This window comes from Macaca mulatta, chromosome 14 (assembly GCF_049350105.2).
Source record: "Macaca mulatta isolate MMU2019108-1 chromosome 14, T2T-MMU8v2.0, whole genome shotgun sequence".
Classification (NCBI taxonomy): domain Eukaryota; kingdom Metazoa; phylum Chordata; class Mammalia; order Primates; family Cercopithecidae; genus Macaca; species Macaca mulatta.
The window spans coordinates 105,916,795-105,988,883 of NC_133419.1; the positions used below are offsets into that span (position 1 = coordinate 105,916,795).

At 37.5% G+C, this 72,089-nt stretch overlaps 2 protein-coding genes across 13 annotated transcripts; both read right to left on the reverse strand.

The window, feature by feature from the left end:
• Positions 1–745: 745 nt before the first annotated feature.
• LOC100426497 (putative caspase recruitment domain-containing protein 17P) lies at positions 746–26,314 on the reverse strand. 12 transcript variants are annotated; one of them, XM_077964921.1, is made up of 10 exons: positions 26,108–26,247; positions 25,265–25,531; positions 24,135–24,197; positions 8,993–9,043; positions 8,777–8,857; positions 7,508–7,678; positions 5,700–5,842; positions 4,915–5,058; positions 2,027–2,133; positions 746–1,593 (listed from the first exon to the last, which is right to left on the reverse strand). In XM_077964921.1, the coding sequence occupies exons 1-6, from the start codon at positions 26,166–26,168 to the stop codon at positions 7,620–7,622; spliced, it is 582 nt and encodes a 193-aa protein (XP_077821047.1). In that variant the 5' UTR covers positions 26,169–26,247; the 3' UTR covers positions 746–1,593; positions 2,027–2,133; positions 4,915–5,058; positions 5,700–5,842; positions 7,508–7,619. The 12 variants fall into 12 exon arrangements, with proteins under 12 accessions (XP_077821047.1, XP_077821043.1, XP_077821045.1 ...); XM_077964917.1 differs by adding an exon at positions 4,418–4,664 and having other exon boundaries at positions 8,777–9,043; XM_077964919.1 differs by having other exon boundaries at positions 8,777–9,043; positions 26,162–26,314.
• Positions 26,315–66,026: 39,712 nt separating this feature from the next.
• CARD18 (caspase recruitment domain family member 18) lies at positions 66,027–68,115 on the reverse strand. The gene is made up of 3 exons (XM_001100470.4): positions 68,066–68,115; positions 67,159–67,425; positions 66,027–66,444 (listed from the first exon to the last, which is right to left on the reverse strand). Exons 1-3 carry the CDS (start codon positions 68,070–68,072, stop codon positions 66,440–66,442), a joined length of 279 nt encoding a protein of 92 aa, XP_001100470.4. The 5' UTR covers positions 68,073–68,115; the 3' UTR covers positions 66,027–66,439.
• Between the last annotated feature and the right edge of the window lie 3,974 nt (positions 68,116–72,089).

Consider the following 72,089-nt stretch of genomic DNA (forward strand, 5'->3'; position numbering starts at 1 on the left):
ATACGCCCAGGCAAACAGTTAATAAAAGGCCAAAAAAAAAGGGGGGGGGATTGTAATGTGTTCAACTATAAAGGTTTTTAAAAGGTCAGATATTCACGTGGATTTAATAGGATAAAGATTAGAAAAGGCTCATATCTGCAGGTGAAAGGGTAGTTCTTCCAATCCTTCCTAAATCTTGACATCCCTCAGTGAGTGATTTCACCCCAAACTCATTTTCTCTGCACCATGCAGGGATTTCACTGTGCACACCATGCATCCTAGAGTTTCTTCAGGGTGTCATGCACCATCTGCCAAGTGTTTCATTTTTGATGGCCGTCTTACCTTTTCAAGAAGTCTGTGAATACTGAGGGTCTAGAGTTAAATCAAAATTTACTTTCTGTGTCTTAAATACCTTAACAAAGGGTAGAAATCTGCAGGTTCTGTTCATGGATTTGTCAGTAGTAAACTGTGGGACTTGGGCAAAGTCCCTTATCACACTGCAGTGTCACTGTCATAACTATTCGTCTTCTGTCCCTGTCTCCTGCTGAGCTCTAAATTTTTTGAAGTCCGGTACCTGTGGTAATTTTTATCTGCATCCCTAATTTGTAATTTGTGTCTGCAACCCAGCAGCAAATGGTATTTTGAATGGAAAAATGGTGCCAATAGCCAGTTCAGGTCTTATAGATTAAGTCTACCATTCTAAACTCAGTACTCTCTTTGATTTCCAACCTTTGTTTCTTCACTGTGGAATAAAACTGAGGACACATTTTTACTTTTATATCAGATTTATGAAAATGTTCAAAGAAGTCTATTATTAAGCAGATATAATTCCAAAAACCATTACAGAATGAAGGAACTCTTGGTTTCCTATGGGAAAAAAAAACATAAAAGAGAATTTTACTAAAAGAAATGTAAGTTATAAAGTTATATCACCAATAGGAACATATGCAACTTAAAAGGAAAGGCCACATACTATTTTAAAATCTTATCCTGCTGAGGTCAAGGGGAGAAACATCTAAGAGTCAGCCTTCATAGACTTATGGCCACTTCTAAGTGACCCTCAGAAAGGGTCTAAAAGAAAAAAAAGAAAAACCTTGGGAAAAGAGCAACATGCTCTGCACTGACCAGTAGAAAGGCATTACTTCAGTATTTTCTGTATATTATGCTACAGCTTGATTTCCCTTATCCAAAATACATGCTACCTGAAGTAGTTTGAATTTCAGATATTTTTGTATATTGGAATATCTGCATTATACTTACCAGTTTAGCATCCTTATTCCAAAAAACAAAAATTTGAAACGCTTCCATAAGCATTTCCTTTGAATATCATGTGGGCACTCACACAGTTTTGGATTTTAGAACATTTCAAAGTTCAAATTTTTGGATTAAAAATTCTCAACCTGTAGACCTAGAGTCCTTGACTAAAATGGACTTTCAGTACACTTTCCTCAACCTTCCCACACTCCCGACCATATACACATAACTGCCCAGAGACATTCATACAGCTTCCTTATTTTAATGTCCTGGGAAGAGGTAGAAACATCTTGTCGAAGTAACCCTTTCAGTGCTGGGCATCTGTGCTTTATCATCTGGCTGCTCAAATGAAAGTCAAACCTAAAAGAGAAAGGACAGTCCAGAGACCTGTTTTTCTGAAAAGATTATTGACCAAAAAGACTACAACAAATATAGCAAAGTAAGTTACAAAAACAAAAAGTACTTGTATCTGCAACAAATATAGTCATGTGGTTATCTAAGCATTGAATCACTCTCCTCAGGACTTTTTAAATCTGTGGTTGGATCTAATATCCATGAGGGACACAGGGCAGGAGGTGGGTGAAACTAAATGATTGTTTTATTGAGGCTGTTGGTCTTAACAGATTGGATCTGGCTCCCAGGCTTGTTCACTCTCCAAAGAACTTCAAAACTTTTTTGGAAAGAAGGGCATTATTGGAAGATAATCATGTCTGTATCTACTTTCTATGCTTCCAATTGCAATAGGCAAGCATTCGGGGAAGTAGAATGAAAATAGCATCCACTAGAGCCCTACCTGTGGAAAATTTCCTCCACATCACAGGAATGGGCATATTCTTGCAGATGTTCAACCAGTTTCATAATAAAAACAGCCTTTTGCGGGATGTCCCCAACAAACATTATCTGTTGATAAAGCACATTTCAAATCTCAAGATTGACTCTTGCCTGAAGAAAGACAGGAAACCCTAGTATTTCTGCTCCAGGCATATTTTGGAATTCATCTATTTTCCATACACTTCATTGTATTTTTTAGTAAATACATTTGAAGTTCAGTGAGTATATTTTTACTGATACTCTAAATAGTGCTGTATATGGTGCAGGTATTAACATCACACAGTCCCAGAGTTACAGTCGTAAATTTAGTAGAGAGTTAGAAAAAGGCAGAATGCAGTAAAGAGAAGGAATTGGGATTTTAGAAAGAAATATCTAAATGTGCATCCCCAACGTGGCGTTACTAACTGTGATTTAAGTTAATTGTCCGTTCTGATATGTAATAGACTCAGCTATATGGGGAATGGCAACAATTTCATACACAGGAGATATCTGAGTCTACACTAGTGCCTGAGCTAACTAAGGGTATGTAATACTCAGTCTATACAGGGTAATTATGTTAATAAAATCTCAATTTATGTACTTCACATAAAATTTTAATTAAAATTTAATAGCATTGACTGTAAGATATTTACACCCAAAGAGTTAACCATAAAAATCACAAAACAGAACAAAAGTAGAAATCTGGGAAAAGTCAATAAAAGGATGATAACATCATAATGGAGAATAAGAAGTTCTTATGAAGAAAAGAAATATTAAAGAAAACAATATTAATTTATTACATGGTAGACACAGAAATAATGAAGACGTGAAAATTATACAAAAGAAGGAGTAAGAGAAAAGCAGTAGCAATAGCTCTGTGTATAATCACAAACACATTCTTTAATGACACATTACAGCCAAATATAATGGTCATAAAGTGTATATTAATAATAAAATTCTATTTAGAACCACAGCTATCTTAGTTGAAGGAAGTAGGTAAGAGATAGGGTGGAGACAAGTGTCTCTGCAAATGTTTTGTGAAATTAAGGAAGTAGATAGTTATTTGTCCTCAGGAGAGCACTATGATATAGTTGGGATTTGTACAGCAGAATGTAGAGCTAGGCTTAATATGGGAGTTATAAATAACTAAATTGGAGTTTCTGACAATCATATGGAAAGGAGGAGTAAGGAAAGTGAAAGAAAAGAAAAACACAGAAATAAGCAAGATTGATGATGAGAAGCCAGGGGCTTACAAAGAGCTATATAGAGAGCCATGAATGTCATGTGGAAGGCTGGGACCAAAGGATATTAAAGAACAGTTCTGTCTAATGTTATAGTCTACTCTATGTACTCAGGCTGGAAATGTATTTTTTGTCTGATTGTCTTTTTTTTTTTTTTAATCACTGAAAAAAATATTGAGTCCTACATCAGTGCATGTTCAAGACAATATAGAACCAAACTTCTTCTGAAAGAAGATATCTCATAGTACAAATTATTTTAGAAAATTTAACTACTTGACCAGAGTCAGGGCCTTTGGGCCAGAAATGACCAAGACAATGCGAGTCCTCTCAGGAAACTGCCATACACTGTGGATAAAAGCATTCAAGTCATTTTTATTTAAACCTTGCTAAGAAAAGTAACTGGATTAAGTTATAAAATAAAAACATTTTAAATAATACCAGTTCTTTAATGTGTACTTCTTTCTGTCATGTGCAATATTTCACATATATTAATTTATTTAATCCTTAAAAAGTGATATTTATATTCATATATATTAGTGAGCAATTCAAGGAAAGCCCAGGGAGGAACTAGTGGAGCTAGTTTACAAAGTACTAAATGACTAGATCAGTCAAGAATAGCAAGATTCTTACTGCAAAGCATACATTTAGAATAATGCGTATGTATTCTGCTTTGTATACTTCATGCTTCTAGGTAAAATCCATTTTAATTTAGGGGCCCAAAGTGCCTCGCTTACTGTTCTACTTTTCTGAACCCTGCTCTTACCCTTCTGTGAATACTTGATGTCGGGCCCAATTGGTCCATTGAATGATTTCAACATGGCGGACCTTTTCTATGTAGAATCAGACTCTAATGTACTACAGCACAGATCGCCTTCCATTTAATTATCTGTTATCGCTCACAGTTCTAAAATATTTTGCAACAGAGTTCATTATTTACTAACTCAGTCAAAAGAAGTGCTTACTTGCTCTTTGCGGATAAAGGGAATTGTGTGTATAACTTGGAACAAAGCTTTAGTTTGTGTTCAAAAATCTTATCTAAAGTTCCACACACGTATCTGCCCTCTAGTGGGTGGTTGTGAGCTTTTGCATTGATAACCCCCACAAAGATGTTCTGTGTAGAAGAAACCTGTTACCTGATGTGGAAGAGTAGAGAGCAATAAAATCCTTTTCTATGTGGGCTTTCTTAATAGCATCATCCTCAAAATCTCCTGGAGTAGGTAACGATATATTTTCAGAGACCCGTACTGAAACTTTTTTTTAAGGAATTTCATGACAAACAATGGAATGCCAAAAAAACTTTCAGTCTTAATTTTGAGAAAGGTGGAGGAAGATGTTGTAGGAAGTCTTTCAGAGTTGTCTTGTAGAGAGAACGTGGCATTACTGAGTTAAAAAAAAAAAATTCACCACTACGTTAAACCAGGCTCGTGCTGAATGACTCTGATGTTTCAAGAGAACATGTAGCATACAGCACCCTCTCATGGGAAGTTTATATTTTAGATAATCAAAAGATTATATTCCTTGGTCCTACAACCAAGCTTTCTAATATTATTTAGTTACACAAAGGGCGTGACCGTTGTCTCTATGGTATAACAGACCTTAACAAATCAGTGAGATTTCTTTTCACATCTACCTTGTACCCCAGATTTTGTAGCAGCATCGTTATGCCTATGATGTCAACCTCAGCTCCCGTTCTTTTAGAAAGACTGTCAAACTCTTCATTGCAGATAATGAGAGCAAGACGTGTGCGACTTGACTTGTCCATTATTGGATAAATCTGTAGGAAATGCAGTTTGGATTAGTAGCCTTATTCTCTGTAACTTAATATTCACCTGCTAAGTTTATGACCGTTTTCCCTTTCTTAGACCTATCAGGATACGAAATCCCATCGACTATACATTGAAAATGCGGAACGGAATTGAGTGCTACTTGGAGAATAGGCATAGAAACTGCAAAGGCCCAGATGGCAGGTGAGCTACTGACTTCATTGTTCTTGATAGGTGAGATTTTGAAAAATGCACAAGCTCTAAAGCAAGAATGACTGAATTCTAAAACTGATTGCTCTAATTTTTTATTGTTTTTCTTTGGGCAGAATATTTAACAACCCCATGTCTCAGCTTCTAGATCTCTCTAAAATGGATTATTTTTAATGTTAAACATTATTTATTATCACGTACAAAATGCCTAGAATACTGCCCACTCTTAGTGAACATTCAGTAGCTGCCTTTGTTGATGTTATTTATCCAGGAATTGGATCTATTTAGGAACTCTTTCTATAAACCTGGGATTCTAGGATAAAGGAATTTTTGTGTGTGTGTGTAAAGGAAGCAGAAGTACAATTCTCCATTGAGAACAACTCTAATAAAAAGCCACTGCATTTCAAAATCGCCTCAAATATATCTTTCACCCCACTCTAACCTTGTGTTCTGAGCATGCCACCTCTGTTGACTTTTCTTTCCATATCCTTTTAGCTTCGTCTAGGGAGCAAAGCTTGACGCTTCTTCCTGAGCCTGAGGATGTAGGCATAGCAGGGTTGCCCCACACTGGCACTGCCTGAGGAGCTGCAAGAGTCAAAGAACATCATGAACATTGGCATCCCTCTTTGTTTCACTTTGTGTTTCTTACAGCCTCACCTAAGGATGAAATCACAAAAGTGGAAATGCATTCTTAGGAAAAAAATCCTGATCTTTCACCGCGAAGTAATTTCACTGCTAATGGAGTACATTTCCAGTCAGAGATTTCCAGGTGTGCAAAACAGGGCTCTCCTTTCATATTTCAGGATCAGTATTTTTACAAGTATTTCAGAAAAAAAAATGTAGAAAGAAAGCTTTTCAATGCCATGCATGAAAAAAAACGCTCAGAAAACAGTCAAATGTGTGAGATAAAATAATTAGAATATAAATGTATTTCAAAAGATTTGAACCACAGAATAAAATTTAATGAGAGGGGCCTTAATTAAATCTACTAAAAATCTTTAAGAAATATATTTATCTTTTTATTTATTTACTTAATAGACATGGTAGTAAGCACTAGGAATATTTTGTTAATGAACCTTTGTCCTGTCCTTCAGGATCTCTTCCTACTATGTATACATATGGAAGAAGGAGATAATTAAATATATGAACCAGAATGATAAATGCTAAAATCAAAGTGCACACTAGATGGATTTATAGCACTTAACATTGACTACACAGACATATGAGGAAATGTTTTCACAGAGTTTACGTGAGAAAATCCTTGAGGCTTTTATTTCATCACAAGTACAACACCATCCGACAATGTGATATACTTGTTAAAGAACTTAATGTAATCTTTGTTTCAAGATATAAATGAGTTTTCTAGATTTGTGGAGTATCTTTTAGAAACTATTATGTCAAGAAAATAATATTTAATTTTGAAAACAAGTTTGAGAAACTGCTATACAATTAGTTAGATAAATAAAGGCAGCATGAAGTGTGTTGACTTGGGGAAGAACTAATTGGAATGGATATATTGGAGAAAACTATAAAATAATAATTTGATAGAATAAATGTTTGGTTTCTTCAGAAAGAAGAATGAACACAACATAAAAAACTAAATAGAGGTATATGGGTTATGTTTCAGGTAATTTTTCTTAGTGAAAATGCAGTGTTTGTTTATATAGTGAGTGTCCCATGCTGTAAAACATTTAAGAAAACATTCATGAGTTAATCAACCTTAATAAATTCAATAGAGTAAAACCTGAACTTGGCAGAAAAAATTAGCATTTCTTGCCTCTAAATTGCTTTTAAATACAAGTTTCTTTTATTTTAAGAGGTCCCTTGATGAATAGGGGTTTTTAATAAAATAGAAGAAGAAATAGAAAGACAGTTCCAAATTTGAGGAAAAAAAGCATAAAACTTGGCCGTGGCTTGAATATTGGAGGTGCATGAGAGGAAAGGGGCCAAGATGAGTTTCAAGTTCCTGGTATGAACAACTGGTGATGGTGACACCAACAACCGAGTGACACAAAACTGGATGAGAAGCAGGGTGGGGAAGAATGGCATGTTCGGCTCTGATATTGGTTAGATAAGTTTGTCTCTGGGAGATGTGAGGGAATGTTCCAGTAGGCTTAAGTAATGAAGTTTGATACTTATTTGGGTAATCAGGATTTGAGATACAGGTTTCAAATTTTAATGTAAACATAGATAGTGAAGCTGTTTGGACAGTTGCTACAAAATCAGAATAAATTACAAAAAGAAAATTACATGATCACTCTGTGGAATTCTCCATAGCCCCTTTAACTGTGGTTCATCCTACAACATTAATGTCATGGAAGCCGGGGTTCAAATAATGCTCTTTCTTTAAAAACAGCATTAACTAGGAAGGAAGTACTAGTCGAGAATATTCTGTAGTAAGGTGATTTCCAGATGTTGGACCTAGAAAGAGAAGAAGAATATTGAAATAGTCACTTAGTACCTCTGAAAAACTTTACCCTAATGCTTACAACACTCCCCACTAAAGATTCCTCCCACAACCCTAACTGAATGACATTAAATAATGTTCAATATGTTCTTTAATTTAGAGAGTGGTGGGGGGTATAAAATGAAAGAGGCATTGTCAGAAAAATATTACATTTATCACACATAGATGAAAACATAAACTTGTCCCTTATCTGCTTAGACAGGGATAAGCCTCCCCCAACCCTTAGAAAACAAAACAAAACAAAACAAAAAGGCTTTTACTTTGAAAGAACATCTGCCTCTGAAGTGACTTTGGAAAGTACCACAGAGACCAGTGACTAGGAGTCCACCAGAACTCTCATCCTCACCATGTGGTAGGTCCAAGGGATCACCAGAATGGGCCAGCTCATTTCCTGTGCACTGTATTGGGCCCTAAGGGGGCCACAAATGGAGGCAGTCCAGGGCTCACAGCATGATCCCCAGCCTGATAACAGGCAAGTGGGTGATGTTACTCAAAAGAAAATGCAAGGAGGCAACTGGAGGAAAGAGCCAACTTGAAATCCTTACTTTTTCATAATCATTCAATGTATTCTCTGAGTATATTGCCACTTTTGAAATATAATTTATTCTTCTTGGAGGGCAAAATTTTGGAGATAAGTTATAAAACATATTTAATTACAGACCTTAAAACTTCATGTCAGACAACTATATAAGTACCTGGGTACACCCAGGACTCAAAAATATTAAATCAATCAATAAATATTGTGCCTCGCCAATAACAGTGGAACATACAGTGTGAAGCTTTTTAGATAGTTCTCATGACCTTCAGGAAATTAGCTACCACATACTCAAAACAGGAAATGAGCTTTAATCAGAAGAGGGCCACTGAGGATGAAGGAACAGAAACAAAGGAGAGTCAAGGGACATGCAATAGGGCCCTGCTACAGAAATATTGCCTGAAGGTGGAGATACGAAAGTTTTCTGCAACTTAACATGCATGACTAGTAAAGACATCACATGGTAGTCACAATGACAGAGCCTAGGTGAACTTGAGTGTGAGTCACTGACCCTTACCTGCTGAGAGTCGCAGTGTCCCTGCCAGGTGACTGTCTTCTTCACAAATGTATGTGACACAAATTTGGCATGCCGGAGCCCCTTTCAGAATAACAGAGTCAAGCAAAGCTCGGGCCTTATCCATAACTGTAGCATTTTTACATTTTACTATCTCTATCTCTTCCTGATTCAGCACCCTTTTCTCGAATAATTCACCCAGTAAGCCATTTATTGTACCTTCATCCAAAGAACGGATTAACAGCTTTCTCTTCTCCGTCAGGACCTTGTCTGTTTGGAGCACAAAGATTTCTCACATCATGAAAACAGCCTCATAGTCCTCTCATGTCATCAACAGAAAGCGACCTCATTTAGATTTCATCAGTGAAATGTTCCCCCCCTCACAGTTGCGTAATCCCTTTTTTTACTGTATCACTGTCCTTGTTTCCCTCAATAGTCCCCATACATGTGCATGGAGTAGCTTGAAGACTGAGTTTACCATTTCCACATTAGTCCCTGGAAAGCAGAGATCATCCTCTTATGTCACATGTTTATTTAACTCTGATTAATAAAGTAATGATTAATAAAGTAATAAAACAGAAATAGCCCATTTCATTTAGGAACCACTGCTGCTAGTACTCCTCCTGTGCCAATTCTGTACCCTCGGTCAGACTTTCAACAGGTAAGTAAGAGTTTAAGATTGCAAAATGACAGCAGGCTACTTCTAAAGCCACAGTTCCTTTCTGTACTTGCCTTTCTGTTTCTAAAGACTGCAAGCATCTTCTAGTTTCTTCTCTCATCCCTCTCCACCCTCTCCCTCACTTCTGCTCACCAAAAATTCCACAGATACTAATTGTGGCTTCCAGAAGAGCCAGCGCCTTCCAAAACTCTTTCTTCCCAGGGACCTATTCTTGGGACAGTAAAAGACTCACCCGGCCACGGCTTTTCTCTCCTACCCTTCTTGTGTGGTTGAAACTGAAAGCATGCTTCACCTTTCTTTTTACCTTCCTTTTACACCTTTTTGGCAAGGCATGTAAACATATTGGGAAACAACCACTGCACATGCATATGCATGTCTTTTTTTTTTTTTTTTCCCCAGCAGACAAAGAATCAGATTCTTGAGCTGTAGACTGCATCAGAGAGTGTATCTTTGGGAAAATTTCTTCACCAGCCCTTGGAACAGGTAAGGGTAGGAGGGGAATGGGGCTTGGAGAATAAGACAAGAATGACAAAGTATGTGTACAATTAAACTCACACAGTGAAGTTTCTCATTCATTAGAAAACTTGATGGAGAAAAGTCGCACAACCTTTAGAGAATTTGAACCACTGCTCTCTGGGCCCATTTCACAGTCTGGGAAAGTCGTGGGAAACCTATGTCCCTGTGAAGGAATTTTACTTTAAAAAATAAACGCATTTTTCACAAAAATTAAAGCTTTTCTTGTTTAAAGTCCTTCTTTTTCAGAGGGTTTTTTTTTTTTCTGATACAGAATTTTATTCTGCCACCCAGGCTGGAGTGCAGTGGCTTTAACGTGGCTCACAGCAGCCTTCACTCCCTGGACTCAGATGAACCTCTCAGCTCTGCCTCTCAAGTAGCTGGGAACACAGGCACATGCGACCATGGCTGGATAATATTTGTATCTTTCTAAAGACAGGGTCTCCCTATGTTTCGTAGGCTGTTTTTTATATCATGCACTCAAGCAATTCACCCACCTTGGCCTCCCAAAGTGCTGGGATTACAGGTGTGAGCCACCCACCCATCCTGGCTGGCTTTGTTTTGAGGGACATTGCATCATAGAGGCCCAGAGCATAGGCTCTGGACTCAGAATGTTGAACTTAGCATCTTAAGCTTCATTTTGTGGGCAAGAAATTGAACTTCCCTATGCATTGGTTGCTCTGTTTGTGAAATAATTTTAATAATAGTACATACCTACACAGTTTTGAGCATTGAAAGAAAATGTAAAAAATGCATGGAACCTTGCCTGACAAATGGTAAGCAGATAATGAGTGATATTACTATAATTAACACAAATATTTAATATTAGAAAAAAGTCAAAGATCATTATTTGCAGATTATCCAGCTAAATGTATCCTTTGTAGACTCCTCAAGCAGTGCATCTAGTCATTCACTTAACAAATATATAGCGACGATGTAGTTCTAGGAGCCAGCGGTTCAGTCATTATGGTCATTTCCTCCTTGCTTTCACATACAAGAGGGGAAGACAAACATGAAGCCTGGTATGTAGTATGCAACTGAAATATTCAGAATGTGCAAATCCTGGTGCGTAATATGTAACTGGAATATTCAGAATGTGCAAATATGGTAAGTGATGAGAAGAATAAGAAATTAATCGGAGAGATGGAAGACAAAATATTTTAGGAGTCATGAAAACTATAGAGAGAGTAGCCAGGGAAGGACACGAGAGGTCTCTGTCTTTGCAAGCACATGTTCAAATGATCACTCCAGAAATAAACTCAATGTGGCCAATTTATTTTATGAACCTCTTTGATGCAAGATAGACTAATAACAAAATGCAGACAGTAATTCACGTTTTTCAATTTCTTTAACAAAAATGTTCTTGTGTTATTACCTTTTTATCTTTGGAGAATAAGGACCCGAGGTTACAAAAACATCCACCTTTTAACATGTGGGCCACCAGCTTTACTTCCTGTGCTCTAGGCGAAGAGCTGAATTCTAGGGGAGACTGATTTAAGTAATAATAAAACTCTGATCTCCCACACAGCTGGCTCTGAGTCAATTACTCTTTCGCCGTTGCAGTTCCCCTGTCTTGATAAATCGGCTCTGTCTAAGCAGTGGACAAGGTGAACTCATTGTGCGGTAACAAATTCTTCATAGCAAACCAGGTAAGTTTGAGCTCATTTAAAAATGATAAGTGCGTATTGGAAGTTTCAAACAGAAAGAAGGCATATTCATTCCCCTATCCATTTTTTGAGATGGAGTTTCTCTCATGTTGTCCAGGCTGGAGTGCAATGGCACAATCTCGGCTCACTGCAACCTCCACCTCCCGGGTTCAAGCAATTCTGCTGCCTCGGCCTCCTGAGTAGCTGGGATTACAGGCATGAAACACCATGCCTGGCTAGTTTTTTTGTATTTTTAGTAGAGACAGGGTTTCACCATGTTGGCCAGGCTAGTCTCGAATGTCTGAACTCAGGTGATCCACCCACTATGCCCTCCCAAACTGCTGTGATTACAGGCGTGAGCCATTGCACCCGGCCCCATTCAGGAATATTTCATGATCATCAGTTCTTAAAACTTACTCTGCTTGTGTTGGGGATACCATTTTGGAAACATGTTCATACACTTTAAAGTATGCAGTCAAGTGGATAGATATGCAAATAAGTAAAATGAAACATAAGAATATAAATAATGAGATGCTTAAGAAAAGCATAAGTAAACTGTGTCTCAGGAGGAAGATAGCTCTCCAGAGAAGAGGGCATGGCACTGAATCTGGAAGGACTAGAAGGAATTTGTTCCTTGGACAACTGGGGACTGGTCTCCTGGCAGAGAGCAGTGTGGGAAGAAGCACAAAGGCTTGAGGGTGTCTGATGTAACCACAAAACTGGGAGAGCTGAGCTTTAGAAGGAATAGAAATGTGAAGCCAGGACTGAAGTGAGAGTGATCAGAGACAGGGCAAGTATTTGAAGATGTTTGCAGACAGGTAGAGTAATGGCAGAATTTGAGAGTCATGCCAAGCTGAGATCACTCCTCTCAACAGACTTTTGACCTAAAGCATATTTTGATGGCATTCTCTAAGTATCCCCTTCAATTATAATACAGCAATAACACAACTGTATTGATTGGTTTTAAATATTAAATGAGAGAAGGTGCATGAAATAGCTATCGTATGGTAAGTATTTTTCAGAGACTGTCATTATAGGTTATTTTTGTTATTACTATAATTACTGAATGAAAGCTGCAGTGATAATAAAAATGGAAGGAATGGATTAGAGGAAAAAACTCATCAGGACCACAGTTTTGGTTCCAGGTAAAGTGATGTAATGCTTAAACACATTATAGGATACAATTCCTCAGGAGTTTAAGGTAACAATAGCTGTCTACACTTGGTTGTTTATAATTATCAGACCGTGACTTGTTTATGACTAGTGGCTTTCAATTTCTCCTATCTATTACCTAATGATCCTTGATTCTGGAGCTTAAGTTAAGTGTTGTGAGGTGAGACATAAACCCCGGATAGAATTGTTCTATAGGGAGAATCAAAGCAATAAAGAAACTCAAAACAAGAAAATATGAGTGAAGTAAATACAGCAATTTTGTTATGAAGCTGAAATCATGCTTTACAGGGATTAATGGAGAAAATGAATACACATGTTTCAGAAGGTACAAAAACTCATCTGAAAGTTCAGATTTTTTTAAGAAAGGAAATAGGGTGCCACTGTATGTCCCTGAGCAAAGTTAATTACATTAATAGATCACTAGCAGGTAAGCAGAGAGAGTTAACTAACTGATCAACCTTCCTAATAACACTAATCTGCAGACAAACCTATGCCAAGTCAGTTTCATAAGAATTATCTGCAGATTTTCAAATGGCAATAAATGCCTGCAAAGTATTTAAGATTGAGTTATTCAGGGTAAGGAAGGGGGTAGTCATCAGACATTTTTATATGACTACATATTACTGTGGTATGTTATAAGGCTTAGAATCCACTGATCTAGTCCAATTTCTTCCTTTTCCTGTGAGGAGAATGAAGCCAAAGAAGCGGTATTACCTAATGGAATACTAACTGCCTAAGTAACTCATGACATTATCACTTAGGCTTTTTCAGCTTTGATATATAAGACAGGAGACCTGAAAGTTGTGTACAGAATGGATTTTAGAGTTAAGTCCTGGAGAGAGGGAGACCACTTAAAAACAACAACAACAATAACAAAACAAAACAGCTGTGATAGTAACCCATGAAATATCGGTTTAAAGTAGTCAGTACCAGGACCAAAGAGAAAGGGGGAGAAAAGGAATCACTTTAAACAGACCAAGAGTATAATTCACAATAAGAGATGGCAAAGAGATTAACAATTCAGAGGCTTTCAGGTCTGGTTCTGAGATGAATGTTTCTGATCTGGGCAATTAGTTTGAAATCAAGAGAAAGATTTCAGAGTGCATTTTGCAACTTCCAGAATTGTCTCACACAAATAATTTCCTCTAGCTTTCTTTACCCTTCCTATGATTACCAGAAGCTGAAAGAAAGGAATTAACTTCTTTCTGGCTAGAAGACATCTGGAAAACATATGATCTCCTTCAGTATCTCTAACACCGGGTTCGGTGATTCAAACTACACACAATCATTAAAAAAAGAATTCAGCATGCATGCTATCGGATCTCTTCCTTTCTTGTGTTTATTACACATCAATAAATCAAGTGTTTCCTAAGATTCTACTCCCAAGCTCCTAGTCAGAAAAGGAATCACCTGCCATAGGTAACAGCCTCTGTTCTTCCCTACAGCATTGAGAAGAGCTTCAGATGGAAAAATGAAAGTAAACTGTGTATTTTTTTATTGCAAAGGGCAGAAACATGTAATTACAGGTTGTGAAACTGCTGCTCAGAATTCCAGGCTCATTGACAGGAAGTGCCATGATGTCAGCAAGTTGGCATCCAAGTACTGGAATTTAGGTTCTTCCTGTGGGAAGAAAAAAAAAAAAATGACAAAACACTGTCCTGTGGGTTGACACTTCAGGCTGTTTCTTTTCCTTGTTTCCTGTGGCCCCCCTACTTCTCCTATCCATCTGTCTCTTCTCTTCCTGATATCTCGGTTTTTCTTTCTCTGATCACATAAAACCACAATGACTGAAGGAGTTTAATCTAAAAAGTCTCTGTTCATTTCCTCATAAGAATTAAACAAATAGTTCATATTTCCTGCTTAAACTGTGTTGATGAATCGTCACGATGTCTTCCCCTCTCTGTCTCCTTGTGGTCTTAACCTTTTATTGGAGATAGTGCTGCAAGAACCCTGTGGTCTATTCCCCGGCATGCTTTCCTTTACTACCTGAGATGGCCATAACATTTAATTTTTACTGAGGGTGGAAGCTCACCTTTTTGACATTCCCTGAATGAAAGCTGATTGTAGAAGGAGTCTCAGGCTGTAGTAGAATTAATGTGTGATTATACAAAAAAGATATGCCCAGAATAACAGTTAGTAAAAGGAGAAAGAAAAAGCCTTGATGGCCAAGTAGAAACAGCTCCGGTCTGCAGCGCCCACAGAGAGAAACACACAAGGTGAGACATTTTTGCATTTCAAACTGAGGTACCCAAGTCCTCTCACTAGGACTACCTAGGCAGTAAGTGCAACCCACAGAAAACAAGGAAAAGCAGAGTGGGGCGGCAGTTCATCCAGGAGCTACATGGGACAAAGGGACCTCCTTCCCTCAGGCAAGGGAAGCAGTGAGGGACTGTGCTACCCAACCGGGGTACTATGTTTTCCAGGATTTTTGCAATCCAGGGTTCAGGAGTTCCCCTCATGAGTGTACACCATCACGGCCTTGGGTCTCAACACAAAACTGGACAGACCCAAGGCTGCTGTTCTGGTCGGCAGCTGTTTGGGCAGGCACTGACTGAGCTGCAGGAGTTTTTACATAGTCCAGCAGCTCCCAGAACTCTAGTGAGGCAGAGTCCCATCCACTCCCATGGAAAGGGGGCTGAAGCCAGGGAGCAAAATGGCCTCGCTCAGCAGATCCACTCTCACAGAAGCCTGCAAGCTTAGATCCACTGGATTAGTATCCCCACTAGACAGCATAGAGCATGGAGTAGGCCAAAGATGACTGAGTTCCACAGGGGAGGGGCGACTGCCATTGCTGTAGCTCTAGTCAGTGGTTTTCCCCTACCAGTGCTAAGGATGCTGGTTAGATTGGACTGGTCAGCAGTCTTTACAGCACAGCACAACCACTGGAGCAGATCATGACCAGACTGCTTTTTTAGGTGGGAACAGGATCCATCCCTCCTCCCTGGGCAAGGCACCCTTGCAGGAATTCCAGAAAACCCAGCCAGGAGTTTACAGACAGAGTTCTCATTTCCCTGGGAAAGAGCACCTGTTGGGAAGGGTGGCTGTGGTCTCAGGTTCAGCCAACTTAATCTTTCCTGCCTGCTGGCTCTGAAGATTCCCAGAGATCCAGACAAGGGGGATTCCCCAGCACAGTGCTCCAGCTCTGCTAAGGGATAGCTAGACTGCTTCCTTAAGTGGGTTCCTGATCTCTTTCCTGCTGAGGGGGTGAGTCCTTTCAATAGGGGTCACCAGACACTTCATGCATGTGAGTTCCGACTGGCATCAGGTCAGTGCCCCTGTGGGATGAAGATTCCAGAAGAAGGAGCAAGCAGCATCCTTTGCTTTTCTGCAACCTCCATTGGTTATACCCAAGTGAACAGTATCTGGAGTGGACCCCCAGGGAACTGAAACAGACCTGCAGAAGAGGGGCCTGACTGTTACAATAAAAACAAAAATCAGAAAGCAATAATAATAACAGCATCAACAAAAAAGACCCTACAAATATCCCATCAAAAGGTCAACAGCTTCAAAGATTAAAGGTAGATAAATCCGCAAAGATGAAAAACCATCGCAAACCCACTGAGAATTCCAAAAGATGGAATGCCTTTTCTCCTCAAATGATTGCAACACTTCTCCAGCAAGAGCATAGAACAGGGCTGAAGCTGAGATGGATGAACTGACAGAAGTAGGTATCAGAAAGTGGGTAATGACAAACTTTGCTGAGCTAAAGAATTATGTTCTAACCCAATGCAAAGAAGCTAAAAACCATGATAAAAGATTACAGGAACTGTTAATTAGAATAACCAGTTTAGAAAGGAATACAAATGATCTGATGCAGCTGAGAAACACAGCATGAGAGCTTCATGATGCAAACACAAGTGTTAATAGCTGAATCAAAGAGAAAGAAGAAAGACTATCACAGCTTGAACACTCTTGCTGAAATAAGGCAAGCAACAAGATTAGAGGGGAAAAAAAGCAATGAACAATACCTTCCAGAACCATGGGACTATATAAAAAGACCAAATCTATGGCTGATTGAAGTACCTGAAATAGATGGGGAGAATGGAACGAAGTTGAAAAACACACTTCAGGATATCATCCAGGAGAACATCCCCAACCTAGCAAGACAGACCAACATTTAAATTCAGGAATTTTGGAAAACCACAGTAAGATACTCCACAAGAAGATCAATCCCAAGACACAAATCATCAGATTCTCCAAGGTTGAAATGAAGGGGAAAAATGTTAAGGGCATCCAGAGAGAGAGGCCAGGTCACCTACAGAGGGAAGCCCATCAGACTAGCAGTGGACTTCTCAGCAGAAACCCTACAAGCCAGAAAAGACTGGGGACTGATATTCAACATTCATAAAGAAAATAATTTCCAACCCAGATTTCATATCTGGCCAAACTAAGCTTCATAAGTGAAGGAGAAATAAAATTCTTTTCTGACAAGCAAATGCTGAGGGATTTTGTCACCACCAGGCTTGCCTTGCAAGAGATCCTGAAGGACGTACTAGGCATGGAAAGGAAAATCTGTTAGCAGTCACTACAAAAACCCACTAAAATACACAGGTCAATGACAGTATGAAGCAACTACATTAACAAGTCTGCAAAATTAACCAGCCAACATCATGATGACAGGATCAAATTCACACATACCAATATTAACCTTAAAAGTAAATGTGCTAAATGCCCCAATTAAAAGACACAGAATGGCAAGTTGGATAAACAGACAGAACCCATCAGTATGCTGTGTTCAAGAGACATGGTTGGTGGGAATGTAAATTATTTATACCATTGTGGAAGAGTGTGTGGCGATTCATCAAAGATTTAGAACTGAAAATACCATTTGACACAGAAATACCATTACTGGGTATATACACAGAGGAGTATAAATCATTCTATTATAAAGATACATTACATGCATGCATATGCTCATTGCAGAACTATTCACAATAGCAAGGACATGAAATCAACCCAAATGTCCATCAATGATAGGCTGGATAGAGAAAATGTGGCACATATGCACAATGGAATACTCTGCAGCCATAAAAAAGGATGAGATCATGTCCTTTGCAGGGACGAGGATGAAGCTAGAAGCTATTGTCCTCAGCACACTAATGCAGGAACAGAAAACCAAACACTGCATGTTCTCACTTATAAGTGATAGCTGAACAATGAGAACACATGGACACAGGGAAGGGAACAATATGCACTGGGGCCAGAGAAGAAGATGGGGGATGGAGGAGAGCATTAGGGAAAAGAGCTAATGAATGCTTGACCTAATAAATAAGTGATGGGTTGTTCTGTGCAAGAAACCATCTGAGCACACATTTACCTATGTAACAAACCTGCACATCCTGCACATGTATTCCAGAACTTAAAAAAAATAATAAAATAAAATGGCATTATGATGTTCAGCATTGAAGGATTTCAAGAGGTCAGAAATTCGCCTTCACTTTTAATGAGTTTGGGATTAGAAAGGCTCATGATTGAAACTGAATCTGTAGTTCTCCCAGTTCTTCAGAATCTTCACATCACTGAGTAACTGATTTAACCCCAAACTATTTTCCCCTGAACAATGCAGGTGCATAATTTTGCATTCAGTGCACTGTAGTGTTTCTTCAGAGTGTCATGCTCTATCTGCTATTGCTTTTATGTTTGTTGACTATTATACATTCTTAAAGAGACTGAAATCTTAGGCATCTAGGGTTGAATCAAAATTTACTTTGTATTTCTCAACACTCTTAGCAAATATTAGATATGTGTAGATTCTCTTCATGGATTTGTCAGTAGTAGACTCTGGGATTTGGAAAAATGTCCCTTTTCACATCATGCTTTCACTATCATAACTGTCTTTCTTCTCCCCACCTCTCCTGCTGAGTTCTAAATTCTTCAAAGTTACATGCTTACTATAATTTATATCTGTATTCCTAAAGCAGAAAGCCCTGAAAATGGTTTTCTGAAGGAGAAAATGGGGCTATTAGCCAGTTCCGGTCTTATGAATCAAGCCTAAGGACTCTAAATCCATTACCTCCTCTAAGTTTCTTCTTTTGTCTTTTTTTTTTTTTCCTGTGTGATAAAAAAAATAAAAATTCTTTCATTTTTATATCAGACTTAACAGAAGGCTTACAGAACTGTGCGTTTTGGAACAGATATGCCTCAAAATTAGGTGCATAAAGAGAATTCTTGGCTTCCTGTGGGGAAAACAAATAAAGCAAACATTCTAAAAAGTTCCACAAAAAGGTATGCAAGTTATAGTGTCATACCACCAATGGGACTATACACATTCTGAAGAGGAAACAGCCCATGCTGTGTCTAAGTATTCCTCTGCTGAAATGAGAAACACCTATAAGTGAGCATTTGTGATCTTATTACCACCTCAGAAATCAACATCAACTGACCCTTAAAAGGAGTGGTTTAAGTAACGAACTTTGAGAGAAGAGCAGTGTACTCTGCACTGACCAGAAGGAAGGTGTTCTTTCAGTATCCCCTGTTTATTATACTATGGGTAGAGTATCTCTTTTTCAAAATGCTGGGAACACAAAATGTTTTGGATTTCAGATTTTTCTGAATTTTGGAATATCTACATTGTAATTTCTAGTTGAGCATTCCTAATCCCAAAACCTAAACTCTGAAATACTTCAATAAGCATTTCCTTTGAATATCATGTCAACACCCAAAAAGTTTTTGATTTTGTTCAACAAAATACTAGCAAACTGAATAACAGCAGCGCATCAAAAAGTTAATTCACCACAGTTCTGTGCACTTCATTCCCATAATGCAAGATTGATTCAACATACACAAGTCAATAAATGTGATTCACCAAATAAGCAGGATTTCAAATAAAAAAGCAGACCCAGAAAAGCTGTTGAAAACATTCAAAATCCCTTTATGATAGAAAACCCTCAACAAATTAGGCAACAAAGGGAACAGACCCCAAAATAATAAGAGTCATCTATGACAAACTCATAGCCAAACATCTCAAGGCATTCCGTTTGAAAACCAGCACAAGACAAGGATGCCCTCTCTCAACACAACTATTCCACATAATCCTGGAATTCCTAGCCAGAGTGATCAGACAACAGAAGGAAATAGAAGGTATCCAAATAGGAAAAGAAGAAGTCAAACTGTCATCCCATGTACAAAATTCAGTAACACTTCTGTACACCAAAACCGTTGAAGCTGAGAGCCAAATTAGGAACTCATCTCAATTGCAAATGCCAAAAAATAAAAATAAAACACCTAGGACTACATCTAAAAGATCTCTACAAGGAGAACTACAAAACACTAAAATCAGATATGACACAAACAAATGGGAAAATATTCAATGCTCATGGAGTAAAAGAATCAATACCATTAAAATGACATACTGCCTAAGGCAATCCACAGATTCAGTGTTATTCCTATCAAATGATCAATGCCACTTTTCACAGAGTGAAAAATTAAACCAATTCTAAAATTCATATGGAACAAGTGAAGAGCCTGAATAGCCAAAGCAACCCTGAGCAACAAAAACAAAACTGGAGGCATCCCTTTACCTAACTTCAAACTGTACTATAAGGCCACAGTAACAAAAACAGTGTGGTCCTGGTACAAAAACAGACACATAGACCAATAGACAAAAATGAAAAAGTTAGAAATAAAACTGTATGCCATCTGTTCTTTGACAAAGTGGACAAAAAATAAGCAATGAGGAATTGATTCTCTATTCAATAAATGGTGCTGAGACAGAATAAGAGAAAATATTTACAAACAATGTGTCCAACAAAGGTCCCATGTCCAGAACCCGTAAGTAACTAAAACAACTCAGCAGGAAAAAATAAATAACCCTATTAAAAAGCAGGCAAAAGATATGAACAGACAATTCTCAAAAGAAGACATACAAATAGCAAAAAATATATGGAAAAATGCTCAACATCACTAATCATCAGAGAAAAACGAAACAAAAGCACAATAAGATACCATCTCACACCAATTAGAATGACTGTTAATAAAATTTCAAAAGTATATCAATTTGGTCATCATGTATAATAATTTTTATATGTTGCTGGATTGAATTTTTTAGAATTTTTGATAATTTTTATGTATGAATTTATTAGATACTTTTTTAAAATTTCTGGGATTAATGTGTAGCAGGTGGAGGTTTGTTACTTAGACAAACGTGTGCCATGGTGGTTTGCTGCACAGATCAAACTATCACCTAGCTATTAAGCCAAGCATGCATTAGATATTTTTCCTAATGCTCTCCCTCCCTTCAAATCCCCCTGTCAGGACCCAGTGTGTGGTGTTCTCCTCCATGTGTTCATGTGTTCTTATTGTTCAGCTCCCACATAAAAGTGAGGCTTGCAATCTTTAGTTTTTTGTTTCTGTGCCAGTTTTCTGAGGATAATTGCTGCCAGGTAATTCATGTCTCTGCAAATGACATGATCTCATCCTTTTTTATGGTTGCATAGTATTAGATGGTGTATATGTACTGCAGTTTTTTTTAATCCAGTTTACCATTGGTGGGCATTTGGGTTGATTCCATGTCTTTGCTGTTGTGAAGTTCTGATATCAAGGCAATATCAGTCTCACAGAATAAATTGAGATGTGTTTTCTCCTTTTTTTGTGAAAATAAAAGTCAAAAATAACAGATGCTGGCAATGCTGTGAAGAAAAATCAATGCCTATGCAATATTGGTGGAAACCTGAATTAGTTCAGCATTGTGGGAAGTAGATTGGAGACTTTCATACCCAAAGGAATATAAATCATTCTATTGCAAAAATACATGGTAGAGTATCTTCATTGCAGCAATATTCACAATACCAAAGACGTGGAATCAACCCAAAATGCCCATCAGTGATAGATAGGATAAAGAAAAGGTAGTACATACACATCATGGAATACTGTGCTGCTACATCATGGAATACCATGCTGGAATACTATGCAGTCATAAAAAGAAATGAGATCATGTCCTTCACAGGAACACGGATGGAGGTGGAAGTCATTATCGTCAGCAAACTAATTCAGGAACAAAAAACCAAACACCTCATGTTCTCACTTGAAGTGGGAACTGAGCAATGAGGACACATTTACACAGCAAAGAGAACAACACACATGGGGCCTGTGAGGGTGTCAGGGGAAGGCAGGGCATCGGGAGGAATAACTAATGGATGCTGGGCTTAATACCTAGATGATTGGTTAATCTGTGCAGCAAACCACCATGACAAACATTTACCTATGAACAAACCTTCACATCCTACACAAGTGCACGAGAACTTAAAATAATTTGAAGGGAAAAAAAAAAACCCTCAGACTAACAGAGGAGGAATAAATACTTCCAAACTCATTCTACAAGGACAGCATTACTCTGATACCAAAACCAGACAAAGGCACATAAAAAAAAAAGAAAAAGAAAAAGAAAATATCGGCCAACATGATTGATGAATATTGCTGCAAATATCCATAACAAAACACTAGTAAGCCAAATTCAACAACACATTAAAAAGATCATTCATCATGACCAAGCAAGATTTATCCAAGGTATGCAAGAATTGTTCAACATATGTAAATCAATTAATGTGATACATTGTATCAACAGAAGAAAGGTCAAAAAACATAAAATCATTTTAACTGATGCTGAAAAAGCATTTAATAAAATTCAACATTCCTTCCTCATGAAAATCCTCAAAAAAAAAAAAAAAAACAAAAACAGGAACTGAAAGAAGATACTTCAACTTGTACAGACAACAGCTAGTATTATACAGAGTGGAGAAAAACTAAAAGTCTCTCCTCTAAGATCAGGATGTCCACTTTCAACACTGTTGTCCGACATACTGTTGGAAGTCCTAGGCAGAGCAATTAGACAAGATAAAGAAATAAAGTGCATCTAGATTCAAAAGGAAGAAGTCAAATTATCCTTGTTTGCAGATTATGTGATTTTATATCTGAAAAATCCTAAAGACTCCACCAAAAAACTCTTAGACCTGATACACTAATTCAGAAACATTGCAAGATACAAAAATTAATGTACAAAATTTAGTAGCATTTCTATATGCCAATGGTAAGCAATCTGAAAAAGAAATCAAGAAAATAATTCCATATATAATAGCTACAAGTTCAACACCATCCAGCAATGTGATGTGCTTGTTAAAGAAATTAATGTAATCTTTGTATCAAGATAGAAATGAGTTTTCTAGATCTGTGGAGTATCTTTTAGAAACTATTAAGTCAAGAAAATATTATGCAATTTTGAAAACAAGCTTGAGAAACTTATACAATCAGATAAATAAAGGCAGCATGAAGTGTGTTGACACAGAAGAACTAATCAGAATGGATATATCGGAGAAAACTACAAAATAATAATTTGGTTGAAGAAATGTTTGGTTTCATAAAGAAGAATGAAAACAATATAAAAAAACTAAGTAGAAGTATATGGGTTATTTTTGAGGTAATTTTTTTTTGTGTGTGAAAATACAGTATTTGGTTATATAGTGAGTATCCTGTGCTGGAAAACATTTAAGAAAACATTCGTCTTTGGGAGGCTTGGGTGGGAGGATCACGAAGTCAGGAGATTGAGACCATCCTGGTTAAGACAGTGAAGCCCTGTCTCTACTAAAAATATTTTTTAAAAAATTAGCCGGGGATGGTGGCGAGCGCCAGTAGTCCAAGTTACTCGAGAGACTGAGGCAGGAGAATCACTTGAACCCGGGAGACAGAGCTTGCAGTGAGCCGAAATTGTGTCACTGCACTCCAGCCTGGGTGACAGAGTGAGACTCCGTCTAAAAATAAAAAAAAAGAAAAGAAGACATTCATGAGTTAATCAACCTTAATAAATGAAATAGAAGTTTCAACCTTAATAAATGAAATAATGGAATAGAAGTTGAAAGAGAGATACAGTTCCAAATTTGAGAAAAGAATGCGTAAAACTTGGCTTCGGCTTGAATATTGGAGGTGTTTGAGAGGAAAGGGACCAAAATGAGTTTCAAGTTACTGGTTTGAACAACTAGTGATGGTGACACCAACAACCTAGTTACACAAAACTGGAAGAGAAGCAAGGTGTGGAAGAATGGCACGTTCAGCTCTAAAATTGTTTAGATGATCGTGTCTCTGGGACATATGAGGGAATATTTCAGGAGCCTTAAATAATAAAGTATGGTACTTATTTGGTGTTCAGGATTTGAGATAAAGATTCGGAATTTTTAATATAAACATAGATAGTGAAGTTGTGAGTACAATTTCTACAAAAGCAGAATAGATTACAAAAAGAAAATTATATGATCACTTTACGGGAATTCTCCATAGCCCCTTTAACTGTGGTTCATCCTACAGCATTAATGTCATGGAAGATGGGGTTCAAATAATGCTCTTTCTTTAAAAACAGCATTACCTAGGAAGGAAGGCAGTACTACTTGAGAGTCTTGTGTAGTAAGGTGATTTCCAGATGTCGGACCTAGAAAAAGAAGGACACTGAAATAGTCACTAATCATCTCTGGAAAACTTTACCATAATGCTTACAACATTCCCGACTAAAGATGCATCCCAGAACTCTGGCTGAATGACATTAAATAATGTTCAAGATGTTCTTTAATTTAGTGAGTGGTGGGGGTTATAAAATGAAAGAGACATTGTCAGAAAAATACGATATTTATTACACATAGATGAAAACATAAACTTCTCCCATGTCTGCTTAGACAGGTATAAGCCTCCCCTAACCGAAAAAAGGCTTTTGCTTTCAAAGAACATCTCCCTCTGAAATGGCTTTAGGAAGTGTCACAGAGACCAGTGACTAGGAGTCCACCAGAACTCTCATCCTCACCATGTGGTAAGTCCAAGGGATCACAAGAATGGTCCAACTCATTTCCTGTGCACTGCATCAGGCCCTAAGGGGGCTGCAGGTGGAGGCAGTCCAGACCTCACAGCATGATCTGCAGCCTGGTAACAGGCAAGTGGGTGATCTCACTCAAAAGAAAATGCAAGGAGGCAACTGGAGGAAAGAGTCAACTTGAAATCCTTACTTTTCTATAATTATTCAATGTATTCTCTGAGTGTATCACCATTTCTGAAATATAATTTCTTCTTCTCAGAGGGCAAAATTTTGGAGAGAAGTTATTAAACCTATTTAATTACAGACCTTAAAGCTTCATGTCAGACAACTGCATATGAGCCTAGCACCTTGGACTCAAAAATACTAAATCAATCAATAAATATTGTGCCTTGCCAGGAACAGTGGAACATATAGCACAAAGCTTTTTAGATAGTTCTCATGACCTTCTACAAATGAACGCCCACATACTCAGAACTGGAAATGAGCTTTAATCAGAAGAAGGCCACTGAGGATAAAGGAACAGAAACAAAGGAGAGTCAAAGGACATGCATTAGGGGCCCAGCTACAGAAATATGGCACTGAAGCCAGAGATAAGAAAGTTTTCTGCAACTTAACATGACTAGTAAAGACATCACATGGTAGGCACAATAATAGACCCTACATGAACTTGCGTGTGAGTCACTGCCCCTTACCTGCTGAGAGTCCCAGCGTCCCTGCCAGGTGACTGTCTTCTTCACAAATGTATGTGATGCAAATATGGCATGCCGGAGCCCCTTTCCGAATAACATAGTCAAGCAGAGCTCGGGCCTTATCCATGACCGGAGCATTTTCACATTTTACTTTCTCCATTTCTTCCTGGTTCAGCACCCTTGTCTCTAATAATTCATCCAGTAAGCCATTTATTGTGCCTTCACCCATGGAACGGATTAACAGCTTTCTCTTCTCCTTCAGGACCTTGTCTGTTTGGAGCACAAGGATTTCTCACATCATAAAGACAGCCTTATATTCCTCTCATGTAATCAACAGAAAGTGACCTCACTTAGATTTCATCAGTGAAATGTCCCCCTCCTCGAAGTTGGGTAATCCATCTTCTTACTGTATCGCTGCCCTACTTGTTTCCCTCAATAGTCTCCATACATGTGCATGGAGTGGCCTGAAGACTGAATTTACCATTTACATTAGTCCCTGGAAAGCAGAGATCATCCTCTTGTGTCTCGTGTTTATTTAACTCTGATTAATAAAGTAATGAAACAGAAATAGCCCATTTCATTTAGGAATCACTGCTGCTAGTACTCCTCCTGTGCCAATTCTGTACCCTCTGTGAGACTTTCAACATGTAAGTAAGAGTTTAATTAAGATTGCAAAATGACAGCAGGCTTCCCCTAAAGCCTCGGTTCCTTTCTGGGCTTGCTTTTCCTTTCTAAAGACTGCAAGTGTCTTCTACTTTCTTCTCTCCTCACTCTCCACCCTCTCCCTCATTTCTGTTCACCTAAACTTTCCCAGATACTAATTTTGGCTTTCAGAAAATCCAGCACCTTCCAAAATTCTTTCTTCCCAGGGACCTCTTCTTAGAACAGTGAAAGACTCACCGGCCATGGCTTTTCTCTCCTACCCTTCTTGTGTGGGCTGAAACTGAAAGCATGCTTCACCTGCCTTTTTGGCAGAGTGTGTACACTATTGAGAAATAACCACTGCACATGCATATGCATGTCTTTTTTTTTTTTGCCAGCAAAAAAAAGAATCAGATTCCTGAACTGTAGACTGCATCAGAGAGTGTATCCTTGTGGAATTTTCTTCACCAACCCTTGGAACAGGTCAGGGTAGGAGGGGAATGTGGCTTGGAGAATAAGACAAGAATGACAAAGTATGTGTACAATTAAACTCACACAGTGAAGAGTTTCTCATTCATTAGAAAACTTGATGGAGAAAAGTAACACAGCCTTTAGAGAATTTGAACCACTTCTGTCCCGGGCCCAAGTCACAGGTCTGGGGAAGGTCATAGGAAATGTATGTTCCTGTGAAGCAATTTTGCTTTAAGAGAAATGTATGAACCTGTGAAGTAATTTTGCTTTAAGAAATGAACATATTTTTTACCATAATTAAAGTTTTTCTTATTTAATGTCCTTCCTTTTCAGAGGGCTTCCCCCCCCACCCCCGGCCGATACAGGATTTTTACTCTGTCACCCATACTGGAGTGCAGTGGCGCTGGCATGGATCACAGCAGTCTCCACCTCCCAGACTCAGATGATCCCCTTAGCTCTGCCTCTCAAGTAGCTGGGAACACAGACACGTGCCACCATGGCTGGATCATATTTGTATCTTTCTAAAGACAGGGTCTTCCTTTGTTTCCTAGGCTAGTTTTTATATCATGCACTCAAGCGATTCACCCACCTTGGCCTCCCAAAGTGCTGGGATTACAGTTGTGAGCCACCCACCCATCCTGGCTGGCTTTCTTTTGAGGGACATTGCACCATAGAGGCTCAGAGCATAGGCTCTGGACTCAGAATGTTGAACTTAGCATTTTAAACTTCATTTTGTGGGTAAGAAATTGAACTCCCCTATGCATTGGTTCCTCTGTCTGTAAAATAATTTTATTAACAGTATGTACCTACGCAGTTTTGAGCATTAAGTGAGAGAAAGTGTAAAAACTGCACGGAACATTGCCTGGCAAATGGTAAGCAGATAATGAGTGATATTACTATAATTAATACAAATATTTTGCATTAGAAAAAATCAAGGATAATGATTTGCTGATTATCCAGCTAAGTTTACCTTTTGTTAGACTCCTCAAGCAGTGCATCTAGTCATTCACTTAACAAATACTATGAATGATATGGTTCTAGGAGCCAGGAGTTCAGTCAAAACATATCATGGTTGTTTCCCCCTTGTTCTCACATACAAGAGGAGAAGACAAACATGAAGCCTAGTATGTAGTATGTAACTGGAATATTCAGAATGTGCAAATATGGCAAGTGATGAGAAGAATAAGAAATTAATTGGAGAAATGGGAGACAAAATATTTTAGGAGTCATGAAAACTATGGAGAGTAGCCAGGGAAGGCCAGAAGAGGGCTCTGTCTTGCAAGCACATGTTCAGTTGATCACTCCAGAAATAAACTCAATGTGGCCAATTAATTTTATGAACCTCTTTGATGCAAGATGGTCTAATAAGAAAATGCAGACAGCACTTTACGTTTATCAATTTCTTTAACAAAAATTTTCTTGTGTTATTACCTCGTTATCTTTAGAGAATAAGGACGAGGAGTTACAAAAACATTCACCTTTTGACATGTGGGCCACCAGCTTTACTTCCTGTGCTCTAGGCGATGAGCTAAATGTGTTTGGTTAGAGTAGAATGCACTGTGTAGGAGGACAATGACGTGGCTTTTAATCTAAGGGGTTTCTTATTTTTTTTAAATCTTTACTTTATCAATGACTTAATCCAATTGCAGCAAAATCTCGTGCTCCTTGCCATGGGAGGATTTGTAATATGGAAGAAAGCAGAAATTACCTGTGCATTGCTTCTCTTACATTCATTTACTTTTAAATGTTTACTGATTCTTTTATTTTCTCTATTAACTTAAGGATTTCACACATGGTTTTCTCCCCGAGCCAGAGCCATGAACCACTGAGTTAAAGTATGCTAAAGTGGCATCCAGAGCACAGAAACCATGACTAGACCATTTATCTGGGGATGTAGAAATACGAGCCATGAGCCTCATGTCCTGGGAAGCTAAGCATGGAGGCACTAGATTGCAAGGACCCACCGTTTCCTCAAAAATGAAGATGTTAAAAACTGACAGCAACTCAATATCTAATTCAGGAGCAAAGGAAATAATTTGTGCCATACACATACACTGAAATACAATGCAGTCATAAAAGAAAAAACTAATAAATGCAGTAACATGGATGAAAATATTATGCTTTCATGATGAGTGAAAGAAGTCGTACAAAGGAACACATATCCTGTGATTCCAACTAAATACAGTTTAGATTAGAAATAACTAGCATATAGTGATAAAAAATTAATCACTGCTTATCTTAGGAGGAAGTGGCAGGAGATTGAGGACAAAGGGCATGACAGAACTTTCTGGGGTGACAAAATCGGTCAAAGTTTCTATCTTTACTTTGGCAATGACCTAATCCGTTTGCAGCACAATCTTGTGCTCCTTGCCACTGGGAGGATTTGCAGCATGGAAGAAAGCAGAAATTGCCTGTAAATCACTTCTCTTCCATTCATTTGCTTTTAAATTTATTTATTGATTCATTTATTTCCTCTATTAACTTAAGGATTTCACAAAGGTTTCTCCCCCAGCCAGAGCCATGAACCACTGAGTTGAAGCGTGCCAAAGAGGCATCCAGGACACAGAAGTTAGACTATGACTAGAAGCTAGGCTCATATCTGGGAATGTAGAACCATGAGCCTTGAGTCTCACATCCTGGGAAGCTAAACATTGAGCCACTAGAGTGCAAGGGCCCACTGTTTCCTCAAAAATGAAGATGTCAAAAACTAGAAACAACTCAATAACCAGTTCAGTAGCATAAGTAAACAATTTTTGTGCTATACACATCCACTGAATACTATTCAGTCATAAAAGAGAAATATTACTAAGACATGCAATAGCATGGATGAAAAAATTTCTGCATTCATTACGAGTGAAAGAAGTCATATATGAAGGAGCACATACCCTGTTATTCCAATTATATGAAGTTATAGTTTAGAAAAAAAACCTAATATATAGTGAGAGAAATTCAATGACTACTTATCTGAGGAGGAAGTGGAAAGAGCTTTAGAACAAAGGGCATGACAAAACTTTCTGGGGTGACAAAATCGGTATGCCTATTGATTAGGAAGTTATTATACTAAATATCCTCGTATCTTTAATAACTAATTTGTATTCTTAAAAGGGGCATATTTTCTTTTATGTAAATTATACTAAAATAACATTAAAATCTTGAAATGAAAAACGTCTGTTATAGTAATAATATACTGATTTGAAAAAGATTTTTTAAATCTTGATTTCAGGACACACTCAATCCTCCACAAATTAGTCATAATTCTAGTAAGAGGAAGCACTTCTTATAGTGTAATTATAACTGTAATTACCCGCCACCCATGTTGAATGGAGATAGATAGACAGAGGGGAGATAACTTACAGGAACCAATTTATTGACTGAAATATGTACCTGGAAAATAGCATTGCATAAGGAAAATTGTTTTAAAATAAATGAATGTAGCAATTCTACTATAAGTAATATGTAAAATGTGCATATTGATTTAAAAATCCTTCTATCAGTGTGAGGTCTGTGAAGCAATGTTATTTTAAATGACACAGTAGGTACTATAAGAACCTCTGATATAGAAGACAGAAAATTCCTGTGCTTGGGTTTTGGCCATCCCATTTCCAAGCCTTAGAAAATCATATACCCTTGCAGTTTATCCAGCTCCTCTTCTTATTTATATTTGTGGACTATCTGCACATTTTGAGTAATACAACTTACAGCACTAGTCAACTATAACACACTATTTTATTTTTTATTTGTCTAAAACCTTCCTCCTTTCTGCATAGCTTATCAGTGTGGACTTTGGAATCTAATAGTCTGAGGTCAATTTCTGTTTATGAGCTATTGGATTTTGGACAAGTTATTTAACATCTCTCAGTTTCTGTGTTCTCATGTACAGGAGGGACCTCCTAATCATTCTTACCTTCTAGGATGCAATGTCAGGTGTAGAGAGCATGCTACAGTACCTCTCATTTATGGTAGTCATGACCTATAGAACAGAAGCAAGGTCATGTACAAATGGTTAAGTACTTGTAAATTTTTCATATGCTTTATTTTAATATGTTAAATAAGCATTAATTTCATTTTATGAATAGGAAAACCAGGTAAAAAGTTGTTTCAAAGCCTTGGTAAGCACAAGTTGGAGAACTGGGTGAGAAACCAGCCTACCTTGTCACTCATTACTTGTTCTATGTGATGTGCTTCTCTCCACCTGGACACTATACTGGGAAATCTGAAGTAAATAAGCAGACACAAGGTGTGTCAGTGGGAAATAAATTCTGAGTTAAATGCATCTAGACTATGATAATTTATAACCGCCAGCCCCAGTATGCTGTTTAAACTGATGAGACGGGCAATAGAAAACCATTGCAGCTTCCTAGGTAGGAGAGTTATGTTAACATGCTTCTGAAGTAACTATTTCATATTGAGTGCTTAACAAGGCCCAGGCCCTCTAATAGATACTTCATCAATATTTGTTCCTCTTGTTGAACCATTTAAAAATATTGGTACTTGGACTAACCACAGATTATGAAATCAAAATCTCATCCTGAGCCTCACCCTTGAGACTCCATGCACCACAACATCCAGAATTTAATAGGACATGCTCTTTGAGGCAGGGACCCACAGAAACAGGAGCTGAACTCTGAGTGGACTGAGTGTTGGGGACAGGAGAAGGGGTAAGAATGTCTCGGAGTTGGTGCTGACTAAAGAAAGAAGCTGCAAAAGAGTAGGAAGGAACTAATATGAAGCAGTAAAGAGCTTACCTGGGCAGGAAGGTGGCCAGGAGGCAAGTGGTCTCCTTGTGTCAGATTTCTATACATTTCTATACTAACAGGATAGAAAATAACTGACCCATGGAAACTCTACAACAAAGGCTCATCTTGGAACCAGATAGAGCCAAATCCCTGAGGAGGGATAGACATGGTCTTGGATGTGGTGTATTGCCTAGCAGCAGAAACAGAAGTCATTCTTCTCCTTCAGTTCGCTCAAAATAAAAACTACACTGAGAGATGAAATATATAAATACACTAGAAAGCAAGACACTATAAGGATATATCAACAGAAACAAAAGACTATAAATTTAGATCTTAAAGGACATTGAGATATTGGACCAACCAAATATCAAATATAGAATGAAAGTGTATGAGAGATTTAAATAAAAGATACAAAAAGTAATTATTATACAATAAGAAATAATTAGAGAAACAATAAAATAGAGCATGTATAAATACAAAAATTAGTTATATTTAATAATGAACAGATTAAAAGACAGACACACAAAGTCTGTGAAAAAGTAAATAATCTGGAAGATACAGAGAAGTACAGTTGAACTTTGAAAAATGCAATGCTTAGAGGCGCTGACTCCCACACACAGTTGAAAATCTGCATATAACTTTTGACTGTCCCCAAACTTAAGTAGTAATGGCCTGCTATTGAAGGGAAGCCTTAACAGTAACAAAAACCACTGATTAACAAATATTTTGTAAGTTATATGTATCATATGCTGCTATATAAAGTAAGCTAAAGTAAAGAAAATGTTGTTAGGAAAATCATAAGGAAGAGAAAATATATGTACTATTGATTAATTGGGAATGGATCATCATAAGGTCTTCATCCTCATCGTCTTCACATTGAGGAAGTGGAAGAGATGGAGGAAGAGGAAGGCTTAGTCTTGCAGTCTCGTGGGTGGCAGAGGTGGAAGAAGAAGAAGAGATGGAACAGGAGAGAGAAGAGGCAGGCAAACTGAGTGTATCTTTGTGGAAATACATAGTTATTTCTGTATGACTTTCTTTGCTTTCTCATTTCCTTAAAATTTTCTCTAGACACTACCAATCTTTCAACATTTCATTTAGTTTCAGTGTTGATATCATAGAATGGTCTTTGTTGTAGAACAGGTCAAAAGCTTCTTTGAATAATTGGAATCTTTCTGCCAGGTTATAATGCCGATTTATGCTCTGGCACTGCTTCTTCTGTATCTTCTTCCTCATCATTTGGAAGTGGTTCAGAAGCACTCATCTCTTTCAAGTCATCTTCTGTTACTTTCTCTGATGTGCAGTTAGCTCTTGAATTGTTGTAAGATCCATATCTTAAAACTCTTCACTTTTTTGCCGTATTCACAATCTGTTTCATTATTTTCTTGGTTGGCTTTTTCATAAACCCTGGTGAAGTCATGGACAATTTCTGGACACAGTTTCCTCTAGCGGGAATTTACTGGGGTCTTGCTATGTTGCCTAGGTTGGCCTTAAGCTCCTGGGCTCAAGCAGTCCTCCCACCTCAGCCTCTTTAGTAGCTGGGATCATAGGCCAATACCACTGCACCCAAAATCATGGCTTCTACATTTTTAATATCTTTGACGTCATCTTCAGTGGTGTAGCCCTTCCAGACTTTCATGATGCCATCTCTATAGATGGTCTCTTCCGTGGCATTTGCAAATCTTTTCATAGAGTAACCATGTGTAATGAGCATTAAAGTTCCTTCTGACCTCCTGACTTAGAGGCTGAATTAGAATGCTGCATTTGGGGGTGAGTAGACTACTTTGACCCTTCACGTGTTTAACCCATCATGTTTTGGGTAACCAGGGGCATTGTCCAACATCAAAAGAATCATAAAATGCAGTCCCTTATTGGCCAAATATTTCCTGACTTCAAGGACAAAGCATCAGTGGAATAAATGGAGAAAAAGCATTCCCTTTGCCCATGAATTCCTGTGGTACAACCAAAGCACTGGCTGCTGATGTTTACCATTTCTGGTCAAAGCTCAGGAGTTAGTAGCTTTATAGATAAGAGCAGTCCTGATAATAAACCTGACTACATTCTCACAAAACAGTAGAATTAGCTTATCCTTTTTTAATTTAAATCCTGGTGCTTGCTTCTATTTCTTACTAATAAATGTCCTGTTTGGCATTTTTTTCCAGAATAAGACACTGTCATCTGTATTCAAAACCTGTTCCAGTAGTATAGTTTCTCTTCAATGATTTTCTTAACAGTTTATTGGAGCTAATCTGCTGCCTTTTGATAACCAAAAACTGCATCTCCTGATATCTTGACATTTTTAAAGCAAAAGCACTCTAAAATTATCAAATCATCCTTGGCTGTCATTAAAGCATCAACCTTTAGATCCTTCCCCTTTCTTTTGCTTTAAGTTGTATACAGTGACTTCATTTTTTTCTGGAATCATATTAGAGTTTATAAATATACCTTTCATATAAAAATCCTGCAACCACATATACACTTCAATTTCAATATAAGGGGACTAAAAATTATTTCACAAAAGCTCAAGGTTTTGGCACTGGCAGGCATAGTGCAGTGGTAGCTTTATTATCTCCTTTTATTTTTTTACACTGGTCCTCATTCTGTGTTCATTTATCTTGAAATGGTGAGCAGCCTCAAATCCAGATCTCAATCTAAAGTACATATCAAACAACGCTACTTTTCTTGTATTGTCATGACATTGCTTCTTGGGAACATTACACCATCAGCAGTGGCATGTTGTATGGGTCCCCTGTTGTTATTATTAAAGAATTACAGTACTGCAGTAAATGCAATGAAAAATAAATTAATAACCCAAAGATATTGCTTTTTATAGCAATATGAAATTTACTGGAGATACAAACTGCTGACGTAGAGATAATGAGTGTCACATGACATTTTAAGCAGGTACCAAACTTGAGCTCGCTGAAAGAGCAACAGGAAATGGCTATGAAAATACAGGAGTACAGTGTGCATTGATAATTTTATGCCATTAGGATTTAATACTGCAACTTCACATTTGTTTACATTTCTGTCAGTTGCAAGTGGGATTATATATTATCTATGTGTACATAATCTTGGATAAAGTTTAACTTGCTTTTGTGTATATTTTTACATTTGTGTATATTTTATAATATGGCAGTAAAAAATAAAATAGACAAACATCTCCATAAATTTTGTGCAGTTTTTTACATACCTAACTGAATTTTTTTAGTTTTTCTAGTGTAGATGGTTTGTGTTTTTCTTCAAATTGTAGTAAATCTCCAAAAATTTTTCCATATGTTTATTTTCAAACAATACATGTATAAGTAGAGTGAGATTTTCAGATCCTTGTTATTCATGGGTTAACAGTAACTTATCTAGATTGCAAAAAAACAGAAATGAGAGGCTGAAAATTCTGAGAGGGCTTCAGAGGTATGAAGGATGAAATGAGAAACTGTAAGATATATCTGATCAAATTACTAGAAAGACAGAAGAGAGAAAATAGAAAAGCCACAATATTTAAAGCAAATTTTTCAGAACTGGAGGAAAATATGTGTTCCCTGATTGAAGAAGCACAATGTATCTCCAATAAGGTAAGTTAAAATAATAACTGCTTTCTAACAACCCTCTGAGTTCGGCATTGTTATGAGTTCAATTCTGTCCTATAAAAACTTATTGAAGTCCTACCCCCAAGTAACTCAGAATGTGCTCTTATTAGGAAATGCAGTCCTTGCAAATATAATCAAACACAATGAGGTTATTTTAGATTAGTGTAGGGCCATCATCCAGAATAATTCGTGTTCATAAAAAAGAAAGAGGCTCAGGAACAAAGACAGATAGAAAGAGCAACATGTGAAGACAAAGACACACAGAGGGAAGGCAACGATATAATGATGTAAGCAGAGAATAGAGTGATGCAGGTCTAAGCAAGGAACACCAAGATTGCTCAAGGCAACCAATAGTGAGGAGAGAGGCCATGGCCCTACTCTACTAACACCTTCATTTCAAACTTCTCGCCTCCAGAACTGTGAGAGAATACATTTCCATTTAAACCTTCCTGTTTGTGGTGATTTGTCATGGCAGCCCTAGGAAATGAATGCAGGTATTATTAGTTCCATTTTGCAGATGAGAAAACAGGTTCTCAGAGAGATGGATCAATTAGCCAATGGAGTGAGAAGAAATCTCACCTCATGGATCTATAAGCTGATAATGGAACAACAACCACACATGCTAGAACAGAAGTAAAAACTGGGGACCCACCGAATCCATCATGAGCTCAGTGATATTTCCTTGGCTCTCCTGGATGTGATTAATCTTGATATTGAATTATTTATCAGAGGTGAAAAATTGTAAGATTTCAAATGAAGAGTTGGATTCCAGGCCTCTGTTGCTTGAATCTCAACATGGAAAGAGTTGCTTGGTACTGAGCCCATGATGATGCATTCATGATGCCTTCTCATTTTTCCTGTGTTCACCTAACCTGATTAACTTAATGTATGTTCTCTGTCAAGTTTATATGGTGTTTGCATTTGTGACCTCTGCCTGGGAGACCTGAGGTCAGACTTTGGAGTCAGTAAATCTTCTTAATGTTATCATTAAAAATTATTATTAATCTCACCAGTTTACACTGATGTAATGATTTGTATGATAATTCACTTCGAGTCTCATTCCCCTATCTATCAACTACGTGCCTTGGAGAAATTGTTGGATTAAATTTAATGTCTGAAAACCAGTAGTACCTATTGAACAGCACAAATGTAATGTTACCTATTATCTCAATATGATTCTTCACATATCTGTAATGCTAGAAAAATATAAGTTACATAAGAGAAAATTTTTCATAAGGAAAAGCAACAGCATTTTTCCACAAGGATTTCAAAACAGTGAGTAAATGTATCTTTTTCAAGGGAGAAGGGAGGGCAAAAGGATATAACAACTACATTGATTAAGAAAAGAAAGGAAATTTAAGGGACAAATAATGCAACATAAGTTTCATAAGCATTGTAGTATGTGAAGTTAATTTTCACGATGGAACTGAGAAAAATCATTGTCATTACATGACACATCACTTCAGCCTGCCTGACTTTAGTGCTGCTACAGTGGGGACTCCCCCTCATGTGGTTGTTTTCACACATCAAGCCACTGTGCCTCAGGTTCTTTCTGCTTTGAAGATGGGAGATATTCATCAGAGGGCTGAGGGCTGTTTAGCTGTGCAGATGTGGGTTCAGAATTTTGGGAGAAGGAGGACCTGCTCCTGGGGGCTAATTTCAACCAATGAATGGCATTAGTCAGTTGATGAATGTCTCTAATTCCCTATCTTCTAGTAAGGTAGAATCAACATAATTGTAGAGGGTCCTGAAGAAAGATTGGAACCCAGTTTCTCAGAGCAGTGATGAATTCATTATTGCATTTTTTTGGAATATTATCTTTCTTTCATCTCCCTTCCCTACTCCCTCATTTCTGCTTTTTGGAGATCTTTCCAAATAGTACCTACACTCACGGCCCTGACTCCTCTTATTTCATGGTCAACCAAATTGTGTCATTATCATCATCATCATCATCATCCTCATCACCATTATCATTGTTGCCATCATTATCTTTACTGAGCGCTTAAAGTGTGAACAGAACTATAGTTACTTTTCTACATATATCGTGTCATGTAATTCTTAATACATTACAAAATTCCTAGGATTAACTCTCCTCACTGATAAAACTCCGTAGCTAAGTTAATTACACTTATAATCACACATCTAATAACAAGTATGGGGCAGAGGTGAATTTGGATAGATTTGCATGCAAATCCATATTAGCTATACTCCCTCAATCCTTTTTAGACAGAGCAGAGTGCTAGAATAATTTATTTTTGATAGCCCCTGCTTCTTAGAACAACTTCGTCCCTTAGGTTTTAATACCTTGATACTATGCTCCTGAGGTGACTCACCAGACTTACGTCTCAGCACCCTCCACAATGTCTATTCACTAGCCGAGACAAAGCAAGTTAGTGAATAACCTCCACGTATATCTGTCTTTTCTGCCTAGTCACACCACACACTTTTTTATTTGGGAGTTTGGTTTTGTTTTTGTGTGAGGGAACTCTACATATTCCTCTGTGATTCTCCCACTACTCTCTGAAAAGACTAGTAAATACGGGAAACTGCAAATGTTAGGAATAATATATGTAGAATCATCTTTTGTGAGTACACGGAATGTGAGATACCATAGGGCAGAATGCATAAAATCATATAAAAATTAATGTAAATACTAAGATTATCATTTGAGCTGTCTAAACATCTTTGCTTAGGTTTGCATATCACATGGTTTCCTGTTTCTTCCATTTCTGGATTTATTGAAGTTTGTGTACAGACAAATCGTAAAAACTGTCTAGGAAATTGCTTCCTCGGGACTGAAGGATAGAAAAAAAATCCTTTCTCCCATGGGCTTTACTAATGATACCATCTGGGGCCAGTAAAGAAGTGTTTTCAGCCATTCCAGTAAGTTCTTCACTCATACGTTTTCTTCTTTCACAGAATGGATTCTTTATATTGCTACTGGTCATGAAAAAGAAGCAAATGTTGGTGAAATCATTCTCATATTTTCTGTTTTCTCTCATAGTCTCTTTTCTTACCATTCTACTGTTCCTCTTTCTCTCGCAAAATGTGATTAGTGACATAAGAGAAAATTTTTCATAAGAAAAAACAACAGTGTATTTCCATGAAGATTTCAAACAAGTGAGTAAATGTATCTATTTCAAGAGAGAGGGGAGGATAAAATGATATAACAACTATATGGATTAACAAAAGGAAATTTAACGGCATTTCTCTCTCTCTCTCTCTCTCTCTCTCTCTCTCACACACACACACACACACACACACACACATACACACAACTTTACTGTTCTACCTTCTCACAAATAGTCAAGGATAATTTATTTTTCCTAAGAACGCTAATTGAGCACAATAAACCTTGAAAATGAATAAACTGAAGTCATTCTCTAGCAGTAACCATTGGATTCAGTAAACAACACTCAATGACAACAAGGAACTTGAAAATTCCTCATGTTTCCTGCACTAAAGCAACACAACAGTCATCCAATAGCAGTCTTGGATGATGATGAGCTTAAGTTTGTCCATAAAATGAGGAAGAGTTTCAGGTTTCTTTTGTTAGAAACACGGTATTGCGGCAAACTTGAAATATCTACTAGATCTCCGACAGTCAAAGTCAGTCCTTACCCCAGCAACATTAAAATTACCTGTTGCTCATCAGAAATGCAGAACCTCAGGCTCCACCCAGATCTGCTGAATCTGAGTTGGCATTTTAACAAGATCACCAGGTTTTTTTGTTGGTTTGTTTGTTTGTTTATTAAGCTTCAAAACACTGCTCTAAATGCTTCAACCAACTAATACCCTCTAAGATATCACAAAATGCAAATACGAAAATAGTTACCAATAACAATCCAAGGTTCTGGGCAGGCACCAAATGGTTTACCACTAAAGTTTTGTCTTGAAAAGATTCCAAAGCCACTGAATTTGGATTCAGCTGAAGTATAGTTTACTCCGTAAGACCAACTGAAAAAAATAAGAGCATTAAATTAGTAAATCCTCTCTTTTAACCTCAAGTCTCCACTTACCCACTCCTCATGGACAATTTTATTGACCGTTAAGATAAACTGTCAATTTGTTTTGTATTTTCTTGGAATACAGAAAGAGATAAAAAGAGGATGGCAAATTTGATTCTAGTCAAGAAAGGCTGGATTGTTATCTCCTGCAGAAATGAAAAAAAAAAAAAAGGAGACTTTGGGAAAAACTTCTTTAAGCCATTTCCTGAAATCACAACTGCCTTATTATGTACATTATTATTCTCTAATCACCAAAATGTATGTTTGTTCAAGACAGGTAAGAAATTGCAAGGAGATGTTTACGGTGGTGTGCGGCAATATTATCCCCAGACGATTAGAAATGGTCAACAAATATTGGCATAGGTGGTGGTGGGTATTGTGCTTGAATCTCTGGGTGGTTGACGACAAATTTTAGACGTTAACAAAAGGTCACTTAGTAATTGCCACACTGAGTTGATAATTGTTAAGTGTACTAGTAATTAAAAGTCTACTAAAATGTATGTAAGTTTTCTAAATATAATGATTGACTGTTGATATCCATAAATGAATTGTTGACTGAGATCAATGTATACATTGGAAAGGTTTTTGACCACAGAGTGGTTTCACTGTTAGCATAAGAAATTTAGGGTATGTCTGAAATGTAACTTAGTCCTTGAAGTAAGATTTTGAGTGTGTGGGTTCTGCATTCTGGAAAGATACTTTTATAGGGCAACAAAAGAACCACTGAACATTAGATATACATAAGGATATCTCATAATACTTTCGGACTGGAGTCACTTAAAGATACTTGTGTGCTCAGTTGATCAAAGACCCGGCTTTTCTGTAGTTGACCATTCCTGCTGCATTAGGGTCCAATTATTCCCACTGATGGATAATAATATGTGTGGTTTTGTCACATGGGTAGGGATAAACAAATAACTATTTGAATGTAATGCCCCTTTCATTACATAAAATATCCTTGCTTCACTTCTCTCCCCCCCCCCCAGCTAATGTCAGGAGAATACAAGAAAAAAACAGCAGGTAAATGCAATCATCACCATACCATTGGTGGTGCATTAGAACCCAATTTATCACAAATTGTATCTTTCATTCTGATCATTTATGTAAGTTGCCCAAAGAGCTATTGATACCATGTTTAATTGCCTGTGAAATAGTAGAAATATCCTGTTGTGAATACTATTTTAATTTTGGGCATCTCAGCATTTATACCTGGTTCTTCATAGTACCCTTGTATCTGAAAATAAAATGAGTGTTTCAGGTTCGAATTCTTTCATAGAAAAATAAATATTGTACCATGAACCAAGGTAAAGATAACTTGAGTTGAGAATGTTGGTGGAATTGTAAGGGAGGAAGAGCTTTGTTAATTCTAAAGGATATCTAGCCCTTAGATATTCTGAGGATCATCCACGTCATAGCATCTCTTTAGAGTGACCTCAAGGTCACAGTTGGAACTTTACCATGAAATAAGCTATCTAAACCTAAGATCTTTCAGCATGTATTACCTCATGTAATCTCTTTCTATGATCACCAAATAGGGACTCTGAAAGATGTTTCAGAGTCAACTCTTTGGAGATTTTGACCTCGAAATTTTCTGCTCTCAATCTTCACCAAGAGCTGTTCTTCCAAAAATGATTCTCTTGAAGCTTAAATACTGAACTTTGCTCCCTAAGACCTAACCTCTAAAACCTTTTCATTTATCTGACCACTGAGACATCAAATGCCATATATTTTGACCTTATAACCTATCTTCAAACTGGTTTCAGGACTCCTTGCCATGACCTGTACTTTGATATTCTGATAGATCCAAAGCACCGTTCCTGACCTCAACTCAGAATGTTCTCTGAAGGTTCAATAAATGACTTTTTTTTTTTTTTTGCTATTATGGTTTACCTTTCCAAATTCGTATGTGAGAAATCTTTATTCTCTGATTATTTATGTAAAAGCACATTAGAGTTACTGTATCTTTAGTTAGAAGAGGCTTTCTGTTCTCCTAACTTATTCTGATACCAATTTCCTTATATCAGGTCTTAAACTTCTTTAGCTTCTATCCATTGAAAAAAGAAAGATCCCTTCCTCAAAGATCCTAAAATTTATGTAATTCCACTTTATTGTGACTTTATCTTATAGCATGTATGTCTTAAATTGCCTCTAATATTCTATGCCCACCTCATCCTTAATTTTCTTTCTTAGATTTGTCAGCCTGCCTTCTCTGAAAAATTAACTTACTTTCATGTGTTACAATGGGAAAGGAGACGATTTGATAGGAAGAACACTGGCTTAGGAATAATGATACTTCATTTCTACTTTACGTATCTGGGTCTCATTTTTTCTAATTAAATTTACTATGATGGATTACTCTAGTAATTAGTGTCTTTTAGATCAGTATAACTTTTTTCATGTAAAATGATGGAACATGCATGCATAATATACATTTAAATTTCAAAGAGTCATCCAATATACTTTTTTTCTATTATTATTATTTGATTCCCTTCATAAGAGAATGAGCTACTAGAAGTAAGAAGCAATATCTAACAGTTCCTGTATTTCCAGATCTATAAAAAACTTCATGTGTAATAGATATTGTATGATTTTGTCAATTACAATATACTCAATAAGTGAATGAATAAATAATTTTTCATCTATTAAATTGTCTAAATTCCCCCATATCAATAACAGTTTGGTAATGTAGTATAGAAATGAGAATTCTCATAGGCTATTAAACAGAACGTGGGAAAATTTTTGCTATCAAACGTAAAAATACATATACCCTTTGAATTAGACAATTTACTTGTAGGAAATTGCTGTTCATTTATACTTGCATATATCTGCAGTGGTGTTTCTACATTGTATCAATTTTATAATAGAAAAAATTTAAAAACAATTTACATTTATACAGTAAGTGAAGAAAGCACATAAATTTGGTCCAGGCATGGTGGCTCATGCCTGTAATCCCAGCAATTTGGGAGGATGAGGTGGGCAGATCGCTTGAGGCCAGGAGTTTGAAACCAGCCTAGGTAACATAGTGAAACCCCATCTCTACTGAAAATGCCAAAAAAAAAGAAAGAAAGAAAGAAAGAAAGAAAGAAAGAAAGAAAGAAAGAAAGAAAGAAAGAAAGAAAGAAAGAAAGAAAGAAAGAAAGAAAGAAAATTAGCCATGTGTGGTGGCACGTACCTGTAATCCCAGCTATTCGGAAGACTAAGGCAGGATAATTGCTTCAACCCAGGAGGCGGAGGTAGCAGTGAGTCGACATCGCATGGCACTCCTGCCTGGGCGACAGAGTGTGAATCTGTCTCAAAAAAAAAAAACAAATAATAATAATAATATAATCCCAGCACTTTGGGAGGCTGAGGCGGGCAGATCACGAGGTCAGGAGATCGAGAACATGCTGGCTAATACGATGAAACCCCGTCTCTACTAGAAATACAAAAAATTAGCCAGGCGTGGTGGCAGGCACCTGTAGTCCCAGCTACTCGGGGAGCTGAGGCAGGAGAATGGCATGAACCCGGAAGGCGGAGCTTGCAGTGAGCCAAGATCGTGCCACTGCACTCCAGCCTGGGCAGCAGAGTGAGACTCACTCTCAAAAATAATAAATAAATAAATACATAAATAAATAAACAACAAAAAAGAAGGTACATAAATTTGGTGCATACCTTTTATTTGATTTGAAAAAATATAAGAACATCTTTAAAATTGTTTTTCTTAAGCTGATAAGCAATTTCAGCAAAGTATCATGATACAAAATCAATGTGCAAAAATCACAAGAATTCCTATACACCTATAATAGACAAACAGTGAGTCAAATCATGAGTGAATGAACTCCCATTCACTATTGCTAAAAAGAGAATAAAATACCTAGGAATACAACTTACAAGGGATGTGAAGGACCTCTTCAAAGAGAACTACAAGCTCAAGGAAATAAGAGAGGACACAAATAAATGAAAAAACATTCCATGTTCATTGATAGGAAGAATCAACATCTTGAAAACGACCATACTGCCCAAAGTAATGTATAGATTCAATGCTATCTCCATCAAGTTCTCATTGACTTTCTTCAGAATTAGAAAAAAACTACTTTAAACTTCACGCGGAGCCAAAAAAGCCCGCATAGCCAAGGCAATCCTAAGCAAAGCTGGAGGCATCATGGTACCTGACTTCAGACTATACTAAAAGGCTACAGTAACCATAACAGTATGGCACTGGTAACAAAACAGATATATAGACCAATGGAACAGAACAGAGGCCTCAGAAATAACACCACACATCCACAACCATCTGATCTTTGACAAATCTGACAAAAACAAGCAATGGGGAAAGGATTCCCTATTTAATAAATGGTGTTGGGAAAACTGACTAGTCATATGCAGAAAACTGAAACTGGACCCCTTAATTACACCTTATACAAAAATTAACTCAAGATAGATTCAAGACTTAAATGTAAGACCTAAAACCATAGAAATCCTAGAAGAAAACCTAGGCAATACCATTCAGGACATAGGCATAGGCAAAGACTTCATGTCTAAAACACCAAAAGCAATGGCAACAAATGCCAAAACTGAAAAATGATATCTAACTAAACTAAAGAGCTTCTGCACAGAAAAAGAAAGAATCATCAGAGTGAACAGGCAACCTATAGAATGGGAGAACATTTTTGCAACCTATCCATCTGACAAAGGGCTAATATCCAGAATCCATAAAGAGCTTAAACAAATTTACAAGAAAAAAACAAACAACCCAATCAAAAAGTGGGTGAAGGATATGAACAGACACTTCTCAAAAGAAGACATTTATACAGCCAACAAATGTGAAAAAAAGCTCATCATCACTGGTCATCAGAGAAATGCAAGTCAAAACCACAATGAGATGCCATCTCACACCACATAGAATAGTAATCATTAAAAAGTCAGGAAACAACAGATGCTGGAGATGTTTTCAAGGACTTCCATGTTGTAGCATGTTTTAGAACCTCATTTCTTCTTATGGCTAAATAATATGCAATTGTATGTGCATATCATATTTTGTTTATCCATTCCTCCATCAATGAACACTTGGGTAGTTTCTACTTTTTGGCTATTGTGCAGAATGCTGCTTCAATGAACTTTGGAATATATGTATCTGTTTGAATACCTGTTGGCAATATTTTTTAGAAATAGACCAAGAAGTAAAATTGCTGGGTAAAATAGTAACTATGTTTAGCTTTTTGAAGAACCACAACACTCTTTTTCCACAGTGGCTGAACAATTCTCATCAAGCAATGAATGAATTCAGATTTCTCCACATCCCTGCCAAAAGTTATTTTATGTTTATTATTATTATTATTATTATTATTATTATTGTCATCCTAGAAGGTGTGAAGTACTATTCCATTGTGGGTTTGATTTGCATTTATCAAATGAAAAATGATATTGAGACTTTTTCAAGTGCTTATTGTCCATCTATACATGTTCTTTCAAAAAATGTCTATATAAAGTTATTTGCCCATTTTTAAATTTGGTTACTTATATTTTTTGTTATTAAGTTCTAGGAGTTCTTTATATTCTGGATATTAAACTTTTATTACGTATATGACAAAATATTTTCTTGAATTCTGTGTGCTTTTAAGTTACTTGATAATGTTCTTTGATATACAAAAGTTTTGAGTTTTGATGAGGTGCAATTTATTTACATTTTCCCTATTTTTAAGTCTTGCTTTTAGTATCATGTCTGAAAGTTTGTGCCAAGTCCAAAGTCATGTACTGGTGGTAAATTGATTATGTTTAGTTTTTGTATAGAATTTAAAAGATAAAATTCATCAAAAATAACTATATAAAACTATGCTGCTAGATACACAATATAAAAAGATGTAATTTCTGGCATCTATAACACAGAAAGGGGGATACAAAGAAGAAGTTTTGCATGTGATTGAAGGTAACTTATAGTCAGTTCAGTATAGATTTTTATCACTAAATGTTTTATGTAATCCCTAACAACAAAGAAAATACCTATAGAGTATACACAAAATAAAAGGAGGAAAAAGCTGAATCATGTCACTATCATACATCAATAAAACACAAAAGAGAGTCGCAAGAGAAGAAAAAATGAACTAAATGTAATAGCTACATGATATACAGAAACCAATTAACAAAATGACAATAATAAGTTCTTTCCTATCAGTAATACTTTAAATGTGAATAGTTTAAGTGTCCCAGTGAAAATAAATAGAATGGCTGAATAGATTAAAAACCAAGAAAGTAATCCAACCATAGGCTGTCTATGAGAGATTTAACTGAAACATAGATTAAGAAACGAAAGAGAAAAAAAATTCTGTGTAAATGGTAACCAAAAAAAGAATAGGAGTGACAATACTTACAGGACAGAAATGGACTTTAAGCTAAAAATTGTCACAAGTTGCAAAGAAAGACATCCTATATTGATAAATGAACCAATTCACTAGGAAGAAATAACAATTATAAATATATATGCACATAATATCAGAGCACTCAAATGAGGGAAGCAAACATCCACAGAATTTATTTCCTTATTCACTTGTTTTTTATCTTATCTTTTGTTTCAGATATAGCAGGTACATGTGCATGTTAGTTATATGGGTATATTACATCTATGTTTGTTATATGGGCATACTGCATCAAGGTAGTGAACAGGGTGCCCAATAGGTCGGTTTTCAACCTATGTGTCCCTCCCTTCCACCTCTGAGAATCCATAGTGTCTATTATTGCCAAGTTTATGTCCATATATGTATTAGTCAGGGTTCTCTAGAGGGACAAAACTAATGGAAATATATATAGTGGAGTTTATTAAATATTAACTCACACCATCACAAGGTCCCACAATAGGCTGTCTGCAGGCTGAGAAGCAAGGAGAGACAGTCCAAGTTCCAAAAGATGTAGAGATGGGAGTCTAGGCCAGTCTCTCTTTTCATAATTTTTCTGCCTGCTTTATATTCTAGTTGTGCTGGCAGCTGACTGGATTGTGTCCACCCAGTTTAAGGGTGGGTTTGCCTTTCCCAGCCCACTAACTCAAATGATAATCTCCTTTGTCAACACCCACACAGACACACCCAGGATCAGTACTTTGTATCTTTCAATTCAATCAAGTTGACACTCGGTGTTAACCATCACAAGTCCATCCCTTGTCAATTTGAACCCATACGCACCTCTTGAGATCATACATAATCTTCAAATAAATACAACAATAAGGTCATAATTATGTCTAACCTAGTGCAACTATCCTTTATACAACTGGAAACACACCAATCCCCAACTCCAATACAATTACATACAGTTAACAATACTTAAAGGCCGATGTGAATTCAATAAATCATACATCACATGATAAATAAAAAATAAATGAAGGTATTTTCTTAGTACAAGTGTATATACATACACAAACGTATTTTTAACAAAATAAGGAAATACTCATAACAATTACAGTCCTCACTTCTGCAGCTGGTCACGTGGTCATACCTAGTATTGATGACTACCTTCTTCTACTACTACCCATTCTGTATTCCCTTTGCCTTCAAAAGCCACCTCAGCAGGTTTTGGTTTTTTTGGTTTTGTTTTTTTTGTTTTGTTTTTATTTTTCCTGCTAGAGTGACACAGACTTTCATTTCTGAAGGGTCTGGGTCATTTGTAGTCCTGCCTGAATTGGGCTGTTGTAGTTTCCCATTGACCTTAATCACAGGGAATGGTAATACTAAGACATGCCCTAATAGATCTTCTGTATTCCATGCACACTCTTCCTTACATCCATTGTGGAGTAGTAGACTGATTTCATCTTGATAGCCTGTGTCAGTCACTCCAGCCAACACTGTAACTGCCTTCTTAGCTTGTTGACTTAAAGTTAGGAGGAGTCCAAAGTGTCCCGGGGTCAATCTTAACTTCCATGTTAATGGAATTGTTGTTGTGTCTCCTGGTGGCAATGTTCCTCCCTCTGGAACTAAGATCTCTAGGCCAGCAGAACATAAAGTCGTAGGAACAGGAGCAAAAATTTTGCTACTGGATCACTAGGGTGATGGTGAGTGGTGCCACTTCCACATCCACCCCTTGATTGCTGGACCTGTGAATCCTGGCTGTGGAAGAAACAGTACTATATATTGGACTCTGATTCAGAGCACACGTGGCTTTCTGGAGAACTTTGCCCCAGCCCCCAAAGTATTGTCACCTAGTTGGCATTGTAATTGTGACTTCAAAAGGCCATTCCACCGTTCTATTAATCCAGCTGCCTCAGGATGATGGGGAACATGGAAAGACCAGTGAATTCCTGGTCTTTATCTGTAAAAACATTTACCTGGTCAGAGGAAATGTTGTTTGGAATACCATGATGGTGGATAAGGCATTCTGTGAGTCCATAGATGCAAACCCACATTCAAATAAGTGTCTAGTCTAATGAGGATAAACCTCTGCCATTGCCATGATGAAAGAGGCCCAAAATAATCAACCTGCCACCAGGTAGCTAGCTGATCACCCCAAGGAATGGTGTCATATTGAGGGCTCAGTGTTGATCTCTGCTGCTGGCAAATTGGGCACTAAGCAGTGGCTGTAACCAGGTCAGCCTTGGTTAGTGAAAGTCCATGTTACTGAGCCCATGCATAATATCCATCCCTGCCACCATGGCCTCTTTTTTCATGGGCCCATTAGAAGATGACAGGGTTGGCTGAGAAAAAAGACTGAGTTGTGTCCAGAGAATGGGTCATCCTATTCACTTGGTTATTCAAATTCTCCTCCGCTGAGGTCACCTGTTGGTGAGCACTCATATGGGATACAAAAATCTTCACAGTTTTTGACCACTCAGAGAGGTCCATCCGCATACCTCTTCCCCAAATTTCCTTGTCACCAATTTTCCAGTCGTGCTTTTTCCAAGTCCCTGACCATCCAGACAAACCATTGGCTACAGTCCATGAATTAGTATATAATAACATATCTGACCATTTTTCCTTTCCTGCAAAGTGCACAACCAGGTGCAATGCTCAAAGTTCCGCCCACTGGGAAGATTTCCCTTCACTGCTGTCCTTCAGGGATGTCCTAGAAAGGGGCTGTAGTGCTGCAGCTGTCCACTTTCAGGCGGTGCCTGCTTATCATGAAAAACCATCTGTGAACCAGTTCTTAGTCTTCTCTTTCTCTGTCAACTTATCATGGGGAACTCCCCATGAGGCCTAAGAGAGAGAAGGCAGGGTGGCAGGAGCAGAGACTATGGGCATTTCCTTATGTGACTTACTTGTGCCTTCAGAACCTACTGGAGACCAATCACGAACATACCATTTCCATTTGATGATGGAAGGCTGCTGTGCATGACTCACTTTATGGCTAGATGGTCAGAAATCACTCAGTTCATGATAGGCAGTTGATGCTGCATGGTGACTTGATGTCCCATAGTTAAATCTTCAGTTTCCACCAATGTCCAGTAACAGGCCAAGAGCTGTCTCTCAAAAGGAGAGTAGTTATCTGCAGAGATGGCAGGGACTTGCTCCAAAATCCTAGAGGCCTCTGCTGTAATTCACCTATGGGGGCCTGCCAAAGTCTCCAAACAGCATCTCTATCTACCATTGACACCTCAAGCACCATTGGATCTTCTGGGTCATATGGCAGAGCAGCTTGCACATCAGCCTGGACCTGTTGCAGAAACTTCTCCTGTTCTGGACCCCACTCAAACTGGCAGCCTCTTGGGTCACTAGGTAAATGGGCTGGGGTAACACACCCACATGAGGAATATGTTGCCTCCAAACTCCAAATCAGCCCTCTAGGCACTGTGGCTCTTTCTTGATTGTAGGAGGGGCCAAATGCAGCAACTTATCCCTCACCTTAAAAGGAATATCTGATGGACCCCTAGAAATTTTACTGAAGTAGAAGGTCCCAGAATTTTAGTCAGATTTATTTCCCATCCTCTGGCATGCAAATGTCTCACCAATAAGTCCAGTGTGCTTGCTACTTCCTGTTTACTGAATCCAATCAGCGTAATGCCATCAATGGCATTGTAATGGACCAGTGTGATATCTTGCAGAAGTGAAAAGCAATCAAGTTCTCTCAGAATAAGATTATAACACTAAGCCACAGATTTGATATGTGCCTGATGTAGGACGGTAAAAGTATACTGCTGGCCTTGTCAGCCAAAAGCAAATTGATTCTGATGGACCTTATGGACAGGAATAGAGAAAAAGGCATTTGTAAAATTAATGGCTACATACCAGGTACCAGAAGATGTGCTAATTTTCTCAAGCAATGCAACAACAACTGGTACAACAGCTGCAATTGGAGTCACTACTTGGTTAAGCTTACAGTAACCCACTGTCATTCTCCAAGATCCATCTGTCTTCTTCAAGGCCAAACAGGAGAGTTGAATGGGCATGTGATGGGAATCACCACCCGTGTGTCTTTCAAGTTCTTGATGGTGGCGCTAATCTCTGCAATCCCTCTAGGGATGTGATATTGTTTTTGATTTACTATTTTTCTAGATAGGAGCAGCTCTAATGACTTCCCTTTGACCTTTCCCACCATAATAGCCCTTGCCCTACCAGTCAGGAAGGCAATGTGGGGGTTCTGTCAGCTTCTAAGTATGTCTATGCCAATTATGCATTCTGGCATTCGGGAAATGACCACAGGATGAGTCCAGGGACCTACTGGACTTACTGTAAGTAGGACCTGAACTAAAACTCCATTAATGACCTGACATCCACTAACCCCTACTTTCACTGGAGGACAACAATGACATTTTGAATTCCCTGGAATCGATGTCAGCTCAGAGCCTCTGTCCAGTAGTCCCTGAAATGTCTGATCAGTTTCCTTTTACCAATGCACAGTTACCCTGATAAAAGGCTGGAGGTCTTCTTGTGGAAGGATGGGAGGAAGATTATAGCATAAATTGTCGATAATGTAGTGGGGTCCTGCCAGGAGGAGACCCAGCCTCCCCTTCATTCAAGGTGTTCTGGGTCAGTAAATTGGCTCAAGTCTGGAAATTGATTGAAGGGCTGTAATTCTCTGTTTTTTATAATTCAAATTAGTCTTTGGTCCATTCAACTTAGAAATTTTCTGTTTATATAAATTAAGTAAGAATGTAGTAGGCTTCCTATCAATTTTACTTCAAGGAATACCATGATTGATTAGCCAATGCCAGAGCTCTACACAAGTCAGACTATTCTGATTGCTGCTTTGCCTCTGCTGTCCATTACAGTAGCTATGCCCGTCTTGTCTTTGATGGTTGAGTGCCACCACTTGGCCCCTGCCACCTTGGGATCCAATTATTACCATTGTGTTTAAATTTTGTCATTGAGTGACTGCAGTTCCCACTGTTAGATCTGAAATACAAAGAAGAGCAATTACAGGGCTCTTCCAAGATGCCAGTGCTCCCCACACAAATCTATTTTGCAAAGTACTGGTCAAGGGTATATCTTCTGGACCCTCCCAGCTGGGATGAGTAGGTCTAAAGTGACTAATCCGTTCCACCATCCCAATCTTCCTAAGCCTTTGGATCCCTTCCTCTACATTAAACCAAGGGAAATCAGACATTTCCAGCTCACTCACAGTGGGCCATCTGTTAATCCATATTTCAGCTAACCAAGCAAATAAACTATTATAACCTGTTTTAGCTCCACAGGCTGCAACATTAAAAACAGAGTCCCTACTTAGTGGGCCCAAATCAATAAATTCAGCCTGATCCAACTCTATCTTCCTTCCACAATTATCCCACACCCTTAATATCCACTTCATACCTGTTTCCAGATTTCTGTTTATATAAATTAGAAAACTCAAGCAGTTATTTTTGAGTGTAATGCACCTCTTCATGGGTCATACTCTCAACTTCATCTCTAGGGGCCCTCCAGGACTTTAGTATAATTATAGGTGTAGAGGCAAACAGGGATCTTGGGGGTGGCTTTTGAGGAGAATCAACATTATCTTGCCAGGCAACTGCCTCAGGGGAGGCCATCACTGTTGCCTCAGGTAGCACGGGGTTTATCTCCTCAGACAAATGTAGAAAAGCTAAGGGTAGCATGGATTGGGGAGGGGATGTTGCCACTACTGGGATGGGGAAGCTGTTCCTTCTGGCAAAAAAAGATTCATTAGAGTTTACAAACTCAGCGTCCTCAGCTTCATCAGGGTCCTCCCACACATCCCCATTCCAAGTTGCAGGATCACATTATTTTCCAATCAATGCCCTCACTTTAACAATAGACATCTGGCAAGGCTGTGAATGCACATTTCATTGCAGGACAGCCACTCGCATGATAAGAGCTTGTGTCTGTTTTTTCACAATTTCATCTCTTTCTCTACAGGAGATAAGATTCTCACTCAGGGCAATCTTAGCAGAAATGAGGCTCAGTATCTGCTTCTGAAGCTGGGAGACAGAATCTCTGAGTTCATCATTTTCTTTCATCACTTTGTCCAGTGAACTCAGGAGCAATGAATCAACTTCATTATGTTCCTTGGTTCTCTTCATATGTTCAAAGGTATTATATATAGACTCATTAAACTCCTTACCTCTCACAATCAACAAATCAGGAGTGTCAAATGCATTTATTTTGTATAACTCTCTAAACAATTCATGCCAAGGACCATTAATGTTCTCTATACTATTGGAAGTACAGTCCTAAGCAATTTTGGGTCTAATCATATTAAGCAGCCAACTCCAGAAACCTCAAAATCAACAAAAGAACTCTATCCTTATTATTCTCTCCCTCTAGAACCACTCCTGGTGCCAAAACCTATATTAGTCAGAGTTCTCTAGAGGGATAGAACTATATATACGTATCCCACAATACTCATGTGAGTATTAACTCACAAGATTGCAAGGTCCCATAATAGGCTGATCGCAGGCTGAGAAGCAAGGAGAGCCAGTTTGAGTTCCAAAACTGAAGAACTTGGAGTTCAATGTTCAAGGGCAGGAAGCATCCAGCATGGGGGAAAGATGTAGGTGAGGCTAGGTCAATCTCTTTTCACACCTTTCTGCCTGCTTTATATTCTAGCCATGCTGGCAGCTGATTAAATTGTGCCCACCCAGATTAGGGTGGGTCTGCCTTTCCCAGCCTACTTACTCAAATGTTAATCTCCTTTGACAACACCCTCACAGACACACCCAGCATCAATACTTTGTATCCTTCAATCCAATCAAGTTGACAGTCAGTATTAACCATTACAATATATATTCAATATTTATATCCCACTTGTAAGTCAGAACATGTGGTACATGATTTTCTCCTCCTGGACTAACTCTCTTAGAATTATGGCCTTCAATTCCATCCATTGTTGCTAAAAAGGATATAATTTTGTTATTTTGTATGGCTGTGTAGTATTCCATGTTATATATATACTACATTTTCTTTATCCAATTGTTGAACAATTGAGCTGATTCTATGTCTTTGCTATTATGAATAGCACAGTGATGAACACAAGTGCATGTCTTTTTGGAATATATTTTATTTTCCCTTTAGTATGTATACAGTAACATGACTGATAGGCTGAATAGTAGTTCAACTTTTAGCTCATAGAGAAACTCCAAGCTCCTTTCCATAGTGGCTGAACTTTTTTACATTCCCACCAACAGTATGTAAGCACTACCTTTTCTCTGCAGCTTCACCAGCATCTGTTATTTTTTGACTTTTTAATGAGAGCCATTCTGACAGGTGTGAGATGATATTCCATTGTGGTTTTGATGTGTACTTCTCTGGTGATTAGTGAGGTTGAGGATTTTCTTACATGTTTGTTAAATGCATGTATGTCTTCTTTTGAGAAGTATCTGTTCATGTCCATTTTCTATTTATAATGTGATTATTTGTTATTTTCCTGTTGATTTGTTCAAGTTTCTTACAGATTCTGGATATCAGACCTTTGTTTGATGCATAGCTTGCAAATATTTTCTCCCTTTCCCATTCTGTAGATTGTCTGTTTACTCTGTTGATAGTTTATTTTGCTATGCAGTTCTTACATTTAATTAGGTCCCATTTGCCAATTTTTCTTTTGTTACAATTGCTTTTGGGGACTTAGCCAAAAGTTCTTTGCCAAGATTGTTGTTGAGAAGGTCATTTCCTAGGTTTTCTTCTAGAATTTTTATAGTTGTAGGTTTTACATTTGAATCCATTTTGTGTTATTTTTTGTATACCGTGACAGGTAAGGCTCTAATTTCATTCTTATGCATATGGCTAGCCAGTTGTCCCAGCATCGTTTATTGAATAGGGATATCTTTCTCTATTGCTTGTTTTTATTAGCCTTGTTGAAGATTCTGTTGTTGTAGGTGTGCGACTTTCTTTTCAAGTTTTCTACTCTGTTTTACCAGCCTATGTGTCTGTTTTTCTACCAAAACCAGATTACTGTAACTTCAAAATATACTTTGGTGCATCATTGGCAGAACTTAAAAGATAAATAGCACCAAGAAAAAGTAGGAGATTTCAGTACCACACTGTCAATTATAAATAGAATAAGCACACGGAGTGAGAAGTGCCAGAGTACATCAGAGGAGTAACAGAAATCCAGGTTAGTGCAGAAGCTTTGATAGCCACATGAAGAAAGGAAGACAATGTTAGGCATCTACCAACCTATTCCCAAGCCAAGATCTTCTGGGAACCAGGAAACACTTTTTGTTTCAGTGAAGAGGTAAGCAAAAAGATCCCAGCAACCCTCATCTACATATTAGATTTCTTCAGACTTCACTATTATGATCTCCTACTGCCTGGATTCTGCATCGCTGTGTTGCCCCAGAGAAGGAGCTGACCATCTGTCTCATGCCCTGTGGCCACATTGTGCTATGCCATCTTGGTATTAGAACTACCATTGGAGTGTGTCTTGTTCTTGGGGCAAGTAACCATGACATTCCTTCAACCTGGAGGCTGAGGCACTGCTAAACCACCACAAAATTGGTGGCCCAAAATTCTTAAGCCATGCCGCAAGCAGCTGTTACATCTTCTTCTGTGAGGCCAAACAGAGGTGGAGCCTCTAGACCTATCCTTCCCCTTAGCACCTTGGGTCAGAACTGAAGCAATCTCCTGGGAAAGAAGTACCCTGACCACTCAGAGCAATCACACCTCCCAAATATCTATCCTGAAGTGACAACCTGCATCTCAGGGAAACAATGCCTGGGCTTCCTAGAACAATCACATCCCCCACGTCTGAATTCTAGCAGCATATTACCCACTTGGGGAATCAATGTCCTGGCTAAGCTGGCCAACTGTGAACTGCAAGGCTGAGATGATGCAGTAGCCCACATCCCAAGAACACAAACCAATGGCCAAGCTGAGACACTCTGCCCTACAGGCAAAACAACTCTAGTACCTTGCTTCTCTGCATCTGGACTAGTGTCCTACAGTATGAGCTGCTCAGATACCCCACTTGCTGGAAAGTAAAATAATCACTGTGCTGCTCCCTGCCTTTCCTCACAGTCCAAGTGGCAGCTGGGCTCTGCCATTCTGGACTACTTCCTTCCACTGTACCTGGCCTCACTGAATCTGGGACACTGCTGAACCCCAACATCTCCATATTTATAGTCACAACTATAAAGTATCCCATCTCCTGGGACCTGAATTGCCAGAAAGGCCTACTAGTTTAAATTTCAAAATTATAGATATATCCTGTTTTCTGGACCCAAACCTCCAAAATATCCCTTTTTTCACAGAGTCAGGGTAGGGCTGTACCTTGCCCATGAGGGGTAAAACTACAGCTAAAAACAAGTCCCCTGGGTCCAAGCTGCTGGTGACCCTAGTGAGTGCTTCAGAGTCATGTGTCCAGTCTCTGTGAGCAACCTACATTCAGCCCAGCCACAGAGAATGAACAAGGATCTCAAGACCTATATGCCACAATATGTTTGTAGGACCCTGATGCTAGGACTCCAGCCACACTTTTGCTCCAAGAACTGAATCTGGAACTCAACTATTTTTAAGCCATGTCAGTTCTAACAACAAGAAGAATCCCCTTTACTAAGTCTCCCTGTTGTGGAGAAAATGACAATAAGAGAGATCCAAAACCTCTTAACACTGAGGGCGTTAACAACGTATGTCACTGATACTGCTGCTATAAGCTGCTATAGCCTAGGCTACTGAAGTGTCCATAGTCATTGCCAAAATTGAATGCACCTAAAGAAGTGGCATGGAATCTATACAACTATACCTACCCAAAAATAGAACCACCATACTCTTTCCTACTGGCACACTAAAACCCAAGTTCAGGTGAAAGTGGAAGAGGCAGTTGTTTCATCATATTCACAGATGCCAACACATGGAAACAAAGAAACATGAAAAACAAGAAAATATGACACCACTGAAAGAATTTCATGACTTTCTTGTATCAAATCCCAATGAAAAGAAAATCAATGAAGTGTCAGAAAAAAATTCAAAATAATAATCATGAGGAAACTAAGATAAAAGAAAATACAGATAAGGAATTTAATGAAATCAAGAAAACAATTCACAATATGAATGAAAAAGTTAACAAAAAATAGAAATTAAAAATAAAAACAATTCCTGCAGCTGAAGAATCTCATAAATAAAATGAATAGTCAATATAAAGCTGAAACCCAAAGGTACTATCTCTGAATTAAAGTTATTTCAAGTTACCCACTCAGAGAAATACTAAAAGAATAAGAATAAAAATAATGAAAAAAAAAGTCTACAAAATACATAGGACACCATTAAGTAAACAAATGTTCATATTATGGGAGTTTCAAAAGGAGAAGAAAAAAGATAGAGGGTAAGTTTATGAAATGCTGGGTGAACATTTCCCGAGTCTGTAGAGAGACATGAACATATAGATCCAGGAAGCTCAATGGTTCTCTAAAAGGTTCAACCCTAATAGGTCATTTATGAGGTCCATCATAGTCAAAGCGTTAAGTCAGAGAGACAAGGAGAGAATTATACAAACACACAGACTGGTATTAAGTCACATAGAAGATAATCCCTATTAGACTAACAGTAAATTTCTTCAAAGAAATCTTCCAGGAGAGGAGAGAACAGGGTAATATATTCAAAGTGTTGTAAAAAATAGAAACCAATAATATTACAGGCAGTAAAATTATCTGTCAGAAATGAGGACGAAGTAAAATAAAATGTCTCTCCAAGAGAAGCAAAAACTAAAGAAATTCATCACCACTAGACCAAACCTACAAGAAATGATCAAGGAAGTCCTACACCTGGAAACAAACAGAAAATAATAATTATCATCAAAAACCTCAAAAGTATAAAACTCACTGGGAGTGTAGATATACAATAAAGAAAGATAAAGAGGTCAAACCTTGTCACTACAGAAAACCACCCAAGCACAATACAAGAGGAATATGATATATAAAACAATACGGAAGGAAGAAAACAACAAAGGATACACAAAACAACCAGGAAAAATAAAAAAATAACAGGAATAAGTCTTCATTTATCAACAATCACCTTTAACGTAAACCAATTAAATTCTTCTGTTAAAAGATATAGACTTGCTGAATAAGTAAATACATGACCCAACTTTATGCTACCTACAAGATACTCACTTCACCTGTAAAGACACATATAGGCTAAAAGTGAAGGATTCAAGAAAGATATTCCACAGAACCAGAAAGCAAAGCAAACAGGAGCAGCTATAGTAATATCCAATAACAGATTTTAAGTGAAAAACTATAAAGAGGCAAAGAAGGTCATTACATTGTATAGGAATCAATTTAGAGACAGGAGGATCAGTTTCAAATACATATGCACCTAATACTGGAGCACATAGATACACAAAGCCAGTATTATCAGATGTGAAATGAGAGATAGACTCCATTCCCATAAGAATTGGACGTTCAACAACATACTCTCAACATTTGACAGATCATTTACACAGAAAATTAACAAAATATCATTTGATTTAGACTGCACTTCAGAACAAATGGGTCTAACAGTTATTTACAGAGCATTTCATTGAAAAGATACAGAATGTGCATTCTTTCATTAACACATGGGACATTCTATAGGCCAGATCATATGTTAGGACACAAAAAATGTCTCAAGAAATTGAAAAGAATTGAAATCATATCAAACATATTTTCTAACCATAGTGGAATAAAACTAGAAATCAATAAAAAGCAGAACTTTAAAACTTTTACAAATAAATGGAAATCAAACATACTCCTGAATAACCAATGTGTCAATGAAGACATTACAAGGAAACTTTAAAACATTCTTAAAACAAATAAAAAATAGAAACACAATATACCAAGACCCATGAAATTCACAAAAGCACCTTAAAAAGAAAACATAGCAATAAATATCTACATGATAAAATGTAGAAATAATTCAGTGTGATAGCACACACCTGTAATCATAGCCACTCAGGAGGCTAAGGTAGAAGGCCAGAAGTTCAAGACTGCAATGAGCTATGACCACACTACTAAACTCTAGCCTAGGTGACAAAGTGACATATTTTCTCAAAACAAAATGTAGAAAGATTTCAAATAAACAACATGATGATACATCTCAAGGAATGATAACGGACAAACTAAAACCAAGATTAGCTGAAGGAATAAAATAATAAGGATTGGAGCACATATAAACAAAATTGGTACAAAACAAACACAAAAGATCAACAAAACAAAAAGCCAGTTTGTTAAAAAGCTAAGCAAAATTAACAAATTATTAAGTAAACAAAGAAAAAAGAGAGAAGATCCAAATAAAATCAGAAACAAAAAATGAGAACTTACAACTGATATCACAGAAATAAAAGGTATCATTAACAACTGTTATTAATACAAACAACTCTACACTGACAAATTAGGAAACCACATAAAAATAGATAGACTCCTGGACACATATAACCTGCCAAGACTGAACCAAGAAGCAGTAGAAAACCAGAACCAATTACAAGTAATGAGATTGAATCTGTGAGGAAAAGTCTCTCACCAAAGCAAAGGCCAAGAACCTAGGGCTTCACCGTGGAATTATGCCAAACATCTAAAAAAGAACTAGTACAAATTTATCTCAAACTCCTCCAAAAAATTGAGGGGGAGAAAATCCTTTCAAACTCATTCTAAAGACTCACATTAACTTGATACCAAAGTCAGGGAGAAACACACACAAAAAGAAAACTACAGGTCAACATCCCTGATGAACACACATGCAAAAATCATCAATGAAAACTAAATCCAGCAGCACATTAAAAAAATCACTCACCATGATAAAGTAGGATTTATCCCAGGGATGCAAGAATAGTTTAACATATGAACATCAATAAATACGACACATCACATCAACAGAATAAAGGGCAAAAATCATATTATTATATCAATGGATGTATGAAAAGCATTTGATGAAATTCAACATCCCTTCATTATAAAAACTTTCAACAAGCTTTTTATACAAGGAATATACCTCAATACAATGAATGTCACATGTGACAAATCCAAACCAACATCATACTGCATAAGGAAAAATTTAAAGCTTTTGCTCTAAGATCTGGAATGTATTCATCCATTTTCATACTGAACTGTCTGAGACTGAGGAATTTATAAAGGGAAAAGGCTTAATTGTCTCAGGATTTGGCATTACTGGGGAGTCCTCAAGAAACTTACAATCGTGGAAGAAGGCAAAGGGGAAGCAAGACATTTTCTTCACAAGGTGGGAGGAAGGAGAAGTTCCAAGAACAGGGGGAATAGCTCCTTATAAAATTATGAAATCTCATGAGAACTCACTATCACAAGAACAGCATGGAGGAGACTGCCCCCGTGATTGAGTTATCTCCATCTGGTCTCTCCCTTGACATGTGGGGATTATGGGAATTACAATTCAAGATGTGATTTGGGTGGGAATACAGAGCCTAACCATATCATTCCACCCCTGGTTCCTCCAAAATTTAATGTCCCTTTTACATTTCAAAACCAGTTATGACTTCCCAACAGTACCCACAAAGTCTTAATTTATTCCAATCTCATCTGAGACTTTGGACTTAGATGTCTGGGTTAATTCTGAATCAATTAAGACTCTGGGAGACAGTTGCGATGTCCCCCAAAAGGCACAGGGCCCTTCTGCCTGTAAGCCTGTAAAATCAAAAGCAAGTTAGTTATTCCTAGATACAATTGGATACAGGCATTGGGTAAATACCAAGTGGGAGAAATTGGCCAGAACAAAGGGGCAAAAGGCCCAATGCAAGTCCAAAATCCAGTGGGGCAGTCAAATCTTAAAGTTCCAAAATGATCTCCTTTGACTCCATGTCTTACATTCAGGTCACATTGATATAAAAGGTGAGCTCTCATGGTCCTGGGCAGATCTTCTGCCATGGCTTTGCAGGGTACAGCACCCCTCCTGGCTGCTTTAATGAGCTATCATTGAGTGTCTGTTGTTTTTCCAGGTGAACAGTGCAAGCTGTCAGTGGATCTACCATTCTGGGGTCTGGAGGATGGTGGCCCCTTCTCATGGGCCTAGACAGTGACCTAGTGAGGACTCCTTGTGAGGGTTTCAACCCCACATATCTCTTCTGTACTTCCCTAGAAGAGGTTCTCCATGAGTGCTCCACCCCTGCAGCAAACCTATGCCTGTAGATCTAGTCATTTCCATACATCTTCTGAAATCTAAATGGAGGTTCCCAATCCTGTTCCTGACTTCTGGGCACCCACAGGCCCAACACCATGCATAAGCCACCAATGCTTGGGACTTACACCCTCTGAAATAATGGCCTGGGCTGTATATTGGCCCCTTTCAGCCAAGGCTGGGACACAGGGCACCAAATCTTGAGACTGCACAAATCAGCAAAGCCCTGGCCTGAGTCCATGAAACCATTTTTTCTTCCTATGCTTCCTGGCCTGTGATGGGAGGGGCTGCCAATGAAGACCTCTAGCATGCCCTGGAGACATTTTCTTCATTGTCTTGGAGATTAACATTTGGCTTCTTGTTACTTATGCAAATTTCTTCAGCTGACTTGAATTTCTCCTCAGAAAATGAGTTTTTCTTTTCTATCGCTTCATCAGGCTGCACAATTTTCAAAATTTTATGCTCTGCTTCTCTTTTAGTCATAAGTTCCAATTCCAAATCATCTCTTTGTGAATGCATACAACTTAATAATTTTAAGAGCACCGAAGTCACATCTTGAATGTGTTGCTGCTTAGAACTTTTTCCTTCCGGATACCCTAAATCATCTCTCTCAAGTTAAAAGTTCCACAGATCTCTAGGACAGGGGCAAAATGTTACCAATCTGTTTGCTAAAACATAGCAAGAGTCACCTTTATTACAGTTCCCAAGAAGGTCCTCATCTTCATCTGAAGTCCATCTTCATCTCAGCCTGGACTTCATTGTCCATATCACTACCAGCATTTTGGTCAAAACCATTCAACAAGTCTCTGGGAAATTTCAAACTTTCCAACATCATCCTGTCTTCTTCTGAGCCCTTCAAACTGTTCCAACCTCTGCCTGATAACCAGTTCCAAAGACATGTCCACATTTTCAAGTGTCTTCATAGCAGCATCTCACTCCTGGTACCAATTTACTGTATTAGCCATTTTCATACTTCTATAACAACTGCCCAAGACTGGGTAATTTATAAAGGAGAGTTTTAATTAACTCTTGGTTTAGCATGGCTGGAGAGGCCTTAGGAAACTTACAATCATGTTGGAAGGCAAAGGGGAAGCAAGTAATCTAACTGTTATACATATATTAGAGTTCTGATTAATTCATGTCTTTGCCAGTATTGTTAGCCTTTGAATTTTAGCAATTCTAATATATGCATGAGTTTCTCAAAATGGCTTTGATTTGCATTTTTCCGACGACCAATGATGCTGATTTTTCTATAATCTTGAAAAATCTTGAGTAAATTATTTTCAATTTTTTAAATCTTTCCCTCCAATTCTTACTCAATATTCAAGCTCCATATAAAATTTTATAAAAATAGAAAATATTCTCTACTTGTTTCAACCTATCACTCTCAAGACTTTCAGGACCATTTCAGCATTATTATTTAAATTACATTGTGAACATATCAACATATATTACCTCATAGTATTATTAGTTACTTTATGCTTGCAGGGCTGAAATTCCCAATTAGATTACTTATAACTATAGCTAGACATTGTAGCATATATATTGCAGATATAAATTCTACATTATCCAGTCATATAACAAATATTAAATTAGCATAAGCATCAATGAATAAATAAAAATGATTTTAGATTTCTATTTCAGCTTGGGGTGGAAGGTGATATGAATACTGGGTGAAGAACATGACCTCATACTATTGCATGGTAATTTCGAAAAGTTTTGTTTTGGGATCCTCAGAACAATGTATATTAATGGGAATTTTTTTCTATATCCTTCCTCTTCTTTCTCCCAGTTTCATGTGTTGATCATATCATCTTTTCAGACATCTCTTTGCTTAGTATCTGGAAATGTTCTTCGGAGCAAAACTTAAATATATATGTGAATTCTGTTGATACATACACTTTAAATTCATCATAGACTTCTCAAAATGCTGTACGAGATATGTTACAAAATGAATATTGATATTTAACCTCCCACACTTGACACACCATGCCATATCTCTTTCCATCAACTGGATGAAAGATAACTTTAACGTTGGTAGCAAAAAGTCTAAATTCAAAAATGGAAAGAGCAATTCTTGACTCCCCTCTCGGAAGACAGTCATTCACTGTTTAGAAATATTCTTTGTGAATTTCCTTGAGTAAGAAACACATGTCTATCACGTTTGAGCCATAACACATTTTTGAATTAATTTATTATAAAATGCAGAGAGAATTTTAAGGATGCTGTCATCTTCAATAAATAATTTAATAATTATCTTATGAATAATCTATTTATTTAAGATCTAGGTAAGCAAGGAGCTTATTTGTCTTATATTCCAAGTATTCTCAGTCAGTAAAACACTGTCCTGAATGTAGTAGGTGTGCAGTAAGTGTTTATTGAATAAATATCACTACTTTTTAAACTACTGGGGAGGCTGAATCAGGGGAATCACTTGAACCCAGGAGGCGGAGATTGCAGTGAGCAGAGATCACACCACTGCATTCCAGGCTGGCGACAGAGCAAGACTCTGCCTCAAAATAAATAAATAAAATAAATAAATAAATAAATAAGCAATAAAAATCACTGCAGAGGAAATGCATGATACTGCTAAAGCAAGGGGTCTAAAATAAAGAGGTAGCAGGGCGATAAAAAATTGGTATACACTTGACTAAACAAGAAGAACATTTGCCACTGCTTGAATGCTGGAGTGCAAGAGAAAGAGAATTCCCATGATTATTTGGAAGATTCTATTTGAAACGCTGAGTAGATGGTTGTGCGATTTGCAGAAAGGGTAAATTGGAAGAGGAACATCTTCGGGGGAAGATGATGAGTTTAGCTTTGTGCATAATCAGTTTGAGATAATTAAAGAAGACCAATAGGCAACTAAAGAGAGATGTTGGGAAATCAAAAGAGTGGTTTGGACTTGAGAATATGAGGTAGGAAAAGGTAGTCTATAGATGAAACTTAAGCTATGGGAATGGATGAGATTGTTCAAAGACAGCATCTCTGAGTAAGCATCAATCCCTGAGAAATCTCCATTGTCCTCTCCATCAATTGACATTGTGGATCAGTGGTTAATATTAAAGGAGATGGGCTCAAGGGGTATACTTGCTCTGAAAATGCCATTCATTACTGGCAAGAAAGGAACCACTGCTAAGAAGCCTTGCATCCTATGTTCACTTATAGAATGATACTCTGAGGAAAGATGAATGCTATTAAAACAGTCACTTATCAATCCTGAAGGTTATTCTCCCAAGTACACCGTGTATTTGTCACTAACAATTCCTTTCATACTCTAGCCCATTATTCATTTCAAGCTGTAACTATCTGGAAAAAATGGGATTTGCTGATTAATGCCCTAAACTGAAAATCATCTCTAGAAATAGGTGTATCTTCATAACTCCAAAACTCAGCACAACCATGAAGGAGTATTTTTCACCATGATGCTGTCCATCTCAGAGCTGACTGAGCTATGAAGCAAAAAAAGAAGAAGAAAAAGCGAATGTATAAGAAAAAGTCATCTCTACTGGGAACCCAGCCTTGCAAAGATTTATTACAGAATAAAGTAATTAAGTGATTCTCTTTCTTTCACCCAGTCATAGGGTACATACCTCCAGCATGAAAACGTAGATAAATGAGTAAAGTTACTCAGAAGAACATGTTTAGAGATTAGGAATGTTTAAAGGTCAGGGATCAGAGAATTCGTACAACTCACAGAACCTTTTGCTCTTCTTTTGGGAAAAGGCAGTTAATAGAAATGTCTCCTTGATCCCTGAATCACAGATACTTGTGAAAATCAATAATATTTCCCCCCAAGTCTTGAAAATATTCAGAAAATGTCAATAAATATTTGCTAAGATGTCTGTGATATGCCAGGCTCTATGCTTGCCACTGAGGCTAAAATAATAAACAAAAACTAAGCTGGGTGTGCTGGGTGCACTGGCTCATGCCTGTAATCCCAGCACATTGGGAGGCTGAGGTGGGTGGATCCCCTGAGGTCAGAAGTTGGAGACCAGCCTGGCCAACATGGTAAACCCCATCTCCACAAAAAATACAAAAATTAGCCAGTCATGGTGACAGGCACCTGTTATTCCAGCTACTGTGGAGGCTGAGGCTGAAGAATTGTTTGAACCCAGGAGGTGGAGGTTGCAGTGAGCCGAGATTGCACCGCTGCACTCTATTAACAAGAACAAAACTCTCCCCCCTCCCCCAAAAAAAAGAAGTTCCCAGAGTCCTCATGGAGTTATATGTATGATTTAGGATAGAAAAATTTACACAAATAACCATCTTAAAATAAAAAATAGAACCTCTTCCAATCTATGATAGATGTTATGATCAGGAGGTAAGTGGCATTATTTATGCCATATATTGATGTCTTGAATGCACAGCCACCATTAATGTCACAGCTCCCTCTTAGCTTTGTGGTATTGGGCAAGTTATCTCTGAAAAGTGGCACTAAGTTATACTAATTATAGTAATTTAGTAAGGCTGTTGTGGAGAATAAATGAGAAGATACTAAGGGCTGACACACAGTAAAGACCTCCTAGAAAGCTAGCTGTTATTAGAAAAGCAAATAATCGGAATAATGCAAGCCAGTCAGTTTCAATACATGCTTCCATGGGGCAGTGACATCTGGCTGCATCATAAAAAGTTAGGCATGGATTGAAGAGAAGAGCATTCTGATAAGCGGAAATAGAGTGAGATGGGGAAAGTGCAGACATGGAAATGAGGAAAGAGTCTGCATCAAGGGCTTAGCACTCCACTCTACAATGCTAATGCACTCCACGAGGAGGCTGGAGAGGTAAGAAGGACATGGAGAATAACCTTTTTTGGTCATGTTAAAGGCCAACACAGGAAAGCTATTGTTTTGTTTTAAATAGAGGTATGACTTATATGCCCCCAAAATTGTCTGGCTCCAACAATGATGACTCCAAAATATTTTTGTGAGAAGAGCTTATGGATGATTGTCTGGTTGAGGAAGGGGAGATTCAAGAGAAGTAAAGAAATTGTTTTGAACTGCGTGTTTTTGTTTTGTTTTGTTTTAGATTCTACTATTTGATCTAGATATATGTTTACTAGGTTGATTGAAAACACATTGTGTTTAGCTACTTTTCGGCTTCAGGGGATCAAGTCAGGTTAGGTAGTAAAAAAGACTCCTAGATTGAGATACTCCTTTAAATCCTTCCTTTCAGTGACCTCACAGACATCACTGCTGATTGCCTGTTGCTGTCCAATATAAATTATCCAAGGTTCTTAGCAGGGGCGCTAATTGGCTCTAACAGCTTCACTGAAGGTGAGGATACTCATGAGCTGCCCTAATCGTCACATAAATTATATAGACTGGAGAGACTTTTACAGTCTTGATTTGATTATTTATAGGTTTCGTACTTTATATGGAGTTAAAGAAAAATTATATGGGTTACTATTTGTATTCCCTGGACTTTTATCCTTTATTCTGTATCATGATTCTATGTCTCTACAAATGAAGGTATCAATAAAATTATTATACATGCAGGAAAAATGTATTGCTTGCTCATTCATTGGCAAGAATTGGGTTTAGCCCTTTGTAAACGCATTTCATTCTTTCAAGGACTCTATGTGGATGGTGTTTTTAATTCCTTTTTACATATAAGGAATTTGGGCCTCAAAAAGGTTAAGATAATTTCCAAATGATCACTGAGTTTATGACAGACCTATCTTGACCTCAAACTCGTTCCCTTGAATACTGAGCATACTGCCAAACGATACTCAAAATGTAATTCCCTGTGTATTATTCCGAGACAATGTCTGAGACTGGGCAATTTACAAAAGAATGAGGTTTAGTGGACTTACAGTTCCACATGGTTGGGGAGGCCTTACAATCATAATAGAAGACAAGAAGGAGCAAGTCACGTTTTACATGCATGATAACAGGCAAAGAGAGAGAGCTTGTGTAGGGAAATTCCCATTTTTAATACCATCAGATTTCATGAGACTTATTCATCATTATAAGAACAGCGTGGGAAAGACCCGTCCCTGTGACTCACTTATCTCCCACAGGGTCCCTGCCACAACACATGGTAATTATGGGAGCTACAAGATGAGATTTGGGTGGGGATACAGAGCCAAACAATATCACCCTCAAAATGTGTTTTCTCAATTAAACCATCTGATTACAAATGAGAATAGCTGTAACCTTAATCACTTATCTCAAATAAACACTTCCTGTCAGTGGCATACACCTCCTCTGTAGAAGAAAATAACAAACATTCCCATTTACTGTATTTGGTGTCAACCTATAATGATTCTTTTCTCCACAATTTATGACTGACAAATTCAAGAAGGATAGGAATCCTATTAAGTTCTATTTTAGTTTGCTAAAGAACTTGGAAAAAGTGCACAAACCTAAAAAATTCAGGAAATTCATTGGCCTTTGTTCCTGGCACCCAATCCTTTGCTAGCACCTATGCCAGAAATTTTAGAAATCGACATGAGTTAACAAATTAGAAGACATCCTGAGGCATCTAGAAGACATTAAATAATGCTTTATTATTTAACACTATATACACAGGGAAAAGATAACCTAAGCATAATTAATAGCCAGTGTTTTGCTCTGAAGGGTGCAAAGCGATGACATGCCATCACACTATCTTGACTCCACAAATCTCCATTCCTCAGACGTTAAGTCATATCTTGTTGCAACCTGCCCATGTGGACTTGAAATGCTATCAGTGCTTTTATGAACACCTTTTTTTTTGTGGAAGCCTGATGTCTAGCAATGGAGTATCTGCCATGGATTTTCTCTATTATTTTCCCAGAAAGGAAGTTTTGTTTATTATGTTGAGTAGTTGTCATAGACCTGGGCCTGAACAACTAGATGAGAACATTACAAAGAAGCAATGCTATTTAAAATTCTGTGTGGGGACTTCATTTTACTCCCATTACAGCAGACTCTCGGTGCTAAAAGCACCAAAGTAGGCTGTACATGTCTCTACAGGATTGCAAATGAACTAAACCAAAAGGAAGGGAAAGGGAGGGACTTTCTCAGTTACATTACAATTATCATGACTTTCATTATTATTGATGAATTATCCTTTGTTGGTATGGAGAGAGAACGAATAAGAAGCAAGTAATGTGAGAGAATGCAAGATTTATTGTAAATCAGGTTTGAAAAATCACTTATTAATAAATGAAAGATTTATTATTAATCAGGTTTGAAAAAATCATTTTATTATGATTATTTTTTTAATCTCACAAGAATGTCTTCTCCCTTGGAAGAAGCTCTGGGAAGTCTCTGAAGTGCTCCAGAGTCCCATCTTCACTCTGTGGAGGGAGAAAAGTGTTACTGGAATGGGCCAGCTCAGATACAAGAGCCTGCATCTGGGCTCATAGGAGGCCTAGAAATACAAAGGGATAGGCTACAGAGAATGGCCTGTAGACTAGCCCCATGCAAGTAGACTATATTACACAAAAGAAAAGGCAGAGGAGATGACTTCCAAAGAGAATCCATATATAATTTCATGCAAATATAATTATTTAGTGCATATTTAATTCTATGTACACACTCAATTTATTCTTTGACAATTCCATCATCTTTGTATATTCTGAAAAGTACTTAATAGGGAGATGGGGTAAGAGCAGGGTAGTAGGTAAAAAAGAGCTTTTACCTTCTCTTCCAATAAATACATGGGCTTCTTAGGCTCAAGAGGGAGCGATGTTGTACATTGCTCCCCAGGACCATTCCAAGGATTCAGGATAAAAACATCTAGACTCTTTAAAAGAACTACAGTAATGATCTACCACCTACATAGAACTAGAGATGAGCTGTAGTCAGCAGAGGGTACTGACAGAATAGGTACAAGGGACACAGAAAAGTAAAGAGAAGAGACACAAGCTAGAACCATGCATAAAGGAATAGGGTCTGAGTCTGAAATGATAGGAACCCTATTATCGACTGACAAGACAAGTGAAGAAAATCATAATTGAATTGAAGATACAGGCACTATGTGGACATTAGGTTGAATCATTCCACCTTACCTTTGTGCAAACCCATCTTTGCGGCAAGTTGAGGGTCTTCTTCACAGAGATGTTTGATAAATTTGAGGCAAGACTTGGGTCCTTTTCCGATAACAAGGTCAATCAAGACTCGAGCCTTATCCATGACAGTGTCATTTTCAGCTCTCACTTTGTTCATGTCTTCCTGGCTAATAATTTCATCCTCTAATAGGCAATCCAGCAAGGCATTTATTGTGCCTGCACCCACTGAATGGATAAAAATTATTCTCTTTTTATGCAAGAGTTGGTCTGTTGGAAGCACAAAGATTCCTCAAATAATGAACACGACACAATTTCCCTCTCAATTTACCAACAGGGAAACAATCATTTAAACATTTCTCTCCATAAGTACAGTAATCCCAAGGAATGGTCTTATACCTTTGCATTTACTCCATGTACTTCCTTCTGATTCTAGCATTACCTACATATGCTCACTGAGTGACCTGGGAAACTTGATTTCATGATTTTTCTGTTAATCTCCTAAAAATCAGAAGTCATTCTGTTCTGACACATCCCAATTTCTTGAATTTTGAAGGGAATTGACAGTTTCATGAATTTTGAAGGGAATGGACTGTTTCCTTTGAGAACAACAGCTGTTGATATCCATCCTGTGCCCATTCTCATCCTGAACTACGTAACTCTTCAAATGCAGACAACACTAGCAAAATTATAGCAGATGCCAGTAGGATCCCAGATTCTTCCTGGCCTTTATCTGTTCCTTCAAAAATGCTGTGCAAGTCTGGGCATCTTCCCACCCTGCCTCTCCCTTCTTCTTTCCCTCTCCACCTCAAGGCTGCTCACACAAACATTCACAAAGCCTAGTGAGAAAGGCAGTCCTTTCCCAAACTAATTCCTCCCTAAGACCTATACTCTCCTGGGGAAGACTTACCAGCCATGGCTCCTCACGTTGGCACTTGCAATGTGTGTTACAGTTGCAATGACAGGCAAGGTAGCTCTATCCTTTTAGGCAGGGCGTGTACACAGATCAATGAATAATACTTACACCTACACATGTGTATTTATAATTATTTCCCAAGAAGCCGTTAACTATTGTCATTTCCCAGGGTATTTTTACATAATTGAATCTCAGATTGTAGCATGAACTGTGCCCATAAGAAAATTGCTTCACCATTCCTTGGTGGGTGAGAAATAAGAATCAGAGAGAAACGAGAAGGCACATACAGAGCTAAACACATACAGTAAACAATCTTTAATTCACTGAGATGTAAACAGAAAGTAAAATCAGAATATAGGGTAGTTTTTCCACCTAAATCAAGTACTAAGAGTTCTTTTTTTAAATTATGGCAAAATACACATAATATAAAATTTACCATCTTAGCCATTTTACAGTACCCAGTTCAGTGGCATTAAGTACATTCACATTGCTGTGTAGCCATCAATACCATCCAACTGCAATTCTTTTCATTTTGGGAAATTGAAATTCTATACTCATTAAACTGTAACTCTATATTCTTTCCTTCCATCAGCCCCTGGCAACTACCATTCTACTTTCTGTCTTTATGAATTTGACTTCTCTAGGTATCTCATGTAAGTAGAATTATACGGTATTCATTTTTTGATGCCTGACTTATTTCACTTAGCGTAATGTCCTCAATGTTTATTCATGTTGTGGCATGGGTCACAATTTCCTTTCTTTTCGAAGTTGAATAATACTCCATTCTATGTATGTACCACATTTTAGTTTACACATTCTTCACTGAGCACAGATTTCTTCCCCCTTTTTGCTATTGTAAATAACACTGCTATGAACATGGTGTACAAATATGTTTTTGAGATTCTGCTGTCAAATATTTGGAATATATACCCAGAAGTGGAATTGACAAATCGTAGAGTAATTCTATTTCATTTTGTTTTGTGAAATCGGTATGCTGTTTTCCATAGCAGTTGCAGTATATTACATTCCCACATATAAAGCACAAGCATTCCAACTTGTCCATGTCCTTGCCAATACATATTATCTTTCTATTCTTTTGATTATAGCCATCCTAATGGGTGTGAGATGGACTAAGATTTCTTACCTTCCTTTCATTGTTTTTCACCTAAGCTCTAGGCTGTCTACAGACACAGAAATGGTGTATGAAGCAGTTTTGCTATTTGGAATGAAAGTGTTTTATTATCTAAGGCCCTTTATCTTCAGATGGCACCATTTTAAGTAACACTGTATCACAAAGATTAAGGGCACAGACTCTGAAGCCAGAATGGTTGGATCCACATTTTAACTTCTGATCTCAGGAAAGAAAATTAACCAAGCCTTAGTCTTCCTATCTGCCAAATAGGTTTGATGAAAATTCCTACCTTGCAGTTTTATTGTGAGTATTTAATGAACAAATATAAGTTATCAAAATAGCCCCTGGCATAAAGGAAGCACCTCAATTATTATATAAGTCTATGTAAAATCCCTTATTCATCTCATCAATTCATTCAACATAAATAGTCAGCCAAGTTATTTACTGAGACCCAAGTCTATGTGCCATACATTATTATAGATGCTGGGGATATAGTAATGATCAAAAACAAACAAAAATTTCCACCCTATTAGAAATTGTATTATAGTAGGAGAGAGACACATATACTCATTAAATGTATACAAAATACTTTAAGAGTTCTTTAAGGAAAAAAATTCTTAGAAGATTTGAGGAATCACGTCTTCACTAAAATACTTATATTAGTTTATATATGTGACATAATTTGATAAATATTTAAAATCTGGGCAAGGTGCTACAGTTTAAGTGCCCATGAGCCCAAGAATACATCCAATGAGGTAAATTGGAGAGGGGAAGTTGTGCCTACCTGGTAAGGGGCAGGGCTCCTCAGACCCAACTAGTTTTGGCTAAGAGAATGAAAATTCAGTTTACTCTTTCATTTTGAGGGTACTGTATCTCTAATTTTAAAAATACTTTCAGTTGGTTTACTGTTGTTTTAAAACACTGTGAAAATTAAACAAAGCTTGACTGTGGTTCACATTTCACCTGCAGTCTGCCGATTTACTTTCTTCTTTCTTGACAAATAATTGCATTTATTTTCTTGGGAATAGACATTTCTATCTTGGTAGTATATAGTCAAACATTGTGGAGATTTTAATCTTTGACTTCTTTGACTTTTTTTTCCTTTTTCTCCCTACTTTTCCAATTTAGCTTATAGCAAGCTCTTGCTTTAGGGAATATTTATGGCAAGATAGAAATTAGAGATGGTCTGAATGACACTGGGATCTGGAACAAGACGAAGACAAGGCACAAAAAGAATGAAACATCACTGTGGAAATCACAGAGAGAAGAATATTATCCTGGTTCTCCACCAGCCAGGAAAGCACACCAGTCTATGGAAGTACAGGAGATGGTGCCTGACAATAGCTGATGGCCAACTGATACCTCTAGAAAGCAAAACTGTAAGCATGAGAATTCCCAAACTCACATATGCTTCCCAGATCTCCTGAAGTTAAGCAGAAAACTCTTAGATATGCCACTCTACTGCTGACTTCAAAATGAAAGTGCCCACGATTATAATGTTTGAATGGAAAAGGCAGGATTTCATTTTCCTATTTTTCTGGGAAACACTCAAGTATATGAAAGTCTGGTAAGACTACAAGAAGAGAATAGAGACCTCATAATGACTAAAAGTGGAATTATCTACTACCCTATTTGTAAAGGCACTTATTTCAGAACATAATTTGAATTGAGATATAATTACCATAAAATAAATAAATCACATGATAAGCAACAGGTAGTGTTTTAAACGATGAGTGATGACTTGAAAATTTAGATCTAGACTTATTTCAGATTTCTGATTTCTGGAATTGTATTTGCTGCAGACAATTCAGATTTATCATTATGAAAAGAGTATTTGTTACTTTTTGGGACTAGGGAGTAGTTATGACATGAAAGCATAAGTTGTCTAGTTGCCACCTTTACTTATGTCATTTATAACTCTTTGAAGATACTCAATTTACCATCTTTCATTTGTCTGTTCTTGGGTATAAACATTCTGGAACATATCTAGTGAATATACATTAGTGGAAGCACAAATCAAATGTAAGATCTTTTTTTTTTTTCAGAAGCTTTCTCCTCTTCCCAGATTTGGAGTCAAATCACCCATTGAAGTATACTTTGTTAGTTGTTTGAGATGCTGAATGACTTAGTTAAACTATCTAAGCCTCAGTTTCCCCATTCACACACTTCCCTCATCTATATCATTACTGTTTCTAGATTTATCATGACTATTTAAGATAACAGATATAAAATCGTATATGTAATATCTGAAAGTGGCTGCTCTTACATTAGCAATAGTCTTGAAGGAAGAAGGTATCCTGGTACCTTATATTTCTTTATAAAATGCTTACAGATTTCTTTATAGTAGACAAGATGAAATATATGTCCGTTTTATGAAAAATACTAATTACCACTGGTTCAGAGATGCACCTAGCGCAAGGGGCCTCTCGCTCAATCCTAGGCTTCATGTGATATGCTACGTGTTCCTCATCCTAGCACTGTGGTTGATTATATGAAAAAAATCAGCTGGTAAAATAGTACTCAGTGCCCGCCTTTGAGGAATTTAAAATAATTTGGCACTGATAAGGCATAAGCACAGGAAAATATTGTATGACAATACAGAAGAAAATGGACTAAGATGGTATGAGGTATCAGAAATGGGAGAATTAAACATAATCTGAGGCAATCAGGAAGATTTTACACAGGTAACACAAAATGTTCCCAGAATCTGTAGGATAAAAACATTTAAATAAGCACTGAAAGAGGTTGCTAATTTGCTGATAGCTTGCCCTGTTCTAGGTGATAGAGTAGGTTGTTTAACTAGCCAGACAACACTAGAAAAACAGCATTTGCATTCTAGCTTTGCAGATGAGCAAATTAATGCTTCCAGAAGATGAACCTCTTACT

Coding starts and splice junctions, on each gene's coding strand:
- LOC100426497 (XM_077964918.1), bottom strand. CDS start 26,168: ATGGCCGGTGAGTCTTTCACTGTTCTAAGAAGAGGTCCCTGGGAAGAA. Junction 24,198..25,264: donor GACGCTGGGACTCTCAGCAG/GTAAGGGGCAGT, acceptor TTCTTTTTCTAG/GTCCGACATCTGGAAATCAC. Junction 9,044..24,134: donor AGTACTGCCTTCCTTCCTAG/GTAATGCTGTTT, acceptor TGCTCCAAACAG/ACAAGGTCCTGACGGAGAAG.